This window comes from Urocitellus parryii, chromosome 9 (assembly GCF_045843805.1).
Source record: "Urocitellus parryii isolate mUroPar1 chromosome 9, mUroPar1.hap1, whole genome shotgun sequence".
Lineage (NCBI taxonomy): Eukaryota > Metazoa > Chordata > Mammalia > Rodentia > Sciuridae > Urocitellus > Urocitellus parryii.
In genome coordinates, this window is record NC_135539.1 from 66,288,630 (window position 1) to 66,360,718 (window position 72,089).

The 72,089-nt window shown below is 35.3% G+C and overlaps 2 protein-coding genes across 2 annotated transcripts; one reads left to right on the forward strand and one right to left on the reverse strand.

The window, feature by feature from the left end:
• Positions 1–8,023: 8,023 nt before the first annotated feature.
• Positions 8,024–31,028, reverse strand: Enkur (enkurin, TRPC channel interacting protein). The gene is made up of 5 exons (XM_026401206.2): positions 30,952–31,028; positions 20,883–21,028; positions 16,779–17,002; positions 11,417–11,563; positions 8,024–8,476 (listed from the first exon to the last, which is right to left on the reverse strand). The coding sequence occupies exons 1-5, from the start codon at positions 31,026–31,028 to the stop codon at positions 8,303–8,305; spliced, it is 768 nt and encodes a 255-aa protein (XP_026256991.2). The 3' UTR covers positions 8,024–8,302.
• Positions 31,029–31,756: 728 nt separating this feature from the next.
• On the forward strand, positions 31,757–42,362 carry Thnsl1 (threonine synthase like 1). Its single transcript, XM_026401202.2, has 3 exons — positions 31,757–31,857; positions 35,630–35,774; positions 37,008–42,362. The coding sequence occupies exon 3, from the start codon at positions 37,054–37,056 to the stop codon at positions 39,298–39,300; it is 2,247 nt and encodes a 748-aa protein (XP_026256987.2). The 5' UTR covers positions 31,757–31,857; positions 35,630–35,774; positions 37,008–37,053; the 3' UTR covers positions 39,301–42,362.
• The last annotated feature ends 29,727 nt before the right edge of the window (positions 42,363–72,089 follow it).

A 72,089-nucleotide genomic window follows, 5' to 3' on the forward strand; every position in this document is an offset into this window, starting at 1 on the left:
ATCATTGGAATAGAGTCCTATAAAAGGGAAGACTTTGATTTCTGGATCTTAGAAAAGTTCAAGTCCTCATAATAGTCATTGAATAAGGCGGTATGTAGGTGATGGGAAAGCTGTTGACCCTTGTTATTCCTTGGCAAACCATTTGGTAAATTGTCACTTGGACTGTCATGGAAGAAAAGCCACATGCCTATCTACCTCTTCCAGGAAACTAGTTGGAAAAAGTTCGAATACTGTGGCAAGTTGACTGCTTTAGCAAGATAGTGTGAAAGAGAAGAACCAAGTGTGCTGTTCGCATGGAGAGATGAAAGTGAATAGAGGAGATTCTATTGTGTGCCAACCGAGGTTTTTCTGTATGTAGCTTGCAATCTAAATAAGTGAATAGCTGCCCAGTATTGGAAAAGGAAATCAAGAAACAGAAAAACATAAAATACTGGAAGAAGTAGACCCAATGAAGACCTCACCACCAGGGGGTTGAAAGCAGATCTCAGATGGTTTCAAGAAATCTAGACAGGCAAATTCAACACAGTGTGGCCCAGAGCAGGGCAGGATCTCATATCCATTGCCTCTCTTCTATCCAGAATGAAAACATAGGCACTTTGAAAGCCAATAAAACCATTCCTTCCTTAATGAGATCCACACTATTGATATTGTGTGGCTGATAAAGAATGAGACAACAAAAAATCTATTTCTAACTTGAATGCTTATATTGATACAGGATGTCTTTTTTGGCAGGAGTCTTCTGATTCCCTAGAGACTGAAAAAAAGACAACCAAGTATCTGTCAAATAGGTGTAACTCTCCTCTATATAAATACATGGGTATTTTTATATTATGCACATACATATTTATGGACTATTATTTGGAAAGATACACAAAAATTGGTCCTTACGGTTGCTTCTGAGAAGAATAAAGTGACTATAGGAAGAGGACATGAGGGATAACTTACTTATTCTCCTTATTTATCTCTGATTAGGTTAAAATTTTGGACCATGTGTATATACCACCTAATCATACCTTTGGGGTGGGGGAGCAAAATAAAACTAGTTCCTTATAATATTACAAGTGCACCTTGTAACTTTTAACTCAGTTTTTTAATTCCTGGGAATAATATCCTACAAATATATCCAAAATATACAACATGATATATTTTCAAGTTCATTTCTTTTAAAAGCAAATATTAAAAGAATGAAACAACTTAAATACCTATCAACAGGGCACTGGTGAAGTATATTTATCTATGCAGTTCAAGACTATACACTCATTAGAAGAAATATAGAACATTCTGTATTGACAAAAGAGTTCTACAATATTACTCACTGAAAAAGGCAAATATTATTGCATGCTTTCCTTTGAATTAAAACAAAAGTGAAAGCGATCTAGATATGCCTGTCATATAACTATATATGTATATTTGTGTGTGTATGTGCCCTTGCTTTTATAAAGTATTTCTGAAAAGTAATTAAAATTATAACATTGGTTGTTTCAGGGAAGGAGAACCTGGTGGCAGAGGTTTAGGGGTGGGATGAATACTTTTTATTCCAAAAGAATTCCACACATATTTTCTTCATTAGCAATGTCAATTAAATAAATGTTCTCTTGCTTCATAGATCACACTCAAGTGCCTAAGTTATGACACTTTTTAACAAATGTACATATATATCACCTATCCAGTCTTACTACCTATACAAGCAGCACTCTTTAGAATAAGCATTTTGCATCTAAAGGCCATATCTCCATGTGAAGTTTTTAAAAATAATATGTGCATGACCCTTTTACACCAATCTGGTGGAACAATATTTTTCAGTTTGTAGGTCTAATTGGCGTTCACTTACTCAGGTGCTAGTTTTACTTCCATTTCATCAGGTATATAATGTGTGTGGGGGGAAAACATGCTACCACCTCTGACCTCACTCATCACTTTTTTTTTTTACTATGAAGATATGAGACCCTGTCCTGAGTAGGCTAATATCATCCTAAGAATATGGAGAATATGGCATGATCATCGAGAGTGGGATCACTCTTTCTAGACAAAAGGGCATATCTCATTTCTTTATTTTACTTTTCTCCTCCCATCCCTCTCCCCTCCTCTGTTCTCTTGTTGTTCCTATATACTTCCTTTTAGCATTAGTTTCTTAGATTTTGTATTTCAAAATCTTTAGAGTGAGCAACACCCTGTGGTTGACAACCTTGAATTATTAAAGGAGTTTTCGTCCTCTAAAGATCTAAAAATTAGTGACATTTTCACTTTGCTTAACATTCTTTCTAGTGTGGCAGTTGATGGTTTAAGGTTGGTAAGTGTTGAGGCAACTCATGGGCTCTGGATCCCTGAGTGTTTTCTAGCACTCTGATCAGTTTGAAGACAAACTTTTGTTGGAGCTAAGTTGAAAATAGTATTGTATAGTTTAGCTTTATAGTTATAGACAGAACTCAAAGGAGGGTTGGATAAAATCAAGTTCAATTTCTTTTACAAATGAGGAAACAGTGATTCTCCAAGCCATACAACTTTCTATTAGAATAAAACTTGTTGATTTAAATATATATATGACATCTCTCATAAGAATGTAACCCTCCGGGCTGGGGATGTGGCTCAAGCGCTAGTGCGCTCGCCTGGCATGCATGCGGCCCGGTTCGATCCTCAGCACCACATACCAACAAAGATGTTGTGTCCGCCGAGAACTAGAAAACAAATATTAAAAATTCTCTCTCTCTCTCTCTCTCAAAAAAAAAAAAAAAAAAGAAAAAAAGAAAAGAAAGTAACCCTCCAAAAAGTCATCTTGCTCTTTTTGTCCCTTATCCATGTTTGTTTCTTAATCGGTGTTTATAAACTGTTATGGTTTAGTTATGAGGTGTACCCCAAAAGCTCATTGTGTGAGACAATGCAAGAAAGCTTAGATGTGAAAAGATTGGGTTATGAGAGCATTAACCTAGTTGTTGCATTAATCCTCTAATATAGATTAACTGGGTGGTAACTACAGGCAGGTAGGGTGTGACTGGAGGAGGTGGGTCATTTGGAGTGTGTCTCTCTCTGCTTCCTGGTTTCATGTCCTGAGCCACTTTTCCTCCACCACACTCTTCTGTCATGATGTTCTGCCTCACTTATGGCCCAGAGCAGTGGAGTTAGCCATCTATAGACTGAGACCTCTGAAACTGTGAGCCCCAGAATAAACTTTTCCTCCTGTAAAATTGTTCTTGTCAGGTCTTTTGGGCACAGCAGCAGAAAAAAAAAATGATTAAAATATGAACAAATCACCTTGCCTGATTTGCTAAAAACTTGGAAATGGGAGAATTCGATGGTCCTCATGAGAGTTGGGATATTAGCAAGGAGTAGCCTCCTTCACTGCTTTAAAGCATTCTTGAGATATTGAAGTTACAATCTGTATTAATAGGCACATGGAGTCATATGCTCATGCTATAGCATTGGCCAGTGACATTACCCTATCTAGAGAGAGAAAAGGATTTTGATGAGAGACTTTGGACAACAAAAACAAAACAGAGGCAGGAACAACAGTGTAGATATGGGCAGGGAAGAAGAAGTCTTGGAAAGGTGTTAAGAACCTATTCTGACTTCTCTGATGTTTTATCTACTTATTCCAAGTCTCCCATCAGGTTTCCAAACGGTAGAGTGCACATTCATTTGACATTGCTTTGTCCCAGGTGACAATCTTATTCACTCTGATGAGTTCCCAGATTTATCATCCTACCCCAGATCCGTTTTCTGATTCGAATCTCTCCCCGTCTCAATCTATCTCTTGCTCAATCTAAATTTCCAATTGAATGTCACAAAATTGTTGTAAGCATATCTAAAATTGTATTCTTGATTTCTTCTTTATATTCTCCCCTAGATTTCCTCAACTCAGAAAGTGACACCCCAACATCCTGGTTGCTCAACTCAGAATTTTGTTGTCATCCTTGAAACTTTCCTCTTCCTGTCCTAAATATTTTTACTGCCTAAATATGTCTTGAGGTCAACAACTGAGCTTCAACTTCCTTATGTAACCTTGATCTATACCATCTTCAATCCATGTAGTAAGGGACTACTTAAAAATAGATTACAGGGTTGGGCATTTTGCTCAGAGGTGGAAAGCTTGTCTAGCATGTGCAAGATCCTGAGTTGGATCCCCAGTACTTCCATAAATAAATAATAAGTGTAGTTTGCATGGTGCCACCTCTCTGCCTAAAACACATGAATGGCCCAGCTTCTTTTTCATCTTTAGTTAGTACCTTCCTCCCAATGGCTGCCTCCCTCCTATGGGTACCTCAGATCCTTTGCATGTTATTCTGCTTTGAATTCTTTTCCTTCTGCAGCTCTTCTCTTTCCCACGTCTCCAAATTTCTACTAAAATTCCCTAGTCTAATTTTAGATGTAAGCTCCTGCAGAATCTGATTTAGGACTCCCTTGATAGTCTCTTGTATAATATACTATTTTTTTCCCAAAACACCAAATTTATAATTATAAACACATTTGTGTGATGCTTTATATCTTCCTAGCATAACTATTTTGTGTTCACTCCTATGTGCCCAGCTACTAGAAGTTTCTAGCATGTAATAGACACAACCAATATTTGTTGAAGGACAATGAATGAGCTATGTTAGCTGAAGAGATTATTGTAGAATAATCTATATTTCTTTTTTCTTTCTACTCTATTCTAGCCTAATTACCTTTCGATTATGGTTTGACTTCCTTATATCTTGATCACTGGGGATGAATGCACTGATTGGACTTATTTAGATGAGAGATGTTTCTTCAAGATGTTGCTCAAGTTCAAGTGCATTTTATTTCATATGCAGTTTTTCTCTAAGGTCCTGAGAATAATGAACTGTACTCCCAGACTTGAGATCAGGTCCTGAGCTCCATTAATTCACTAGTAAATATTACCCATGAGGCTTTATTGGAAACAGTCTTGCAGATATTTCCCCTCAGTGACTCTGGAACAATTACTTAAAGTTTATCTTTCATTTTGGAATGTCTGTTCTGAGGTACTTAGAAAGTATTGCCAAAATTTGGCCAGTTACTAATGATAGAAGTTACTGAATATAGAGTTGTTATCATCTGTGTGTGCCACTCAGGAGTTTAACCAGGCTATGCTAATCTTAGGTTAGATTTGTAAGCCTTTCAATCAGGTCCTTTCCTGCAACCAGATTTTATTAGTTTGGCAAATTCTATTGACAGTATGATAATGAGCCTAGTACCAACTGGATAAAACTACTACAGAACTAAAAGAATTCTTACTACGAAGTGTTAGCAAAAAACTTATAGTCTTTCCAAATGCCATCTTTCTGACTGTGCTGTTACAAAAATATTGTTTCCGTCATTCACATCATAATGCTACAAAGCACAGTTATGAGTTATCTTACAGAAAAGGAAAGCATAGTGGAGAAAGATTTAGCACCGTCAGTGTCTGAACTGAGACATGAACCTGAGTCTGCTTCACTCCATCTCCCAACGCTTCACCACTACATGAAATTGCCTCTTCCTGACTTGATCAGGTACCAACTATTTGGTATGATATCAACTGGTTTATTTGGAAACAAAAAATTCCTATCCTTTGATTTATGTCATGAGAAAAAATACTACTGGGTCATTAAAATTCATGTTTCGATATTGTTGAAGAATTTATTCAATAAAAGATTTCTTTATTATATTCTCTCCACCAGCTATTTTATAGTATCTAAGGAATGCAGATAAAGGATACATAACCTTTTCCCTCAGGAAACTTGCAGTCTCACGGGAAACAGAAAAATATCCAGACACATATAATACAACATGATTAATGCTATAACATAAAGCTGGATTCTAAGGAATCAAAGAGGGGTGCTACAGAAATGTGATGTGAACTGACCCTTGAGGGCTAGGGATTTGCTAAGTAGACTCATAGGAAGAGAGGTAGAAAAGGCTAGTTTTCTGGGCAGAGGAGATCATGTGTGTAGGTCTGGGAAGCCTCTAGAACCTCAGTGTTTTGAGTACATTGGTTACAAAGGGTAGGAAAAAGGCTGCATTTCAAGAACTCAAGCAGAAGAGATTATAGCAAAGGATCAGGTTACATCCAATCTTTATTCTACTCAAGAGTTCTTTGGAGCAGGAACAGAAACCAAGTCAAACTAGCTATAGTAATGACATTTGACCTTTTAGGCTCAGGTGTCTACTACCATAAGACTGCAGTCTGTCTTTCATGATCTCAAGAGAATCTGATCAGTGACTGGCTGACCCTCTGAGTCAGGTGTCTATGCCTCTTCCGATTGATAGGATGGCCCAGGAAAACAAGGCAGGGAGAGAGAGAGAGAGAGAGAGAGAGAGAGAGAGAGAGAGAGAGAGAGAGAGAGAGAGAATGGAAAGAGACTGCACTGGATTTCTCCAAGGCTGGGGTCCCATGGTGTCGAATGTTCTCCCGGGAACAATGGACATGCAGGTTTCCCTAGGAAGGCTGTGAGAGACAAAAGGGATGAAGTACATCTAGCACAACACTGTGGGTCATGGAAAAACAGCTGGACTTCTTAGTGAGCATTTACAGAAAGCAAGAAAAAAATCTGTTATTAAAGTCACAGTTATTATTTTAACATTTAAGGCAGCTCCCACTCATGACTCCAAAGCATAACATTTATAAGGCTGAAATAATCAGAATATTTTTGCATTGTTAATGATTTTGAATTACTTTTTTAAAAAGTATGTATAGCAATAATTTTACAAATAAAATACTGGAAATCTTATCCTTAACTCTGGCAGGGAAGGCCGACTGTATCAGGGGAGCCACTAGACCAAGGAGATTGAGTCTCTGAGTGACCACGAAACATGGGACACCCCACTCTAGTTCACATGGACAGTGCTGGAAATGGGAAATTTAACCTTATAAGATAGCTAAGAGCTGGAGTTACTTTGCTAAAGCAACTGTGATTGCTTACTCAGGCCTCAACACGGCACTCCCCAGCTCTGCACAGGATAGAATCTACCCAGTCTGAAAGTCTGGGTTTCTATGCAACAGTGTGGAAAAAGGGGTCTTATTGACTTGTTTACAGCATAGTGCTATTACATAAGCAAGAATTGAGTTTCTGTTACAGTTATGTAACAATACATTTTGGGTTCACTGTGAAACTGTTAGCCTATCTTCAAAAGCATCTGGCTAGTGAAAATCTATCATATACTGTCTTTTATATTTATTAAACATTATCTTTTATTTTATGTCTGTCCTAGGATTAACAAAGGAATGAAAAAGATGTATTTTAAATCTCACAAGGGATGTAAAAAAAGTTTAAAATGAATTTTCAAAATATTTATATATAAACATTTAATTAACAAAGTTTTCACCAATGCTTTCAAATTCTGTTTATAAAAAAGCTTGAAGGATTGTCTATAGGATAAAAATCAGTGTAAGTGATAGAAATTGTCATATTTCACTGATATGTTATAGTTTCCTGTTTTACTAACTTTTCCTAATTTAACATTTCATAAAATCCTTTCCTTCTTAGGTATGTATAGATTCTTATTTTCAGTGATGACAGTTCCATTTACATAAACTTATTGCTAAACAGATTATATAATCTTATAAAAAGCAATTTTAGAATTCACAAAATAGTTAACAGAAAGGACCCAAATGAAAAATATAACACAATTTAGTGAAATATGCATAGTGAATTAGGGAATAAAGCAGAATATCAATGTTTCACAAATAAGTGTAAAAGATTATTCTCTTCAATCACCCCTCATGATGCCTTTTATAGGTTATCTTCTTGATTTTGTAAGTAATCTTCTTAAATATCTTCCTCCAAATATAAGTCTTTCATCATATATACTGTTCTGAATACTGAAATATTTGCAGTTGGGAATAAATGCAAATGACAAAGATTACCTTAGAATCTATCTTTTATATTGTGGAGCTCAGAAACAATATATAGAAACACACTAGAGTACGAAAAAAGCATATGCTTATATTTTCAATTCAAAATATAATTTTCAAAGTTAGGCTTTTTATATTGTTCAGTGCAGAAAAAATATTGAAGTTATGAATGTTGGCTATTTTTCAGGGTCTGAAAATTAATGTTTATGTGAAACAAGTACATCATAATAATGAATTACATTATAGAACTGGAACATAACCTCAAACTTTAATGGTTTGTTGATATGTGGAAAATGTGAAACTAATAAAAACAACATTTTCTTTTATTTAATGAGTAATTCAATTGTTCTTTAAACATTGCTTAAGCATTTTAATTGACTATTATTTCCTTTATAGTATTTTCCTCTTTGAAAAACTTATGGTTTCATTTTTATATCTTCCATGTTTTTTTCTATATGCTTTAAAAATCCATTATTACTTATTAGCAATATAAATAGTTTTGTGCTTTTCGATTACACCAATGTCATGTTCTAGCTGTTTCATTTCTTTTTCCAGCTTCTGTTTGCGAATCTTCTTCGGTATGGAGTCTATGAAGACTGAGAGGGACTGGAACTCTTTGTGCACCTCTTCCCAGTTCTTTTTCAGCCCCTGAAAATGATACACAGAACTGAAGACTGAAGCAAATTGCAAAAGTAAGTAAATGGTAAAGAAACTGTACTGATAACAAAATTGTAAACAGGTAAAAGATACTGATGAAAATAACTTTTAAAATGATACATATTTACCAGGGACTTGGCCACAGTAATGAAAAATCCTGTACAGAGGCCAAATTCTGTCCTTGATTGTCTGCTAAATCCCCATTGGGAGTATTTATTTGTGCTGTTTTTAATGTTACTGTACTCATTTTTAACATCAAATATGCATATGCAGGGTTATGAGTGCTATGGTACTAAGCTAACAGCAAACGTTTTGGTAAAAACCAACAACTGAGAATTGATACTGCCAAGTAAAGGACATTTTTGAACAGGAAATTATTTCTTATGAAATTTTTACTTTTTTCTTCATATTATTTTTCCTTTTTTAATCCTCTTTTTATTTCTCTTCAACAGAAAAATCATACCAAAAGTCTTGAGTCTGACTTGCACAACTATATTTTCTTATATTTGACAAAATGGGATTGTAAGAATGCCAAAAATCAATTTTGCAAAGGATGATCATTTATATATCCTTTCAATATATTAGAAAGAACAAATTGTCCTCCCCATAGCCAAGGGATCTATACTTCCCATTAATGTATTCTAGAAATGATTGGAATGTCATTAAATGTATCCCATATGCTAATTCAATAATGTAGTTAATGTTTTATTGTCTCAGAAATCAACAAATTCAAAATTAGGGGTCTCTTAGGAGTGATAAAGTTTTTTTCCATCTCTGCCTGGTTATCATTTCTTATCACAGTGCACTAGGGGGCTCCACTGACAAAATGATCTTAAACTTCTGAGTTTAATTCAATGAATTAACTCTTCATCATTCATTATGGGCACAGATCATTTTATTGACATGAGAGAAAAACTCTAAAACAGACAATGTTATTTAAAATATTGCCTGGAAAACATGATCCTTGAAAAAAAATGGCCATATCTTAGGTTTAAAAGAGGATTAGAGGTATCATATAATAAAGCTTCATAATAAGCTTTCATAGTACAAATTCAAACTTATGGAAAGTTTTTGGGGATGATAAAAGTTCAGAGATATAGTCCCCTGCTTAGGTAAAAATGGTAACAGAATAGGGTACACTGTATGGAATAGATTTGTTGGGGAAAAGCACAATAACAGTCTTTTGCCCTTAAGTAAGATTATATTATAGACCTGGGCAAAGGAAAGAGAGAGGAAAATACCCAGGTTAAATTCTAAAAAGAGGGAAATAGGTTGTCATAGTTCTCAATAGGGCATAAGACATATTCCAAAAAGAAGTCTTCAAAAGAACTCTATGTCTTCATGGTCTTTCATTATGAAATGTGAAATATGTTCCCACAGTGCTCCACAGGAGTACTTATTGCAGAGAGAAATCTATATATGTATGCACTTTCAAATATCAAAGGTTTTTCATAGCCAGTTGGTGATATTTCCATATTACTTCTGGTCACAGCAGCTATACTTTTTCTCTGGATTTTCTTTTAGAGGACAGTTTGCTTTTATCTTCTAATGTATACAACAGTGTTTGGATCAAAGTCAACATATAGAGATGAAAACTAAATAGAACTAACATGTCATATTATGTTGTAGTAGCCTCATTGCTGATTTTAAGATGCCTCCACTTTTTTGTTGTTGTTATTTTATCTTAAAAAAAGTCTTTTATCCATTGCAACAATAGTGCCCCCTCTACTCCTCTTGGGGATCAAACCCAGGGCTCACTGCATGCATCAAACCCAGGGCAAGCACTCTACCACTGAGCCACAGTCCCAGCCTTTTCCATTATTTTCACTTCTTAATTTTTCCCTTTTCTATTTTAAAGCTAAAATAACATTGTTAATTTTGAAAAAATAGGACAATTGGTCATATCATAAGGAGTACCTACTGTTTCACATTCCTTTTGTATCTACCATACCCTCAAATATTCTCCATCTTCTTGCCTGCTCACTGACTAGGGGTGGAGGGCAGGAGTTGATTCCTATGGGCTGTCTCCTGGTTCTTGTGCCCTTTGGCTATTGACTGAGTTCAGCCAAAGCAAGCACTGGTGGAAAGGGAGAGAGGCTGGGTATTCTTACCCCTCTCCCTCAGCACTGCCTGGATGTTAGTTCTAGCTGCACTGTGACTGTGACAGGCGGCCCCTCTTCAGGCTCCAGATTTCACTAGGCCCTGATAACCCTATTACCTGTCCCTGCCCTTCAAGCACAGGTGGTGGTAGACTCCCTTTGTTCTTAGTCATGGGCACCCTCAGTGTCCCTTGTTGGCTTCTTTAATCCTACACTTCACTTCTGTAAGAAGTTCCTTCTTAAATTCTCTTAGAACTCCAGCTGAACATGCTTTCTATTTCCTGCTGGAGCTCTGACTGATAAAGCTACCCTTGGGTACCTCCTATACCTCTCATGGAATTTGTCATGTGTGGTGAGACAAAGACACCAAATGCAGTCAGCCCACAATAATGAGGGTTCTGCATCCATGAGTTAATAGGAAAGATAAAATAATTGGTTTAGGTATAGTTTCAATTATTCTAGAGCTCCATCTAGTGAAAGATATCTGATTTATGGGCATTTTTTAAATATAAATTCAGGGACATAAGAATGAAAATAAAAATACTTTTTTACCTTATTTATACATGTTTGTTGTATTAGAAGGTAGGCTTCCTTACAACGCAAGCTCACCAAGTTGGTAACAAAATATTATTCCATGGGTTCCTACATTAAAACTTTTTGCTCTGCCAGAGAGTCAGTTTTGCTGCATGGAGTTTGTCACTATAACCAAAAGAGATTGTTCTGACATGAAAGTCAGAGTGCTGGCTTCAATAACCAAGTAGAGGGCAGACTGGAAGGCCTTTCAGAGATGTTCCAAAGAGTGACACACCAGTATAAATCACAGAACACTGACCTGGAGAACAGCTTCCCTCTCTTCATCAGAGAGCCTTTTCATAGCTGCTTTCTTAAGGTTTTCCTGGATATAATTGTCATATTCTTCTTGGGCTTTCTTAACTTCCTCATTTCGTTTACATATGTATTCAGGTGTGATCCCATAATCCTGTAAGGATTTTTCAAGAAAAAAATTACTAAAATTCGGAATGCAATCTTACATATGTTTATAAAGCAACCAGGACTAGAGAAAAAAAAGAAATTCTACAGACTTAAAGACTTTGCTCCACATGAAAAAATTCAGTGACTTCCCATAGAGAACTAGTTGATTCTAGTCTTCTAAAACTGAGTTTTATTTGTTTTCCCTCTTCTGAATGTTCCCAGTGCCTGTTCTCATGACTCCATCCTTTACCCCTAAGAGCTGGCTTTTCTTTTCTATATGTTATGTGCTTCTATTTGTATATGTTTCTCAAAATATAAGTAACACCTAATCTACTGAAAAAGCTTTTACCTTGAAATCTCTTGAGTACCTTTGAGGTCTCTTTTTCATGATCTTGTTAAATAAAAGAAGATTAATGTGCCCAAGACATTAGAAAAGCAAAGTCCTTGCATCATATGAAGCCTCTCAAAGAGAAAATTGACTTGGGAACCCTCAAGTTGTTTTTGGAAAGGCAAAATACATTTTTAGGCTCCTGGGCTATTTAGAAGGATTGATAGCGAAGACATCAGCTGTGATTCTTTCAGATTAATGCATGCATTGATTTCATTGTCTACAGAAACAGAACTATTCCACATTCATTCTTCAAAAAGTATTTGAGAAATGTACTTGGTGAAAGGTATAATAGTGAATAAGAAAGGCAAAGTTTCTGCTCTCATGGCATTTGCACTCTGTGGTGAGAGAGATTCACCAAAAACAGACTGCAGTTAGTCCTCCATATCTGAAGGTTCTGCATCCATAGATTCAACCATGGATGGAAAATATTTTTGAAAAAGTGTGTACAGACTCTTTTCATGTCATTCCCCAAACAATACAGTGAAACAACTATTTAAATAGCATTTACATCTGTTTTGGATTTAAAAGTAATTGAGAGATGATTTAAAGCACAGAAGGATGTACATAGTTTGTATGCAAACACTACACTGTTTATGTAAGCAGCTTGAGAACCTGCAGATTTTGGTATCCACGGGGTCTCTGGTGGATATCCAGAGAAAAGACTGTATGAAATAAAATAAAGTAATATAAAGGCTAAAAAGGGTAAAGAAAATAACAGAGGCTACTATAGATAAATAAGGTTGTCAGGGGAGACCCTCTGCGGGAGCAGCAACTGGGAAGTATGGTAGTCACTGAAGTTATTCACAGTGTTCTGGTTCTTCTCTTCCTAGGTATTTGGTAGAACAACACTGTCCTGCTCCCCTTGAAGTAAAATTTAGCTAGGTAACCTGACTTGTCCAGTGTGTGTAGAGGTATCAGTGGATAATCTCATTCTTCTTCTGTTGGGCCTAGTGACAAGCAATGTTTTGAGTTTTCTGGGTCCAAAAAGGACAAGAAGCAGAGCCTCTAAAAAAGTACACTGCCCTATACAGATAAACTCTAAAGGCACAGTGTTTTGGTCAGTTAGTGCAGTGATAAACAGATTAATGCACTTCAGGAAATACAGAGGGCAACAGTTCATTATAACTCAGCACAACTGATATTCATAATGATGATAATTCTGTAGCTTTACACACAAGACTAAATTATAGTCAGCAGACTCCGTTGAAGAAAAGGAATAGCGAGATGCATTTTACGAAAAAATAATCTCATAGATGGGCAAAAGCTTCAGGGATCTGAAATATTTCTAGGTGCTGAATCACTGAAGGTAAGTGTATACTATTAATATTAAACTGCATATAATACAATAATTACTAATAGGGCATTATGTAAAATTGTGGATGTGTAACCTACGTGATTCTGCAATTGGCATTTGGGGTAAAATTGGGAGTTCATAACCCACTTCAATCTAATGTATGAAATATGATATGTCAAGAGCTTTGTAATGTTGTGAACAACCAATAAAAAAATAAATAAATAAAAAAAATAAACTGCATATAATATTCATTCTTCGTTGTACTTTTAGAGGTGCCTAGGCATTGTGTTAAGTTCTTTATAACATTTAATCCTCTTCGTTGTACTTTTAGAGGTGCCTAGGCATTGTGTTAAGTTCTTTATAACATTTAATCCTCAGAACAACCCAATGACTTATTAGAGATCACAGGAGTAGAAAGTGGCAGAACTAGGATTTGAAATGATGTCTCACTACTATTGCTATAGACCTCAAGTAATCATCCACCTTCAATTTGTTTTCACAAATTGTTTCTCAAAATACAAATGACACCTAATTTACTGAAAACTAAAACATGAGGATTACTCAGTTAAAAAATGCTTTGTCTTTAAAAACATTTATTTTCTAATTTATTAATAATATATTTTTGAAATTTAACCCTGATAAATTAAGTGGAATAAATCTTTCATCAGAAATTTAGTGGAATAAATTTTTCATCATTGTTTAATCAGTGACACCAAGAGGACAGTAGGTGCCAGTCTTGTCATGGTTTGGTAAACAAACACAGATATATTAACCTGGTGTTTTTCTGTTTCCATGATGGATTCTCCAAATTTTTTGTTCAATATAGAATATACTTTGAAGTGGGAAACTGAGGCAGAGAGCATCCAAGATGAAGGGCAAAGTGTGTGGCAGTTGGTGGCATAACAATCAAAGAAGAAGAGTTTCTATGTGATAGGGCAGAAATTATGGATTGGAATGACTTTAAGAAGCCTGGATAGGGGCTGGGTTTGTGGCTCAGTGGTCAAGCGCTTGCCTAGCATGTGTGAGGCCCTGGATTGTATTCTCAGCACATACATAAATGAAATAAAGGTTCATTGACAACAACAACAACATAAATAAATAAATAAATAAGCCAGGAGAGAAAATTTTCACTTTTTCCTAACCATGAGACAAGGACTATGAGCACCTTCTTGAGGCCAAGAAGGAGGAAGTATCACAAAGAGCCTTAAGAAACTTTGTCAGCATGTGCAACTGACTTCTAGATTCCTGCTACAACTCTTCCAGAGGTGATCTTGGAATACTGAGTAAGAAGAGTTGCACGGAAAATAAGTTGTGCTCTCTGAGAATAGCCTGAGGTTTCTGTTCTGATTTGCCACAGGCACTGGATTTACCAGGGCAGCTCACTGCACTACAATCACCACTGGAAATTTTCCTTTTTCCTTCCTTCCTCTCTCCCTCCTGTTTTCTTCCCTTCCCTTCACTTCTTCGGTCCCTTCCTTTTTTCTCCCATTTCTTGCCACAACTTACTATTATTTTTCTTTAGGGTTTTGTACTCATTTAACATGTGTTTCAAGCACTTTTATCCTCTATAAGTATATTAAGTATACAAAAAACAACAGGATTTGTATGCTTTTCTTTGTAGGCTTTTTAATTTTAAAGATCTTCTATATCTACACCAGTAAACCCAAGCTTCTCTAAAATCCACCAATGAAATTATATGCCTAGCTTATAAACATGTTTTCAGATAGAAATGAAGGACCCGAAAGAACTAGATTATTTGACAGTGCTTTCAAGGCTTTGCATCAAACTAGAAATAGATAAATATATAGTAAATGTGCTTTTAGTGACATTTTCACCTCACCCCAAATTAAAATATTTCAGAAAAATTGTTATAATTATGAAATATATTAATAACTGAAATTAAGGAACGTAATTGTAAATTTCACCTACTGAACTCTGTGGGATTTGTTCATTACAATTTCTCCGTTATCATCACATTATATTTGGACCAAACACAGATTGCTAGGGAATGGGAACTGGCAATCTAGATAATTTGTTCAGAGAAAGCACTATTAATGATAACATAGACAGTTGTTAGGAATACCACATTTAAGTTATTTAAATCTCAGTTCTCTCAAAATGGATCAAGGAGCTCGACATTAAACCAGAGACACGGCATCTGATAGAAGAAAAAGTAGGGTATGATCTACATACTGTGGGATCGGGCTCCAAATTCCTCAATTGGACACCCATAGCGCAAAAGTTAACAACTAGAATCAACAAATGGGACTTACTCAAACTAAAAAGTTTTTTCTCAGCAAAAGAAACAATAAGAGAGATAAACAGGGAGCCTACATCCTGGGAACAAATCTTTACTCCACACACTTCAGACAGAGCCCTAATAACCAGAATATACAAAGAACTCAAAAAATTAGACAATAAGATAACAAATAACCCAATCAATAAATGGGCCAAGGACCTGAACAGACACTTCTCAGAGGAGGACATACAATCAATCAATAGTACATGAAAAAATGCTCACCATCGCTAGCAGTCAGAGAAATGCAAATCAAAACTACCCTAAGATACCATCTCACCCCAGTAAGATTGGCAGTCATTAGAAAGTCAAACAACAATAAGTGCTGGAGAGGATGAGGGGAAAAGGGCACTCTTGTTCATTGCTGGTGGGACTGAAAATTGGTGCAGCCAATTTGGAAAGCAGTATGGAGATTTCTTGGAAAGCTGGGAATGGAACCACCATTTGACCCAGCTATTCCCCTTCTCGGTCTATTCCCCAAAAACCTAATAAGAGCATGCTACAGGGACACTGCTACATCGATGTTCATAGCAGCACAATTCACGATAGCAAGATTGTGGAATCAGCCTAGATGCCCTTCAATAGATGAATGGATAAAAAAATGTGGCATTTATACACAATGGAGTATTACTCTGCATTAAGAAATGACAAAATCATAGAATTTGGAGGGAAATGGATGGCATTAGAGCAGATTATGCTAAGTGAAGCTAGTCAATCTTTAAAAAATAAATACCAAATGACCCCTTTGATATAAGGGGAGTAAACAAGGACAGGGTAGGGACAAAAGTTTGAGAAGAAGATTTACATTAAACAGGGATGAGAGGTGGGAGGGAAAGGGAGTGAGAAGGGAAACCGCATGAAAATGGAAGGCGATCCTCAGGGTTATACAAAATGACATATAAGAGGAAAGGAGGGGTAAGACAAGATAATACAAATCGAAGAAATGATTTACAATAGAAGGGGTAGAGAGAGAAAAGGGGAGGGGAGGGGAGGGGAGGGGAGGGGGGATAGTAGAGAATAGGACAGACAGCAGAATGCATCAGACACTAGAAAGGCAATTTGTCAATCAATGGAAGGGTAACTGATGTGATACAGCAATCTGTATACGGGGTAAAATTGGGAGTTCATAACCCACTAGAATCAAACTGTGAAATATGATGTATTAAGAACTATGTAATGTTTTGAACGACCAACAATAAAAAAAAAAATCTCAGTTCTCACTTTAAACATGACAAGGCTACCTTTTTATTGATGTACTTTGGAATTAGTCCTGAAGTTTCAAGATCATGCTTGTCCCCAGTTCTTTTGTCAACATAAACTGGCTTAGGCTTTTTAGCCACTCCCATGATGACATCGGCTGCATTTGTATTTATAAAATTTTTTCCACTCTGTATTCCCATGACTGGATGATCAGTCCTCAGTGGCACAGTAGGCTTCCTGGGCTGATTCCAATCAAATTTTTTTTCTGTTAAATATAACATTTCCTTGTTAATATTAAGTATCAACATTGCTACTCAATACTATTTATAATATCCAGATATTGGGATTCTATTAATAATAAATTCAAATACCTATAGTAAAAAGTTCTTACTATCCCCAAACTTATTGAGTTGGGTACATTAATTATGTAGGGCTTTATATATGTCAATCATACCTCAATAAAATAGTTAAGAATATAAGGAATCAAAATACAAAAATATTAAGTACAACATAATCAAATAATATGTTGAAAAAGAGTATAAAAATCTTAGGGAGAAGGATAAGCATCCTAAATCATATGCTAGCTCACTAATACACTTTTACTATCTACTATGAGATATATTTTATAAAGACTACAATAATAAATGGTCAGCTCTGTTTAAAATGCTTATATAAGGAACACTAAAAACTTATGGGGACTATCAATATTACCAATAATTGTTTCTTCAGAAGAAAATTACTGTAAAATCATCAAATAAATAAATTGAGCTTGATATATTGAAAGCCTATGAATCTATGGATTTTTTTCACTTAAATTATTATTATTATTGTTATTATGTATAAAAATCTTGGAATAGCCATATAGACAAAACACAGCTTAACAAATAAAATATCACCAATGTAGTTGAAATTTCATATCCATTCTTACCTGACTGCCCCTCATTTCCTAAAGTAACTACTTTCCAGAATGTATTTTATTTCTCTATACAACATGCTGTTCATTAAACACAGATGAAATTCATTATTTTTACATAATCTCTTCAGCTCAGCTATTCCAACCAATCTATTTTTTTTTTTTTTTTTGGTCCTGGGGATCAAACCCAGGGCCTTGTGCCTGCAAGACAAGCACTCTACCAACTGAGCTATATCCCCAGCCCACAACCAATCTACTTTGATACAGTCATAACAACATGGTGTGTCAAAATGCCAAAATGTAAATAATAATAATTTATTTCCAAGAACTGAATGCAACAACTATCTTCGAAAGGTCTTACTTCAATCTTAAGTTCGTCACTATTTCTAGAGACTTTGACTTTATGCACTTCTACATTGTTTGTTTATGGGTTTATATAACTTATATTATCTGAAAAACAATACTTATTGTTAAAAGTTATGGACTGGGTATAGACGGAGGAGAGGGATAGCTGGGTCAAATGGTGGTTCCATTCCCAATTTTCCAAGAAATCTCCATACTCCTTTCCATAACACAGCCACATCAATGTTTATAGCAGCACAATTCACAACAGCTAAACTGTGGAACCAACCTAGATGCCCTTCAATAGATGAATGGATAAAAAAATGTGGCATATATACACAATGGAATATTACTCATCAATAAAAGAGAATAAAAGCATGGCATTTGCAGGTAAATGGATGGAGTTAGAGAAGATAATGCTGAGTGAAGTTAGCCAATCCCAAAAAGCTAAATGCCAAATGTTTTCTTTGATATAAGGAGGCTGATTCATAGTGGGATAGGGAGAGGGACCATGGGAGAAATAGACAAACTCTAGATAGGGCAGAGGGGTAGGAGAAGAAGGGAGGGGGCATGGGGTTATTAATGATGGTGGAATGTGATGATCATTATTATCCAAAGTACAGATATGAAGACATGAATTCGTGTGAATATACTATGTATACAACCAGAGATATGAAAAACTATGCTCTATATGTGTATTAAGAATTGTAATGCATTCCACTGTCATATATAAATAAATAAGTCATGGACTGGATTAATCTTGTTAGGAGCCAAATTGAATTCTTAATCCCCAGCACCTCAAAGTGTGTGTCTTTGGGATTAAGGTCCTAAAAGAGTTAAGCTAAAATGAAGGACTACAGTAGCCCTTAATCTGAGTGGTGTCCTCATAAAAAGAAATTTGGACAGACATACAAAGAGGGAAGACCATGTGAAGACACAGAAAAGAAAACCATCTATCTATAAGCCAAGGAGAAATGCCTTAGAAGAAACCAATCCTGTTTGACATCCCAATGATGGACTTTTCTTACTTCCAGAACTGCTGTCTCTCACTGGACAGTTTTGGATAGTTTTAAAGCTCCTGCAACACCCTGATTATGAGTGTGTATGGCGTGGCACTTGGGAATGACCCCAGGGCCTCACACATGCTGAATATGGACACTATCACTAAGTTACATCTTCAGCTTTAACCCTGAATTTCTTAGTTATTCTTTAGGCTAGTTAAAATTTGCATTTGCTTTTGCCTTACAATATTTATGAGAGAAGAGATGGATTTCAGGAAGAAGCTTTATTTTATCTATAAGAAGACTTATTTTTTCATTTATTTGATACATAGGATTCATGTAGTTTGGTAGTTGTATTATATAATATGCTTAGCCTTAGGGCAGATACATGAGGACCCAAGGGATATTGCTGGTCTCAAGGCATTGAAAATATTGAGTTCTATTTTAAGATTTTCCAGTATTCTCAAAAGGTATTGTTGGTCACAAAATACCAAGACTCCACTAGAAGAAAATAGAAAAGAGACTTTGGAAGTCATGAATTAAGCATGAATTTTTTATTTTCAACTTGCTTTTTCCATATTTCCTAATAATTACCTTTCCCTTTGTCATAGGGTATGGTTTATTTAAGAGGATTATAGGACATAAAACACTGCCACAATGTGATGTACTTTCACTTGTGCCAAAATGTACACCCCAAGTTGGGCTTGAGATGTTACACTATTTCCTTGATGCCAGCAGACATAAAAAGGACAACATTTTAAAGAGAAATACTCATTTGGCTCTTTTCTTTCCTGCCCTAAGACATCAAGCAAGACATACCTAGGATAGGAAGAGTGTGATTTCATGGAGACTTTGACACACATCTACTTCCCTACACTCTCATGTTCCTAATAGCCTTCTTTCCTGATATCAATATACTCTATGAATTGACTCAACTACATAATTTTTGAGGTCCACTATAAAACAAAAACATAGGGCTACACAATAAAAAACTATTAAGAGTTTCAATATTGCTAGAGCAGAGCATTAAATCAAATGTGGGACCCTTCTAAATGCAGGTGCTATGCAACTGCATGGGTAGCACATTCATGAAGCTGGCACTCATTCATGAAGCCTCTTCCACACTTCATGGGTGTGCTTTGTGGTCATAGATTCTGAGAAAGTGAAAGCCTATACTCAAAAATGAGCCTGGGATTGCTTTAACAACTAGTAGTAACTGCAATTTTCATCTCTTAGAAAAAAGATCAGAGAAAGAGCTTGGGGTGTAGCTTGGTGGTAGAGCACTTGCCTAGTATATGCAAAGACCTGGGTTGGATTTCCGCACCAAGAAAAAAAAAATTCAACAAAGTTTAAATGCTTGAGAGATCTTGCTCATTAATCAGAAACTATCTGGGGTTTTAGGCTTCTGAAAATAATTGTTGTTTTTAATTGAAGCCACATAAGTAGGAATTGAAATGAGGAGGCACTTAACGCTAGGAGTGGGGCTTTACTGGACAAACCAAGATGGAGTTCAAGATGCTTGCCCCATCAGCAGTCCATTTTGGGGGCAACTTATCCCTTCCCACTCTCTTTTTCTACTATATTCTCTACTTCTACTTTCTTCTAGTCACCCAAGTTCTGCTTAATATCAGGCAAAGTTGCTATTACCTATTCATATTCAATATTTATTGACAATAAAATAATTTTTAGCTAAATTAGCTAATATTTTGTTAATTTTTTTTAGTTGTAGGTGGACACAATACCTTTATTTAATTTATTTTTATGTGGTGCTGAGGATCAAACCTACTGCCTTACCCATGCAAGGCAAGCGCTCTACTCACTGAGCTATGACCCCAGCCCTAAATTAGCTAATATTTTCAATATTAAAAAGAAAAAGTGATAAAACCTACTGGGTGGTAGAGTTTTTTCCTTCGAATGTTTCTTTAGGAAATCCTTTGGAGTAGGTACTTCAACTTTAGCTGGTCCCATAGTTTTCATTGCAGTTTTAATTTTTTTCATGTCATTTTTTATAGTTGTCTTAAAAATTGATTTGTACCTGAAATTGAATTTATAAAGTCATAAAGTCATAGTGTTTGTTTTTCTAGCAATAATATTTCAAGTTTAAAAATAGGCACACATTTCTAATTTACATACGACTATATTCATATGGAGAACAATAGCAATAAAGTAACTTGATATGAGCCCTGAGAATGAGCCTTGTGAAATCTAGATGGAAGCACTGGCCTAAGAAATAGGTGCCAGGACAAAGGTATTGCATTTTCTTATTGTCTTCTGAACATCAGTACCGTAGGCTGTGATGACCCCTCTGTTATTCCTGATATTAGTAATTTGTGTCTCCTCCCTTCTTCCCTCCCTTTCTTTTTCCCCAATCCTTATTAAACTTGCAGGAATTTATTAATTTTATTGATCTCAAAGAACTAGAATTTTATTGATTTTCACTGATGGAGATATGTTCTCCATTTTAATGATTACTGCACTGATCATTATTATTTCTTTTCTTTAGGTTTAATTTTCTTTCTTTTTTCTGTAGTTTCTTAAGGTACAAGTTTAAGTATTAGATTTTAAACCTTTATGCTTTATCTAATATAAGTTTTTAAAGCTATAAAATTCCCTCAGCACTGCTTTAGCAACATCCATAATTTTGATTCATTATGCCTAATTTCATGTAACCCAAAATACCTTTAAAATTACATTTTTATATCTTTGAGAAGTTTGTTTAGATAAGCTTGTTCAGTTTCATATATTTGGGCTTTCCAGGAACCTCTCTAAATGATTTCTAATTTATTTCCTTGATATCTGGAGAATATACTTTATATAACTTCAATCCTTTCAAAATTTGTGATACTCACTCAATGACACAAAATATGGTCCAGTCTGGCAAGTGTTCTGTATATGCTTGAAAAAAAGCATATTATGCTAATCATGGATAAAGTGTTTTTTAAATGACAGTTAGATCAAACTGGTTGAGGATATTTTCAGGTGAACTTCCTGTTTTCTTGTACTTACTGATTTTGTACCTTTTCTATTTCCTGAAAGAGAAATGCTGACATCTCTGACTATAATTATGGAGATGGTTAACTCTTTTAACTCAAACAGCTTTTGCTTCATATATTTTGAGGCACTGTTAGTGTTGCTTTATCATCTTTAAAAACTGACCACCACTTCATCATTATAAAATACACTCTTCATTCCTTTAAAATTCTGTACTCTAAAATCTACTGTCTGATACTATTATAGACATTCCAGCATTCCTTTATGATATAGTATATATTTTTCCATCCATAGAGTTTTTACTTGTCAGTGTCTTAATTTTTAAGAGATATTTCCTAAAAATATAGAATTTTCAACATCATTCTAAATGGAGAAAAATTAAAAGCGCTCCCTCTAAAAACTGGAAAAAGACAGAGATGCCCTCTTTCACCACTTCTATTCAACACAGTCCTTGAAACTCTAGCTAGAGCAATCAGACGGATGAAAAAAAGTAAAGAGATATACACAGGAAAATAATAACTCAAAACTATCACTATTTGCTGATGACATGATTATATATTTAGAAGATCTGAAAAATTCCACCAGAAAACTTCTAGAACTAATAAATGAATTCAGCAAAGTAGCAGGATATAAAATCAATACCCATAAATTAAATGAATTTCTATACATAACCAATGAATCCACTGCAAGAGAAATTAGGAAAAGTACCCCATTCATAATAGCCTCAAAAAACCCAAAATAGTCAGGAATCAATCTAACAAGAGGTGAAAAACCTCTACAATGAAAACTACAAAAGTCTAAAGAAATAAATTGAAGAAGATCTTAGAAGATGAAAATATCTCCCATGCTCTTGGATAGGCAAAATTAATATAGTCAAAATGGCCATACTATCAAAACTGTTTTACAGATTTAATGCAATTCTTACTAAAATCCCAAAGACATTCTTCATAGAACTATAAAAAGCAATTATGAAATTCATTCGGAAAAATAAGAAACCCAGAATAGCCAAAGCAAGCCAAAGCAAAAAGAGTGAAGCAGGAGGCATCACAATACCAGATGTTAAACTATACTTCACAGCAATAGTAACCAAAATGTCATGGTATTAGTACCAAAGTCAACATGTAGACCAATGATACAAAATAGAAGACACAGACACAAACCCACAGAAATATGGTTACTTCATACTAGATAAAGGTGGAGAAAAGTAGCCTATTCAACAAATGGTATTGGAAAACTGGAAACCCATATGTAGCAAAATGAAATTAAATCTCTCTTATCCTGCACAAAAAATCAACTCAAAGTGAATGAAAGACTTAGACACTAGAACAGAGACCCAGTGCCTAATAGGAAAAAAGGTAGGCCCAATTCTTCATCGTGTTGTCTTAGGACTTGACTTCCTTTACAAGACCCCTAAAGTGTAAGAAGTAAAATCAAGAACCAATAAATGGGATGGATTCAAACTAAGAAGCTTCTTCTCAGCAAAGGAAATAATCAATAATATGATGAGAGTGCCTGAAGAATGGGAAAAAATCTTTACCACACACACCTCAGAACACTAATCTTCAGGATATATAAAGAACTCAAAAGACTTAACACCAAAAAAATTAAAATCAATCAATCAATCAATCAATAAATGGGCTAAGGAACTGAACACACACTTCACAGAATACGAAATACAGTTGATCAACAAACATATGAAAAAATGTTCATCATCTCTAGCAATTAGAGAAATTCAAACCAAAACTACTTTAAGATTTCATCTCATTCCAGTCAGAATGGCAATTATCAAAAATACAAGCAATAATAAGTGTCGGCGAGGATGTAGGGGAAAAGGCACACTGATACATTGCTGGTGGGACTACAAATTGGTGCAACCATTCTGGAAAGCAAAACCTTAGAAAACTTGGAATTGATCCACCATTTGACCTAGCTGTCCCACTCCTGTTGGGGGGGTCATACCCAAAGGACTTAAAATTAGCATATTACAGTTATGCAGCCACATCAATGTTTATAGCAGCTTAATTCACAATAGCTAAACTATGGAACCAACCTAGATGCCCTTCAACAGATGAATGGATAAAGAAAATGTGGTACATATCACAATGGAATATTACTCAGCCTTAAAGAAGAATGAAATTGTGGCATTTGCAGGGAAATGGAACTAGAGAAGATCATGATAAGCGAAATAAGCCAATCCCCAAAAAACAAAAGCCAAATGTTTTCTCTGATAAGGGGATGCTGATCCATAGTGGGGTGGGGAGTAGAGAAGAATGAAGGAACTTTGATTTTTGTAGAGGGCAATGATGGGAGGGATGGGGCTGTGGGGATGGGAAGGACAGTAGAATGAGATAGACATTATTATCCTATATACATGTATGATTACACTACTGGAGTGACTGCACCATGTACAGCCATAGGAATGAGAAGTTGTGTTCCATTTGTGTATAATATGTTAAAGTTCATTCTACTTTCATGTATAACTAGAAAAAAATTAAAACGTATATAGAATTTTTTATCCAACCAACAATCACTTATATTTGGCATATTTAGACCATTCACATTTAATATAATTTACAAGTATGTTTGTTGTTAAATCTTCCATGTTGCTGGATTTTCCAGCAACATATCCCATTGATTATTGCTTCTGTCTCTATTCTGCCTTGGTTTTGTTTTATTTTGGTGCTTTACAGTACACATGTTTAACATTTCATAGCCTACCTTCAAATAATATTATGCCACTTCATATATGCTGTAAGATTTGGGGCAGGGATGTTGCTCTAGAAAGCAGGAGGCCCTGCACTTCCAAAACAAAACAAAACAACCCAAACAACAACAAAAACTTACAAAACAATATTGCATTCACTCCACTCTTACTTATGTCCTAGTATTGTCACATATTTTACTTCTCTGTCAAAAAACCTCATAATTCATTGAGATAGTTTTTTTTAAATATAGCCAAATATGTCTTAAAGAGATTTGAAAAAAGTTCATATTTACTCATATATTTATCATTTCCAGTAGTCTTCATTCTGTTGTGTAAATCTAAGTTGCCAAATGGTACCATTCCTTCAGCACAAGAAATTTGCTGTCCTTTTTCTCCCCTCTATGCAATGTTTCTTTTTTCTTCTCTGACTGCATTTTAAGATTTTTCTCTTTATTAAGAGTTTTAATACATTTGATTATAATGTCCCTTGGTCTGGTTTTCTTCTTCTCCTTCTCCTCTTCTTCTTTTTTTCTCTGCTTGGTGTTCATTGTAATTCTTGAATCTATGGATTTAGAGATTTCACCAAACTTGACAATTTTTTTTTACTTTTATGCAAATATTTCCTATTTATCTAGCTTTTCCCTCATTTTCTGTGATTACATTTAGACCTATATTAAGCTGCTTGATATTGTCCCTTGCTCACCAATACTCTGTTCTCTTTTTCAGACTTTTTTCTCTGTTTAATTTTGTATTGTTCCATTGTCTTCAAATTCACGTATATTTTCTTCTTTAGTGTCTTAGCTGCTGTTAATCCATTCTGGTATACTATTTTCATTTTGGACATAGTATTCTTTATTTCTAGAAGTTAGATTTGGATCTTTGGGTTATTGTTGGTTCCTCTTCCATTTCTCTCCATACCTTGATTCTGCTTTCCTCTATCTTTCTGAACACATCATGAATATGTAAAATAACTGTTTTAATGTCCTTGTCTATTAATTCTCTCATTGATGTCATTTGTATGTCTGTTTCACATTGACTGATTTTACATGTTATGCTTTGTATTTTCATGGTTTTTTGTATGCCTAGTAATTTTTGATTGGATGCCAAACACTGTGAATTTTACAATATTGATTGCTCAATTTTTCTCTTTCCTTCTTTTGGCATTTTTGAAAATTGTTCTTAAGCTTTATGCTGGGATACAGTTATGATAGTTGGAAACAATGTGACCATTTTAAAGCTTGCTTTTAAGTTTTACAGTAGGACTACTTTAGATTTGAACCCTCAACTGAGGTAATATGCTCTGAGAGCGCCAATGACTGTGTATTAGGAGGTGTCTCTACTGACTAGTGAGGATGTGAATTTTACCTGGCACTGCAGCTTTTTGGCCGTGATTTCCTTGCTTTGGTAGTTTCATTACACACACACACACACACACACACACTCCTACTCTCCTCTCTGGTACACTACACTGAATTCCAGTGACTTTTGCCTTCCCAAACTCTGTATTCTGTCCTCTTAACTCTGGGAAATTCCTAGGCACTGTTGAAATTCTCTGTATGGAGAACGTTAGGGCAATTATAGGATTTGCCTCATTCATTTCTTTCTTTTAGGGAAGAATGCTTTGTGCTGCCTGTTGTCTAGTGTTTGAAATTCATTATTTCATATCTTTTTTTGGTCGTTCCCGTTGCTTAAGGTGAGAGGTTACATTCCATCCCTAATTGGAAGAAGGTTATCTATACTACTTTGAACAATTTGTAGTCTCTTCTCCCTTGTGCAGATAATTTATTTGGAAAATCACTGATTGATTGATTGATTTTTTTGATTTTGGGGTCTTTCCTCAATATTGAACTCAGTGGTTGGGAACCCATTATGGTCTAAATTAAATGAGTTCATTAGACATCTTCAGGAAATAATATTCAGGTATTAAAATAATAATAATAATAATATTCATGTCTTAAAATAATAATATTCTTGTCTTAAAATTCCCAGGGAAGTTGGGATTGGAAGAAATGGTGTCATAATCAATAACAATGAAACAATGTACATCTACTCCTACCTCTTTTTAAATTGCAATTTTGTGATTCAGATTTTTTTGTGAGCCTACTTATCTATAATGTTATAACTGGCTCTATTTTTTGCTTATTATTTGACAGGCTAGAATAATTCATTATTGTCATCTTCAATAAATGTGACACAACTACATCATATTGTCAACCATCACCATATAATAAGTCAGATCATTAACATGAGGAACACATTTTGTAATATTTTTTATAAGGCACACAAAAAATGATAGTGCTCAAAAGTTGGGATAGTTTGAAAAAACTTAATAGGGATTTTCCCCCCTAATGAATGATGATGGGCAACTGAGTAACAACTGTGTGTGTGTGTGTGTGTGTGTGTGTGTGTGTGTGTTTGTGTCTATCTTTAAATTTTAGGCCAATATTATTGCAATGTTACACTCCTTTGTGGAACAACAAACTCTGGAGATTAGACTCTATTAAAAAGTTCTTCACATTATTTCTTGCGGAGAATTTTTACAGGTAAATCAATACTCCGTAAGTTCACCTATCGGCATTGAAGTGAGAGTCTTTAATTCAGTCTCATGACTATATCTAGTAATTAATTTTTCAAAAACAGACACCAATTCTATCTCTAGCCTAGTTGTTTGTCTAAGGTAGGCTCTACACTTAATTGGTTACAACACTGTATGCCATTGAGTATAATTATTATTTTATTGCTGCTTAATATTTGTCACTATTCTATGATTTTCACAATAATAATTTAATTCTCAAAACAACCCTAAGAGATAAGTAATATTTTTTTAGTTTTATGGAAGAAAAAACAGGCCTGTAAAGTTGACGTGGGGAGGAAGAACAGGAGCTGAGACTGAGACACAAATTTGATATTAAGGCCCAGATCTTTAATCAGTCTGCACACTGCCTGAATAAATGAAACGAAACTAATAAGCACTTTTTGCTTCAATAGTGTGCATATTTTAGTCTTCTAATGATTTACTATGTAGTATATAGTTTTGTTATTTATAATACTCCTTTGTTCTAATGTATTGGGGCAAAGATATCAAAGAAAATGGGAAATGATGATAGTACTAATACACCGAACACATTAATAGAAATAGCATTATTTTTTTATTATTGGATATCCATCATGATTAAATTTTTAAAAACTAAAACTACATACCCCTTTATCTTACCTGTGTCCTTGAGGACAGTCTTATTCTTAAGAATTTGAGTCACGATGTCTGGTTAAGATAATAAACAGATATACACAGACTAACACACTTTTCTTCTAAACACAACCTCTTTTGTGGGGTAGTTACCAGGGATTGAACTCAGAGGCACTCAACCACTGAGCCACATCCCCAGCCCTATTTTGTATTTTATTTAGAGACAGGGTCTCACTGAGTTGCTTAGCGCCTCTCTGTTGCTGCGGCTTGCTTTGAACTTGTGCCTCCCCACTGGAAATACAGGTGTATACTCCCGCACGTGGCTAGAAACAACTTCTTATACCACAATATATTATATATACTGCTTAATATATTAATCCTTACTTTTTAATTGAATAATCTTCTTGAAAAAAGTTTACTTACCTACAAATTTCCCTGGCAACAAATTCTAAAGAATGATGTTGGCATATTTTATCTCTCAACATCTTAAGGTATATATAAAGACCTCTTACTATGTGTTATTTTATCTGTAGAAATCTGAGAGGTAACAACTCAAAATGAATAAATAGCAAGTCAATAACCGCATATGGTAGCTGTGATTTCCCTTGCTAACAAAAAATCGGATTTGTCCTTCCCTTCATCTGTATGTTTAAAGGGGAAAATAGTCTTTTTTGAATTATCCCTTCCATTACATAATTTCCCAGATTTTTTAATTCTTCTACATTACTTAAGTGATTCTATTAATTGTACCATATCTTCATTTGTTTAACTGTTTTTCCTGATTTTGAACCTTTTAGATAAAAAGTAAGGTCTAACTGTGTGTGTATGTGTGTGTGTGTGTGTGTGTGTGTGTGTGTGTTGTATAAACATGAAAAGAGCATTTGGATAAAAGTAATATAAGAGATAAGATAGTGTTTTATTATTGTGGAAATCTTCAGGGATTGCCTAGCTAGATGAGAAATATGAATAGTAGATTCTGAAATTATCATAAGACTGAGACCATAGATTGCAGCAATGGTAATTTTAGTATAAAATTTCATTATACCGAAAACAAAAGATTTTGGATTTTTTTTCTTTCTTTGAATATAAGTTCATCAAAAAGTTTGCTGCTTTCCTCAATTAAATTCTTGCAATTAAATTCAGCAAACTAAATAGGAAAGATCCTCAGGATAAAAATGACTATGTGCGCTGGGTTCGATCCTCAGCACCACATAAAAATAAAATAAAGATGTTGGGTCCACCGAAAACTGAAAAATAAATATTAAAAAATTCTCTCTTCTCTCTCTAAAAAAATGACTATGTCATCTAAGAATTCATAATAGCCAAGAAACAGATTGTTCAGCAAAGTCAAATACATAATGAGACTTTAAGAAAGTAAATGTTAGAAAGACTTCAGAATTATACAGATTGTTACTGATGGTGAAAACTGAATTCACCCTAACAGAATGTTCTTTTGGCACCACTTTTGGATGCTTTTCATTTCCTCTCACTTAGTCCTTTTTCTATGTATTTCTTCAGAATAAAAGCAAGGCAAGGAGTTTTTGCTGACACTCCAACATCTCCAAGAACTGATATAGTAGCACTGTTATACACTTAATAGGAGCTCAATTAATGCATTCCAAATGAATAGTGATTATTCTTTTAAGTGATCAAATTCTTTTTTTTTTTTTTTGGAAAAAAAAAGTCTAGATACAGTAAAGCTTTTAAATTTACTAATGAACATAATACCTATCTAAGAAAATATCTTAACATTCAAATTTAGTATTCTATAGAAAGTACAACCTACCAAGGTGTTACAGAGAGGAGGAACTTTATCTTGTATAGTATACAGGAATTTTGGACCAAAAGTTGGGTCAACAGTACATGATTTGAACTTTCTTTCATAAACTCTGAAAACTGTATCCTAGTTTAGTTTACACTCCTCTTTTCAATTTCTACTAGATTTTAAGAAACTAATGGAAATACAATACAGGTATTGCTCCAATTAAAACCAGATGCTCAGGTTTAAAACTGAATGACTTGCCCATTTGTTTTGCTACACACCCCAAGTAAATGATAAGTAAAAATTATTGACGTCATACTCAAAAGAGACCTTTGAGACTATCTAATCCACTTGTTTTCCAGATTGAAAAACAAATAAAAATTTAGTTTTAGAGTATATTTTTTTTAGCCTAGTGCTCTTTTAAAGGTAATATTGACATATATAGGAACAGGATAAAGATAAATGAAAGGATATATTTCAAGACCTATGAGGAAAAAGATTTTCTCTACCAGTTAACTTTTCTCCCCACAGATTTAATTAAGTTCTAAGAAGTACTTACACAGGCAAATAACTGGACTGTTTATTTGTGGTTCCCTTTGTGAGATTTGGGTGAAATTAGTGGGTACTAACAATTTTGTTAAAATTTTAACCAAATTACATATTTTTGGGTTGCTAGCCAACCATTATTCACTCCACTATTCCATTAAACCTGAAAAAAAGACCTTAAAATATATTCTATCTACTTTGTTTAGCCAATCAAAAGACCGAGGCTCAGAAACAAATGGGAATTTTTATTTTACAATAATCTTGGGGAAAAATATTCTGCCTTTAGAGAGGGAGTAGTAGTGCAGTTAGAAATACAACACTTGGCTCCTGAAATCAAACATCAAATGTCCTTATACAGAATAATAAAACTGATTTTTTTCTTTTGAATAACATCATGACATATTATGCTATTTTGTATAACACATCACATATAATTAGATAAGTTACAAAAATGACATAATGTATTAATAGGAGGCTAAGTGTAACATAATAAAATTACCATCTTATAGCACGGGACTGTCATCTGAATTGTGAAAAGCTAAACACCTAGATTTTTCGACCTCTAAGAAGTCGTCATCCAAGGTTACTTCATTGAGACAAAAATATATTTTATTTTTAAGAGTCCATAAATATTCCAATAAAATCATATTGGTATTGGTTAAGAAAAAAGAAAGAAAAAAGAAAGTCCTGTATTATGTATACTTAGTTAATCTGGACATGGAATCATTATTTCTTATTCTTGTTTACAACCTTTGCTTACCCACATACCTAGGAGGCTGAGGCGGCTCCTTCAAGTCACTGGGTATGAGGTTATAAATGCTCTCAGTAAAGCACGATGAATCCATCATCACCAAATGACTTCTTCACTACTGTTCTCAACTTTTTTCTCACTATACCGGTAACTCAGTCTCTTTCTTCACAGCTTCCCCTTTCTTTTTCTTGCTTCCTTGCTTTCTCAAGGAACTCAGGTTTCTCTTTCACATAATCCTCCCTTTGACCCCTTCTTAGCAGTTCTCTCTGGAGAAGAAAATACCCTGTCTATTCCTCCCAGGAATGCTTAGCGTTGTTGGCCTTGCGGTTGCTGTGGAAACAGTTACTAGGCGACGGGGAGATGGAAGGCCGCATTGCAAACCAGGTTTCCTCTTGTCTTTCTGCAAGGCTTTTTTCCTGTCTGACAAATTCATATGGAAGCCCCTGTGCCTTTGGGAAAAAAGGGATGAAAACAGTGTCCTCTAGAACATTTTGTTTTTTTTCTCACTTTTTACGTTTGGAGAAAAAAATTCTACTACAGCCGAAACCCAGCGGTGCGCAAGCGTCAAACATTAAAGCTCTAGTGCGCAGGCCCCAATCCTGGCCGGGGCTAGGAAAGCTTCTAAGGCCGAGCTGACGCACAGGCCCACGTGGCGAGCCGGACTTGAGGGCGGGAGGAGCCCAGGATCTTGGAGGGCGGAGCGCGGGAGAGAGTCACGTGCCCCCTGCTCGGAGCTCGGGCGTGGGGCGTGGGGCGTGGGGCGTGGCCGCGTAGGTCGGCGCAGGCGCTGAGGCCGCAGCGCGGGGCGGGGCGGGCCTGCTGAGAGCCGGGGTTACGGGGCTGTCTACTGAGGCGGTACTGGCGGTTTATGGACTCTTTCCATTTCCTTTCCTTTTCCCCGTCTTGTCAGTGTGGTTTTCTTGGTGAGTTACTGGAGGAGAAAGAAAGGAAAACTAGAGACCAATCTGTTTCCATCGCATGCGTTTCTCCCATCGTTCCTTCTTTCCGCTACTCAATTGTAATCTTTGCGCTATTCTACCTGCTGTTTCCGTCTGAGGCTTCTCAGACCCCTCCCTCCCTGCGAACCCTACCCACCACCTGAGCAAGTGCACGCCCGCCCTCCCGCGCCCACCTGCTCCTTCCACCTGTGGCGCCCTTACCCTCCCCCTTGGCCCTCTGCTCTTTCCTGCGCTGCCTGGTGAGCTCTCCGCCCCCGTTACCCTCTGGGCGGGCCCTTCCCTCTCCTGTTGCTTTCTGCAGACCTGTGCTTGAGCAGCGTCGCCTGGACCAGCGATCAAAGTTGTATTTCAGTGAAGCAATTTACAAAAACAGTGATGGGCTAGATTAAGTGTTTGTGCAGATATCTAGTGTAAATTGTACTATACTGTACATTAGCAAATTAGGCGATTTTTGCTAATGATTATTTTAATATATTTAAATAAAAATGGCTATCGATAGTGATATAAATAAGACAGTTTGAAAGGAAAATAAGCCCTTCATAAAAGTAACATTTTTATAGTATTGAAAGAGTACTTGAAAATCTTTTCAATCAAATACTTGAGGCTATTTGGTATGAACCATTAACAACAGGACTAACAATCTAACAACAGGAAAAGCTTAGTCGGATTTGATAGCAATTTAAAAACAAAGATAAGTGATGAACTTGTAAAATGGCTGTAAGATCTTTGTGATTACACTGTGGCCTTACACTATGTGCTCCTTCCACCAGCTCTCCTTGTCTGTTTCCTGGGAGGTAGGGGACTAACTGAAGGCCTCTTAGGTTTTGGGGTCCGTAGTCAGAAACAGCAGACCTTTTCTTCCCCTTGGCTGGTATATCCCTAGTACATTTCCATCTTACAGTTGCCATAAAAGTGCAGTAAATTTAAAGAATTTTTGAAAACATCAGAACACTCTTCTTTATAAGATAATGAGCTAGATCTAGAGAGTCACTTTTCTGAGAAATTTTAAAAAGAAATTGTATTAATATTAATTTAGAATGATGAGCATACTCATGGCATAGACTTTCTTTTAGAAGATCCTTGGATTACAGCCAGTTCTCGTGAAATAATTTTTGAAGTGGTCTGTCTTGTGTTTTGGAAAGGCATATAATAGCAAGCAAATCTTTTAAATTTATAGCAAATAATACATAGTTTTGGTTAAACAGGGTTTTAAGAGTCCACAGATTTGAAAACTAGATAATTCTATAGTAAATTAAAAAATTTTTATGATTTGGAAGTACAAATTGATACGTTAGAATATAATTTTAGTTGATTAACATATAATGGTAAACTTAAGATACTGTTAAAAGGTTGCTGAAAACTAGTATGTACTTGTTTAAATACGTAAGCATATTAGCATTCATAGGAAAAATTTTAGTGTTTTCTATAATTTTTCCTTTTGAAATCTTTAATTTTGGTCAGCTTTTGACAGTAAAATTGTTATATCTTGTGCCTGAGGTCATACAGTACTTGAATTCATATGTACAGATGGATATTCTGGATTTATTTCTTAAAGCTATCATGCTGACACACCCTTTTTGTTTTGAATATAAAATGTCTTTCATATTTATGAAGGATCCACTGGAATTAGTGGTTCAAAAAAGTTCCGCCATAAAATGTGATTAATAGAGAAACTCATTTAAAAATTGCTTACTTGAGGAGCTAGGTTTGTAGCTCAGTGGTAGATATCTTGCCTACCATCTATGAGGCCCTGGGTTGGATCCCTGGCACTAAAAAAAGAAAAGAAAAAAAAAACTAATATGTAATGGAGTTGTGTGGAAATCTGTGGAATAAGGAATGTAAAGTATTTTTGTGGAGCACTTGCTTGACCAAAAAATATTCAGAATTAACAATACAGTGAAACCTGATTATTGATGTCCAAAGTATTTGTTTTGTTTTGTATTTTGCAATACTGAGGTTTGAACCCATGGTCTCAATACATGCTAGGCAAATACTACCACTGAGCTACATCCCCAGTCCTTTTGATTTTATTAAAATAAACTTAGGGTCTTACTTAGTTCCCAAGCTGGCCTTGAGTTTGTGATACTCCTGCTTCAGCCTTCTGAATAGCTAAGATATTTGCTTTTCACTAGTTTTTGATTTTGACTCTTATATGATTGCCTTCCATTTCAGTTCAGGTAGTTTTGCCCTTTGAAGAAAAATTGCTTATTCATGATCACTATAATGAAGAACATATTAAAATATTAATAAGTGAAAAGATTTAATAAAATCATTTTGAATAAAAGAAAAATGATCTACTGTTGATCCTCACTTCACAAATTCTGTATTTTTGATCTGCTAGCTGAAATATATTTGTAACTGCCACATCCACACTTGAGTACCACTTTTATAGACATTCCTGGACAAATGCAAAGCAGTGAAAATTTTGAGTAGTGTCACATGCGTGTTCCTAGCTGAGGTCAAAAAAGGTGATGCTGCCTTCTTGTTTTAGTTCTTGTGTTAAAAACAAATATCTTTTTCACATTCTATTTAGTGCCACATTTTCCACGTTTTTGTGTGTTAGTGAGTGACTTTGCTGATTAAATGGTCCCTAAGCTGAAGTGCTGTGTAGTGTTCCTAGGTGCAAGAAGGCTGTTGTGATGTGCCTTACAGAGAAAACAGTTTTGTGTGATTAGCTTCATTCAGGCTTGAGTTACAGAGCTATTGACTGAGTTCACAGTAAGAGATGAACAGTATAAATGTCTTTAAATGGAAACACATAAAGGTTACATGTTAATGGGTTAGCAAGAATCTTGTACCCAGAGGCTCACAGGAACCTAACCCTGTATTTCCTCTGGGAATAATGGTTCAGTAGTCCACAACAGTAAAGACTTTATTGGACATAATTACCATGGATAATGAGAATCAATAGTATTACCTCTTAAGTAAAAATCCAGTTTACAGAATGTTAAATGTGGGGGCATTATTCCATATTCTTTTGTCTTGGTTAGCTTAAAATAGACTTGAGTATAAAGGTTCTAAAATTAATTTATGGCTAGATGTTACAAAATCAAATTTGGTGTGTAACTTAAAATACAATTCATCTTTATTTTTCTTTAGAAATGGTAATGTTTGTCCTATGTTGTAGCACTTAACTGCCTTCAGCTAATCTAAGGAAGATTTGTAGTAAAAGAATATTGATACAGAATTTATAAATTGAACTGTAATCATTTTCTCTCTTTAATTCATATCCATTTTGCTCCCCCAGACTCTTTTGAAAAAAAGAAATGAGATAAAATTAAAAATGAGAGGGTATAGGGGAAGTAAGAAAAAGGCAGATTGCAAAAGGTAAAGTTAACACATGTAATGTTTGCCTTATAATCTTCTCATAATGAAGTTGATGTTAAGCATTGTAGCAACCAGCATAAAGTGGAAGATAAAAGATTCAAGTTACTCAGGTAATGCACAATAATTCCTGATACAGAGATCAAAAAGAAAGTTATGAATTGCAAACACAAAGGCAGACACTCTGTAATGTTTTAAGCAGAAACTTCTTGAATGGGAGGTTAATCAGGCTGTTTAACACAGTGCCCTTATAGCATGTAGTACTAAAGTGTACAGTTCTCTCTGGTCCTTGGATTATTCAAGGGAAAGGATCAGACTCCGCATAGCAAAATAGTTGTAGAATTTTATGATACTGAATGCAGTTATGTTTAACTTGAAATTTTTTCTCTTATAGATTTCATTTTTTTTGCAGAAATCACCTTTGCTCCAGAATCAACAAACTCGTCGTCTAAGATTGGTTCCTGTGTATCCCAATCAGTCAGTGGAGTCAAGCCCTAAACACACAAGCTGAAAAATCAAATAAGGGAATGAATTCTTTCTTTTGACAGTTTTTACTTGTAAGTTAAATTCAAAATTAGCTTAAATTGTTTAAACATTAAATCACCAATTTAGCTTAATCAGTAGTACATGATTAAAAGTTTTCAGAACATATTTAAACATACCCTTTAATATTTGGCGTGACTTAGTCACATATTAGTTATAATTAGAGAACATGTGAAAAGCCCTCACTATAAAGTTACTTCAATTTGAGTGACTATTGCAATAATTATTAAATTGCATTTTGCATGACAAAAAAAATTGACTTATCTAGCCTATTCACCACTGAGTATATTTCCAAAGACAGGAACTTGATCAGTATGGAGAATTGTAGAGGATCTTTAGAGGCCAGAAATTTTTTTCCTTTCATCATTGGAAACCTCCCTGAATTTCTTGGCTGTCTTCTCTGGAGTCTGAAATTTGAGTTAAGTCTTGCCACTAATGATGTTATAGGAATAGAAATAAAAGCAATGGGCCCATATAGATAAGGTTATAGACATAACCTTTGACTTTATGATGATTATTACTTTTTCTTAGCTATTTGCATATTATACCTTTCACTTTGGCTTTTTTAAGGCCTTCATATGAATAATATGTAGGTATTTTTCTTAATATGCATGTAAAAAGCACACAGGAAAGAAAATGTCATACATTTGTCTGTAGTTTAGAAAATTACGTAAGCATTTTATAAGCAAATATGTTCTTTTATTCTAGTTTTCTGCTGTGAATTCTATAATAAGAACTTGATAAGTAACATGATAATCCATCAACCTGTTCATATAACTAGAGAAATTGAATATAAAGAATATTGTTCATCTTTGTGATTAAAAGTTATTAGTACTCCAACCCCAAATTCTCTTTGCATCTGTTATAAAATATGTAAACCAATAAACCGTAAAGCAGTTTTTATTACAGTATTCCATAAAAGTACACACTGATTTGATTTAGCATATATTTTTAAAACATCTGATGTTACATTTCTGACTGAGTTTTCTGTTTATAGTTACTTTTTGTGGTTCTGGGAATCATACTTATTTTTTGAGTTTTTTTCCCAAGCGTTTTGAGATTGGAAAAGATACTGTTAAAAAGAGTAATATGTAATATATGGGCTATTTTTTTAAGTGTCCCATACACTTGGAAGACTTTTAAACAGTTTATGTATAGTGGGCATGGTTATATTCAAACCTATCAGTATTTTAATAGTTTGTTGATCTTGTAACCAATTGTCTCTTTTATTTTTATGTCTTTAAAAGGGCTAAACTCAATTATTAAATTGGCTCAGACAGAAAAGCGAAGAGAATGCTCCGTTTCAACCGATATCAGCATCTGAAACAGATAACACAAAAATGTGTTTCTAGTATACATGTTAAAACAGATAAATGTACACCACTATTTCTTTCAAGAACCTTTGCACTCACAGAATTAAGGAAGTCATGGTGTTCAACCCACTCTCTTTTGGGAGACAAAAATATTATCCTAATGGGACTTCCTGGTGCTGGAAAAACAACAGTAGGCAAAATAGTAGGGCAGAAACTAGGTCGTTGTTTCATAGATGTGGATGATGATATTCTTGAAAAAACTTGGAATATGAGTGTGTCTGAAAAATTACAGGATGTTGGCAATGAGCAATTTTTAGAAGAGGAAGGAAAAGCTGTGTTAAACTTCTCTGCATCTGGAAGTGTGATCTCTCTCACTGGGTCCAATCCCATGCATGATGCTAGCATGTGGCATCTAAAGAAAAATGGCATAATTGTATACCTGGATGTACCCCTAATGGATGTAATTAGCCGTCTAAAATTAATGAAGATAAATAGAATTGTAGGTCAGAATTCTGGAACGTCTATGAAAGAGTTACTTAAGTTTAGGAAACAGTATTATAAGAAGTGGTATGATGCTCGAGTTCTTTGTGAAAGTGGGGCTTCCCCAGAGGTGATAGCTGACAAAGTGCTGAATGAAGTTAAAAGGTACCAAGATGTGGACTCAGAAACATTCATTTCAACAAGGCATGTTTGTCCTAAAGACTGTGAACAGAAGCTTTCAACAAAATTCTTTAGCGAAGCTGTGACTGAGGGCTTAGCTTCTGATGGTGGACTGTTTGTTCCTGAGAAGGAGTTCCCAAAATTAAGCTGTGGGGAGTGGAAAAACCTAGTAGGAGCAACTTATGTAGAAAGAGCACAGATACTGTTGGAAAGGTGTATACATCCTGCAGACATACCTGCTGCCAGATTGGGAGAAATGATTGAAACTGCTTATGGGGAAAACTTTGCCTGCTCAAAAATTGCTCCTGTCAGGCACCTTTCAGGCAACCAGTTCATCCTGGAGTTGTTTCATGGGCCAACAGGATCATTTAAGGATTTATCTTTACAGCTTATGCCTCATATTTTTGCACACTGCATTCCACCAAGTTGCAATTATATGATACTTGTAGCTACTTCAGGAGACACAGGGAGTGCAGTCTTAAATGGTTTTAGTCGTCTTAGTAAGTATGAGAAGCAAAGAATAGCTGTGATCACATTTTTTCCTGAGAATGGAGTAAGTGATTTTCAGAAAGCACAAATAGTTGGCAGTCAGAGAGAAAATGCATGGGCAGTGGGTGTCAAGTCAGATTTTGATTTTTGCCAGACAGCTATAAAAAGAATTTTTAAAGATTCTGATTTCACTGGCTTTCTTACTGTGGAATATGGAACAATATTAAGTTCAGCTAATTCCATAAACTGGGGCCGACTGCTTCCTCAGGTAGTTTACCATGCTTCTGCCTATCTTGATCTCGTTAGCCAAGGATTTATTTCTTTTGGAAGCCCAGTAGATGTCTGTATTCCCACAGGAAACTTTGGAAACATATTAGCAGCAGTGTATGCCAAGATGATGGGAATCCCTATTCGAAAATTTATCTGTGCCTCCAATCAGAACCATGTTTTGACCGATTTTATAAAAACAGGACATTATGATCTAAGGGAAAGAAAATTAGCTCAAACTTTTTCACCATCAATAGATATTCTCAAATCCTCAAACCTGGAGCGACATTTACACTTGATGGCTAATAAAGATGGGCAATTAATGACGAAATTATTTAATCAGTTAGAAAATCACCATCACTTCCAAATTGAAAAGATTCTAGTTGAGAAACTTCAGCAGGATTTTTTAGCTGACTGGTGCTCTGAAGGAGAGTGCCTAGCAGCTATTAATTCTACCTATAATGCTTCAGGATATATTTTGGATCCACACACTGCTGTTGCAAAAGTGGTTGCAGACAGAATGCAAGACAAAACTTGCCCAGTGATTGTCTCATCTACAGCTCATTACTCAAAGTTTGCACCTGCTATTATGCAGGCTTTAAAGATAAAAGAAATCAACCAGACTTCATCAAGTCAGCTTTATTTATTGGGTTCATACAATGCATTACCTCCACTACATGAAGCTTTACTAGAGAGAACAAAACAGCAAGAGAAGATGGAGTATCAGGTTTGTTCAGCTGATATAAATGCCCTGAAGAGTCATGTGGAAAAACTAATCCAAAATCAACTCATAGGAAGGTTTTCCGAGTAGAACATTTTTTTCCTGGTGATAAGTATGCAATAATAAATCTCAAAAGTTGATTTGGAGTACAACAGCATTTGTTTCTATGTAAATGTATACGTATATATGTGTATATATTTATCTGTTAATTTTTGGAACTTCAGTAGCCTAATTTCCAGGACAGATCATTATACCTACATATACCTCCTTCAATCCTTAATCTAGAAGTGACAAATGGTGGCAAAGTACATGGAACCTTCTATCATATGCTTTGCTTTGTGCTCTTGAGGGCTATGTCAGTTTCTGCTCCCTCATCTCCACTTTTTAAATGGACCAAAATGTACTCAGTTTTGCAATTAAAAATATTTAAGCACAATTGTTAAGTACTATGCTTGTAACAATTTACTATTTCTCTTTCGACTAGAAAGTTTTTATTGCTCAAAATAGCTAACTTGTTTGGAGGAATTAGTAAATTCATCTATAAAGGTTAAGGCCAGTATTTTAAATCATTTTTAAACTCAATTTTGAACTAGAATTAATTGTGTGTTTCCTACAATTATCTAATTATATTAGATAAGTGCTCTGCCCTTCACTCCCCTTTGACTGTTTATAGTTAAACAGTCAAAGGGGAGTGAAGGGCAGAAGGAGGATGAAATTTGAAAGCAAGACAGTATTTAAATCCAGGATGTAACAGTCAACAGAAGTACTTAGAAGTGGATATAGAAATAAAATTACCTATTTCAAGAGGTCAGTTCTCCAAAATTGTTAATAAAGGTATAGGTATTGTTATAGACAGCCGCTTTCCCATATTATTGGAATCCATTTCTATATAATTGATCTATTAACCCTTCAATAAAGTGTTTTGTTTTCTGTGTTTTTCTTGTTTTGTGGCAGCTACACAAAACACTAACACACATTTAATTTGCATTACTATGTAGTGACAATAGATTTTAACTAAGATTTATATTTGCAAATTTACTGGATATTTTATTTCTGAATTAAATATTGTCACTGAAAGGATCCATTTATGTATGGGCTACTCTCAACCACAAGATGGCATGCCTAACATAATTTGTCTTTGCGATAACATTTCTGCCTCATTTTCTGGGAGAACCACCTCCATGAAGAAATGATATTTAAAAGTTGTAATGATGAAGAAGTTCACCAGAAGCAGTTTTTAGAAAGTGTTAAATTATGTTAACATCAGATCTCTGACTTTACTTCTAAAATGGAAGTTATAAAGCCAAAAATAGAAAACCAGCAAAATAATGGAAGTTTCAAAGTTCTGCACATATTCATGTTAGTGTTTTTCCCCCCCACACCTTTTATTTTTTTTTTTTTTCTGGTGGTACTGAGAATTGAAACCCAGAACCTGGCACACACTAGGTAAGCACTCTACCACAGAGCTCTATCCCCAGCTTTTTTAGACAAGCTCTCACCAAGTTGCCAAGACCGACCTTGCATTTGTGATCCTTCTACTTCAAACTTCTCAGTAGCTGAGATTTGCACCACCACTCCTATGTGTATTCATTACTTTATAATTTAAGGATATTTGTTTCAGTAGATGATATGTTTAGAATATGAATTTGAATGTTCACTGTGTGTGTGAGAATGCTCTATTTTTCTGGAAGTGGGAATGACAGTGAAAAAAGAAAAGCATGATTTTTGCTGTGAAGAACTGTAGTTAACAAGAGACCACAAACATGGAGTTGTGTGCGACACTAGACTTATGCAAGATGATATCTGAATAAGTGAAAATTGAGTAATACTGCTGATTGTTAAAAAAATTTAAAGGAAAGGATTGTTAAGGAATGATCAGAAAAGGTTTCATGGAGGACATTCTGAGATGAGGCTTGAAATGGGAAGATTTTCTAGGTGAAGAAAGAGGGAAACATTCTAGACGAAGGCCATGTTAGCAGGGAAGGTAAAATGGTAAAGCCCACCAGCATTTATTTGTGGTTAGTTTGCTTTTTCACTCTTCAAAATGGTCATTTCATGTCTCCACTTTTTCTTGAAACTCTGTCCTTCCACTTTCAGCCAATAACCTTTTTTCATTTCAGAGGAAAAAGTTATCGTGCATAACATCTCAGCCTCCCCACATCAAGTGTATAAATCTGCTATACTCATTAGCATCCTTTCCTCCTTCCCTTCAGTGAATTTGGTAGCAATCCTCCTCCTTTTAAAGAGCAGTCTCTCAGATGTGCCTTGTAACTTGTTCCCTTCAACTCAGATTATTTGCTTCAGCGGTTATCTTCTCTTCAACTTCTCCCATCAAGTGGAACCTTCCTGTGGCTTTTAGATGCTCTCTGCATTAAGAGCAAAACTTCTCAACACCCACATTTCTTCCATCTATTTTTCTTTATGCCCCAACCAAAATTAAGCTCTTCAAAGAGTTGTCTACATACAGGGTTTCCATTTTCTTCTTATTTCTTCCACAGTGCATAAAATGTGAACAGTTTAAAGATGAATAATAAATACCTAAGTACTCACCACCTCCTGAGCAATGAAGAATAGAACATCACTCAGACATTTGGTTCCTGCTGTGGTTTCTCTTTGATTACATTCACTTTCCTCCTCCAGAGTTAACCACTATCTAAATTGAATCATTCATTTTTAAAGTAGTTTTATTTTGTTTTAGTTTTGTCTCTCTGAATTTTATCTAAATGGAATCATACTGTATGCATGATTCTGGGACCTTTATTTTTACTCAGAAATTTTCATTCAATAAGATGAATCAAGCTATGGTTCATTGATTTTTGTTTTTAAATAATAATCTGTTGTGTGAATGTCACTACCTATTTCCCAGTTAGTGGGCATTTTGTCTAATTTGTATCTTTTAAAGATGAACTTTCATAAAATTTGTGTTGAAGGTTAGTGAATATGGACTTTCAATCATTTGTAATTCTTTTAATAACAGGTAAAACTAGTTTTCAGATCTTGAAATTATTAAAAATATGGGTTATTTATGAAATGAGTCATCAATTTTCAGTCTGTGGTTATAATTGTAACTTTTACTATCTTTGAAATTATTTTACAGTATCAAATGCAGTGAATTTGTAAGATTTTTGAGAAACATGAAAATTTTAATTACGTATTTTCGAAATAAAAATATTTCAATCAAAATAGAGTTAAGACAATAAATTGTACAAGATTTCGGAGTTTAATTGCAATTCATTTTCAGAAATAATCATGGATGACATTGATTCTCTCAATCCATTAAATCATTTATAAACATTTTATAATTGAGACTACTTAATGTAAGTTTTAAAAAAGTAACTTTTCATGTGAACATGAAAATATTGTTTTTTGTCTCCATCCAGGAAAATAAATAAAATCTACATATGAAATAGTTATTTGTGTGGTCCCCTTCTGTGCACTCCAACCACTAAAATCATTAGTTTTGTCTCTTTAAAACTTGAAAAACAAATAGATTCCTTCAAAAACAGACTTTTTCAACTCAAGGAAGCAAAGCCAAGAAAGTTGCCAATGTCATGGTCGAAGTCAAACCAAGCAATATTTTGATCCAAGTTCTTACATCAAAAGTTGGGATTGCTTCCTATAGAAGAATGCTTTATTTAAGTTAACTGTTTTTCCTTTTAAATTCAGAGCTGTGAGCGGCAGGTAAATTTAATTTACAAATATTTTAAATAATCCACAATGTATCATTTTTTTTCCTTTTTTCAAACTTTTTATTGTATTGAGAATTGAACCTAGGTATGCAATACCACTGAGCTACATCCCCAGCCTTTTTTAAAATTTTGAGACAGGGCCTCACCAAGTTCCCCAGATTGGCTTTAAACTTGTGACACTCCTGCCTCAGCCTCCTGAGTAGCTGGTATTACAGGTGTGCACCACTGCGCCTGGCTCACAATGTATTATTATTTGGGGGGGGGGTGGTAATTGGGGGCTGAATCCAGGGCCACTCAACCACTGAGCCACATCCCCAGCCCTATTTTGTATTTTATTTAGCGACAGGGTCTCACTAAGTTGCTTAGCACCTTGATTTTGCTGAGGCTGGCTTTGAATGGGCAATTGTCCTGCCTCAGCCACTGGGATCACAGGCATGTGCTCTGTTGCCCAGCTTCAGAATGTATTATTTTTAATGAACAAATTGTATTTGGAGGATGATCCTAAAAATGAGTAATAAATACCATCTAATAGTAATGATTCAATTCCATCTAATACTAAACTTAATGGTATCCTGTGAGTTTTTTTTTTTAAGCAAATGCTTTATTACCATATTTCAAAGTGGGCACTTTAAAGTAGATACTCCGAGCTCATGAGAGTTGCCAAAATTAGAATACAGTCTCTAGAAACCATATTGAACAATGACAAGAAGTAAAAATATTTTTAAAAACAAACTGTCTTCTTAGTAATCTCTAAGATATATGCTAATTTTAAATGACTAATGTAATTTCACACTAATAGAGGCCTACTTATATTCATGATGTTATTAAAATTTAGTTTATAACTATATGCCCACCCATAGAGATTTTTTGAAGCCATGTATTGAGAAACTGATGTGACTCCATTTCTGAGAAACCAGCCTCTACCTCAGAGCAAAGCCTGTCCAAGGAAGGGGGCATGACCCTTGTCCTTGAAAAAACCCACAGAGCACTCCTAGGCACATACTCACCCTGCTGAGTTGTTTATCTACAAATAACAGGAGAGGTCTGAGGTACCAGGTGTCCCTGACTCAGTCAGGCTAGGTGAGGACCCATAGCAACCTCCTAGCAACCACCAATCAGCATGAGACAAGGAAAATGCCTGGGATACCTGATGACCCAGTAGTTTATGGTGGTTGATAACATGTTGGGAAACCATGTAGTTTAGCACGTATACCCCTTGTGGCTTAAGCCAATCAGTTCAAATAAATCCCCCTCTTGTACTAACCAATCACCCTTAACCAACTTGTTCCCGCTAGTGAATGTGCTAATCATGTTTTAGAGTTGTTTTATGATTTTCCCGCGGTGTGTGATGATTTGCTAAGAGATGCTATGATGTATGTGGGGTCCCTGCCTTCCCCAAAAAGTGTGTAAAAACTGCTGCAAACCCTGGGCTCCGGGCTTCTCAGTGTCACCAGTTGCTGTGTGCATGGGGGGCCAAGCTAGCTCGCAATAAACACCTCTTTGCTGCTTACATTGATCTTGGTCTCTGGTGGTCTTTTGGGAGTCCCGAACTCCAGCATAACGTATAAGAATAACTTCACAGCTTGCTTGGCAGCACATGTCTCAGGGTTGCAATCCTTGAATATCAGTTTCTTTAAAACTAAAGAAAAAATTTTAAATGTTTTGTTTGTAGCACTCATTATCTTGTATTCTCATTGGATGGAAAGTACCTTTGAGGAAAGAAAAACTTTTTGTGTAAGATTTACCGTTCTTTGAGGAAAGAATTTGAATATTTTCAGTTAGTACCTAAGATAGTACCTGCTTTTTGGTTAAATAAAATGGGGAATCATCTAGTTGTGTTACTAAAAATTCAGTCCTTAATCCTGATGCCAATCCAATAACAAGGACATGATTTTGAGAAAAAGGAAAAGGAAGTTTTATTGCTTTGCTAGCAGAGGAGAAAGAAGAAACTCCTGTTCCAGAGGCTGTGATTCTGCCCATCAGGGGGAATAGGAGGCTTTTAAAGAGGTGATTGGAAGGCTGTAACCCTTGTTCTCTGTCTGGAATTGTGATTCACTGGTTAATTTAGGAGATAATCATTTCTGAGATCTTCTGGTGTGATTCCCCAATTACTTTGTTCCTGTGATGGGTGTGTGCTCAAGGACAGATAATTCTGCCTAGGATGGAGAAGAAAAGTAATTCTGTTTCCCTGGAGACTAGTGAGGGGAAAGGGGAAGAGAAAGAAAAGTCCCTTTTAAAAATAAGTCACAGTGGCAGAGCAGCAAGACCTACATTCGAGCATAAAGTCAACCACAGTTACAGTAGGACCTAAAACTAAGGTTTTATTTTTATTTTGGTTCAGAAAAAAACAAAGATTATTTGTCAAGGACATCTTTTCTGCCTCATTGATCTCAAAATTGGATGTATTTTATTTCTCTGATCTAATTTTAGTTAGTGCCAGCCAGCATCTGTGAAAATAACACTGATTATAATTGTCAAATATTTTCCCAACATTGATAAATTTAATAACATTAAAAAGCAGTATTCACAGAATTAGGAATTATAGAAAGAAAGGGGCAAATAAGCTCGTCTTGGGCTAAGTAGTAGAGGTGGGTGTGGGGTGAGATGAGCTGGCAAGGGGGTCTTTGATCTCTATAAGCTACATTGGTATCAGAACCGAAATGAGAGTTTTTTGAGAAAGATTTATTTTTGAATTTTTACTGCAGGAAATAGTGTAGTGATTGCTAAATATTTATCAAAAGATTATATTCCAGACATTAATTTGGCCTTTTCTAGATAATTAATCTCCTGTACCTCAGCTTTTCTGTGTATACTAGATGAGTGATATTTATCATTTGCCCCATTCTGTGGAGAACAATGACTATTGATGTTGCCAAAACCTTGGTTCTTGTCCCCAATGCCAATCTAATAATGAGGACACGGTTTTGAGGAAAAGGAAAAAGGTTTATTGTTTGTTAGCAAAGGAGAAACATAGGAAACTCCTGTTCCAGAGGCTGTGATTCTGCCTATCAACAGGAACAGGGGCTTTTAAAGAGATGATTCAAAGGCTACATTCCACATGTTCTCGGTTGGAGCTATAATTCACTTGTTAATTTGGGAGAAAGTTATTTCTGAAATCTTCTGGTACCATCTCCAAAGTCTGGATTATTTCCTTCCTATGGTGGGCGTGTACTCAAGGAAAGATAAATCTGACTAAGATGGGGAAGAAAGATAATCCTGTTTCCCCTGAGATTGGGGAGGGGGAGAGATCATGGAGGAGTAGGGAGAGACGAAAAAAAATGTCTATTTTAAAAATAAGTTGCAGTGGCAGAGCAACAAGGGCTATATTCAAAGCATAAAGTGGACCACTCTTACACTGAGATCAATAAATATATAAACCCTCTTGGAAGTAATGTTGCTATGTAAATTATTGCCATGTAAAGTGAACTATTTTATAGTGAATTGGGAATTTATTCCTCAGTTGGTAATATATGCCCTTGATCAGAAATGTTCTACTGCACCGGTTTGATGCAAATGGTGTTTGTTATGGTTTAGATGTGAGGTTTCCCCCAAAAGCTCCTGTGTTAGTGCAGGAATATTCAGCTCAACATCTTTGGAGAGAACATCTCACCATCATGTGCCCCAGATACCAGAGATGGAGCTGTGGAAATGGCTAGATTTTTGGTCTTTCTTTGGCTCCATCCCCCTTTTTTTTCTATGCCCCTAGTCTTCCCTTTTGGAATGGGAATGTTTACTCTGTGCCATTGTATATTGGTTATATGTAACTTGCTTTTTAAATTTTTTTTTTAATTTTTACAGGGTTCATAGCTAAGAGATTGCCTTGAGTTTCAAATAAGACTTTAGACTTGGACATTTGGGCCATGCGGAACTGTTAAGACTATGGGACTCTTGGAGATGGACTAAGTACATTTTTTTTTTTCACTGTGAGATGGATCTGAGCTTTTGGGGGACCAGATATGAGGTGTCTCCCCAAAACTTCTGTATAAATGCAGGAATATTCAGAAGAAAAATGATTGGACTAATCAGTCTGTTTTAGTTTGAATGGACTAACTGGGTGATAACTTTAGGCAGCTGGGTATGGCTGGAGGAGGAAGGTCACTGGGGGCATCCCTAGACGGGTTCATTTTCTTTGTGGCCCCTTCCCCTTTCTCTCTGTTTCCTGACCATCAAAATGGAACAGTACTTCTACACCATGCATTTCCACCATAATGTCCTGCCTTACCTAGGGTCCAAAGCAATGGAATTGGGCCACCACAGACTAAAACTCTGAAACCATGAGTGAAAACAGACTTTTCCTCCTTTAAGTTGTTTTTGTGAGGTATTTTGGTCACAGCGATGCAAAACTGACTCATTGGCCTAATTCTTTCAGAAGGCAGATGGTTTATCCTGGGGAAGTAGATTTCAGAACATATAGTAGGTCAGAATCAATTTGGGTGCTTATTAGAAATACTGATTCCCCAGGCTAATCATAAGAAGTTCTGGCTCATTAAGTCAGAAATGGGGCCTGGAAACTTGCATTTTAAAAAAATTATTATTAATTATGGACAAATACTCAGGTTTTATAACACGATATTTACCATTTTAGCCATTTTTAAGAATATAGTTCAGTAGTGTTAATTTTATTCCTGTTGCTGAGCAACCAAGTTCCATTTTGCTCTTCATCTTGCAAACCTGAAACTATACCCATTAAACAGCTCCCTATTTCCTGTCATTCTCAGCCCCAGACAGCCACATTCTACTTTCTGTACCTGTGAATCACAGTGTTTGCTTTTTGTGACTGACTTTAACTTAGCATAATATCCTTCAAGTTCATGTATGTTGCACAAAATTTTGTTCATCTATCTATCTGTCTCTGGACATGTGGATTGCCTCCTCACTTTGGCTTATTGTGAATAATACTGCAATGAACATAGGCACATATATACAAATACACCGATGCTTTCAAGATCGTGCTTTCAATGTTTTTTTGGATATATATATCCTGAAGTGGAGTTGATGGATCATATCATTATTCTATTGAATAACGGTCACACTGTCATTTACACAGCAGCTACATCATGTATATTCCCAGTAGTGCAAATTTGTATTATTTTTAAGTTGTGTCTTAAAATGCAAAGTTATACATACATCTAAAAAGTAGGTACTCCTTCCCATATCCACTCCACAGATGTAATGACTTCTAAATCAGCGGGTGCCTCTGGCATTTTTCCTCCATATTTCTGGATAATATGCTATACTGCTATTTTAAATTTTAGCTTTAGATATAAGCTATTGATATTCTATTGAAAGATTAACATTTAGTTCTACTCTACTGTTCTATATCACTACTCTCTCATTTTCTTATCTACAATCTTCCTAATAATAGATATAATTTGGATTAGATTAAAATTAGTGTTTGCATCATTAGAAATTATGAATATTACCCTCATTTGAATTATGTAGAATATTATTTCATTTTGGAGTTAATAGTTATGCTATTTATTCCATTTGTTTAGCAAATTTGTCTCAAACTTTTTGCACAATGTTAATAATTCTAATTTAATTAGGAAATCTAAACAATATTATTTTTTCATTGAAGATTTCCTTCTTGTAGCTTTCTATCCTATTTAAGGCAGACTATACCATATAAAACTTCTATGTACAGTGGAACTTAAAATGTATGGTCTGAATTCATTTATTTAATATTCATACTTGTGTATCTGTCTACCTATCTACTTATCTGATATAAATGTATATCAATATCTATACATAGGCATTTATACATATAAAGTAAACGAACAAGTCTTCATGTAAATATGCTAGAAAAAAAATAAGTAAATCCACATAAAGATTTAAGAATAAAGCAAAATACCAGGTAACACGATTGAAGTGCATTTCTTCATCAATCACAATTGCAGATGGGCTGTGGATATAAAACGTTAGGAACAAATCAAAGAAAGCCTTTTGTGACAATCAGTCAACTATATAGAATTTATAGCAAAGACTATATTTATTTTATTATTTGTAGTTCATGTCACACTTTATTTTTAAAAAATATTTATATTTTAGATGTAGTTGGATACAATATCTTTATTTAATTTATGTATTTATATGTGGTGCTGAGGATCGAACCCAGGGCCTCGCACAAGCTAGATGAGTGCTCTATCGCTAAGCCACAACCCCAGCCCCTCATGTCACACTTTATTTGTATCAGTAAAACTGATAATAAACTATGTATACCCACATACAGTCTTTTTTTCAAAAGAGCCACCAACTTCCACTGTACTAAATATATGTCAAGAACATACTATTTTCTTTCTAAAATCTAGAGATTTTTGAATTCCAAAATGCATTTACCCTATAGATTTAGGTAAGGGATTGTAAGCCTGTTCATTTTGGCATAATGTGGTAGAAAAAAATGTGGAATAAAATAACATTTCTACTGGGTAGAATGGCCTTATAAAAATAATTGAACTTTTCAATTTGGCAAAATTTAAGAAATTAATATTCTGAATTTTATAAGATTCAAGTCAAGTTACAGAAGTTTTCAGGAAATGATTTTATTTGCCCTTGGTATTACCTTTTCTCTGGAACTATCTTTGCAATGTGCTTGATATTTTAAATATAATTGATTGACATATATTTAAGCAACTTCCAAAATCAACATAGGTCATTATCAGAAAATTCACCATTTCTTGCAAAATCCACGTATGGGTAGAGCACTTCTCTAGTAATGAGGTTTAATCCTGAAAGAGCCTAATAGCTTATTTTTTTTTCATTGTTTTCTGTGCATATTCCAGAAAAAACTTCATTAGTTTAAGAGATAATCCTTTTTTTTTTCTTAAATATTATAGCCTGCTATGAAGAAACACAAACTTTTCTCTTGAGAAAAGTTGACTGTAACAATATTTTACTGGCAATAGAGAGAAGGAAAATATTAGTTTAAATCAGGTCAAGAGCATGAAATTCCTTCTACTGGCCAAAAGCTGTACCAAGATGAAATTTTATTTTAGGAAGAAAACAAAGTTCAAATCATCTTTGAAATGTGCATGTCATTCTTATCAAAGAAGGAAAAATTCCATAGAATCTTTATGATTTTGAAAATTTTAACATAGTTTACATAATTTTCCCAAGACCTTAGAAAGGGCAGTAGTTCCAAGTGAGAAATTACATTTTGTCCTTGTACACAGAGTTGATCAGATTTAGAGATCCTATCTCCTTTTAGTCATGAGAGAATATTGTACAAACAAGAATATAAACTTACTGACTAATTGTGGTTGATATTTTTTGCCAAGTGACTATAGATTTCACCTTCTTCACCTAGGACGTTTTGTCCTTTATATAAAAATGTCTAAGAAATAGAACAAAGTCAGTTGTTTTCTGATAAATGCAAAGTCACACCAAACAGAGAAGGATTGATCTAGAAGATATGTCATTCACAATCGTCTGTACCTATCCCATAATAAAAAACACCTCTTTAGTGAACAAAATATTCTTACTTGTTTGACTCAAGGTCATTCTTCTTTGGACAGTGCCAGTTACACACTGCTAAATCATGTTTCAGTGTCGGTTCATTATACTTCAGATCACACATACTTTGGTTGAAATTTTTCTGATATGTTACAAAACAAACAAACAAACAGAAATCATAGCTTTGGTCTTTGGGAAGCTTATGGAGAAGTCAGACAAGTAATTTTTATTACAATCCAGTGCGTTGCATACTATAATAGGAACCAGACAGAAGCATGGCTGCCCAAAGAAAGCTAATTACAGATTTGGTTCCTTCCAAAGTGATGTTATTTAAATATTTGTTTGACTTTTCTTTGGGTGAGACCACAGACCTCTGCCTCACACACACAGTGAAGAGAAGGATGGGCAAGATGTCTGCTGGTGGAGCACTCTAAGCAAACTTGTATAGGCCAACCAGCAAAACAAAAGTATGGAAAGTAATCAGACTCACCTCTTTTTTTTTTTTAAATATCTATTTTTTTTATCTGTGGATGGACACAATACCTTTATTTTATTTATTTATATGTGGTGCTGAGGATCAAACCCAGGGCCCCGAATGTACTAGGTGAGCGCCCTACCGTTGAACCACAATCTGAGGCCCAAACTCACCTCTTTTGAAAGGAAGTTTAGAGTTCATATATTGCTATTCAAGAGTATTCCCAGGTCATCTTAGCCTTCTCATTCCTTGAAGTTTGATAGTGTAGCCCTCCCAACCACGTACAGTGTTGATAAAGAAGTTTTCTGTAGCTATGATGTTCCTAATGGTGTTCAAGTCTGCTTGAAGACTGGTGCCCTGGATACTTGCTGGCGGACTCTTCCCTAATCCACTTTTGGCTATGAGGATCTTTTACACTGGAAGCTGTGGGATGGGAGCCAAGAAGAGAGACATAAAAATCAGGTCCAGGGATTAAAGAACGCATTCTGGAGGAAATGATCACATACATGGGAGTCAAAGTTTAAAGTTCAGGTGATACTGACATATGCAAATTACTGGCCAGAGGGTAAAATATGGCTTAGAGTATGGTACGCATTGTTCAGTTTGCCTGAAACAGAATTCTATAGAGTTGTGAAAATGTACCTAAGAAATCAGGCAGGATCCATGAGTTGACATCTTTCTAAAAGTCATAAAGTGTCACTGAAGAATTTTCTATAAAACATCACAATCCTCTTTATTTTATTCATTCATTCATGGGTGCTAGGGATTGAACTCAGGGGCACTCGATCACTGAGCCACATCTGAGCCCTATTTTGTATTTTATTTAGAGACAGGGTCTCACTGAGTTGCTTAGGATCTTGCTAAATTGTTAAGGCTGGCTTTGAACTCATGATCCTCCTCTCTCAGCTTCCTAAACTGCTGGGATTATAGGCATCAGCCACCACACCTGACGATCCACTTTATATTAGAAAGATCATGTTGGCAACTGGGTAGAGGTAGAGGAATTCGATTTTTGAGACTGAGAGCAATTAGGAGGCCAAAAGGAGTAGACAGTTTCAAGAAGTATTTAGGAAGCAGTGTTATAAGATTTAGTGACAGATTTAGTGACAGATGAAAAGGGCATCAAGAGAGATGCCATCCCGAAAAGTACCTGTGAATGGAGGGTCTCACCATTCACAAAGATGGAAAATATAGGAGGAGATGCAGATTTGGTGAGGAATGGAGTGGGGAGGAGATTTTGATTATTTTGTATGTCTAACTAATTGAACATTCAATTTGTATTTTTTCCATCAGATCTTAAAATAGATGGTTTTCAAAGCCTCTTTAAGGAAGAGAAAGAAAAATGACTCAATTACTAATGAAAACATCAGGGAATTTGGAGAATTTTTACCTCCGAAGAATTTCTATTTCTTCCTCTAACTTCTAAACCTGTTTGCTCTTCTTTCCTTTTGCCTTTCGTTACCACGTTTTACTAAAAGTGACTTCCTAAATCCCAGTATTTTCACATTTATAATTCAGAATTTACTTCACATTATTGTTTCCTGAGGAACAACATAACTGTTCATTTCAGCCTTAGCATTTACGTGTGGTTTCTAACCCTTCTATGGTTAATTTACTCAAATCCTGGGTTTCTGTCTTAAAAATAGTTATTTTCACAATTTAATTATGAATTTATTTTAGAAGTTCAAATTTCTTGGTGCCTGCAACAGTGTCTGTATAGTAATGCCTAAAGGTAAATTCCAAGTTACTTGATTTTTGGTATATTTCATGCTGTTAAATGGCAGTAAAATAGATCCCACAATAGATCATTGAATTCCAAGTTTGATGGGTAGAATTTATAAAACTTTTAACTTCTGGGCATTTTCTAGAGTTCATAAAAGAATAGAATATTTCAAATTGTCTCTGGGTACCATTTTTCTTTAGTATATATTCCCAATTTGTAAAAAAAAATGTATGTGTTGTTTTTGATAGGCTAAGATATCATATGAAATGATAGTTTTGTTTTAAAAGATGCTGTTTACCTTTTTGATGGTTAGGAAAAATGAGAGAAGTCTGAAAATTGTTGAGAAAATTCTTGTACAGTTTATGCTCAAGTAACATGGAACTATGCTAAGTTCTAGCCTCCCTACTGGTCTTCTAGAGCTGGCTGTGCCTATATATGTGATATGCATTTTTAACATTACATGAATTAGACATTAGATATTGTGTTAAATGCTAAGGGTCATCAAGAGTATAAAAACACTCATTACAGTGACATTGAATACTTTTCTCATCTGTACAAATGTCTGTTTCTTAGTTTATAAACTTGATATATACCTGTTATAGTAATATAATAAAATAATGCATATGAGAAGATTTTTGAAATATTATGGATACTATTATTGTCTTAAATTTTCTGAGAACTTACCTTAGGGGAGTAGTGATTTTTTTTGCACTAATAGCTTCCTTTTCTGGGGATGATTTTAATGTTACCAAGAACAATCCCTTCAACACCGAATAAGGAGGATTTCTGAAATGAACACCAAGAGAATTGGTAAATATTATTTTTATTGTACATTTTTATTTCAAATTATTTTTTATAGCTACTGAATGGTACCTATTTCTTATAATATCAATTATGCAGAATGACCTGGAATTGCTTTTTAGGACTAGGAATGGGAAAGATTCAATAGTTTTCAAAGGTAGTATGAGTTATTTAACTAGAATGTGTATATCGAGAATTGCTGAGATCACTTTGATAATTTGTTTGCAAAACAGATTTCTCTGCAATGAGCTCAAAATTTTTATTGCCATGAGTTATGATAGTCATTTTAGCAGAACACTGCTTTAAAATCATTTACTCTGTTTCTATAGATTTTCAAAAATATCTTTGAGAAATGAATTTCAAGTTACATTATAATTTTAAGTGCTAGAATCATAAAGTTTCAATTTTTTTCTTATATTAGTATCTTGGTGATAAAATCTGCAGAGGCAGAAGTTACTTCGCTGCTTAAGGTATAGAAAATTGCAGAACATCACTTGCAATACATTGGACAGTCAAGGCGGGTAAACAAAGTCTGACAAAGGAGTGTGGCCTCAGGGAGGCATGATTCATTGGAACAATTTAAACACTCTACCATAGTTACATGGAATGATGATGATGATGATGATGATGATGATGATGATGATGTTTTTTTTTTTTGTAGTGCTGGGGATTGAACCCAGGGCCTTGTGTATGTGAGGCAAGCACTCCCCAGCCTGGAATGATTTTTTCAAGAGGAATTCCCTTACATCATGAAGACATGGCTTCTTGGCCATGATTTGAGAATTTTAACACTAAAATGAAATAATGTTGAAAATAATTATGAACCTAATGGTAGTTTGACCATTTGATCTTTCTTCCTTAGACAAAGGTGGGATACTGTCTTTCTTACCATAGTAAGAACTTGATGTGCTTAAGTTCAGAAAATAGATAAACCCATGCCTTTTCATAAAAAATTTCAAATTTTAACAAGATTGTAGATATCTTACTGTGTCAAAAATATGAAAATGATTTTAAATGGCTTAATAGAAATTTATATGGATGTTCAATAATATATTTAATTCCTTCTGATAATATTTATTTATTTATAGTTTTTGCTATTTCAAAATAACACTATAATGAGCATCCTTTTGCATGTAGAATTACTCTTAGAAGTTGAATTCTAAGTAGTATAAATATTTGAAATTTAAAAAAAATTTATTTGTCCTTTTTAGTTATACATGACAGTAGAGTTTATTTTGACATATTTTATATACATGGAGTGTAACTTCCCATTCTTGTGGTTGTACATGATGAGGAATTACACTGGTCGTGTATTCATATGTGGACTTAGAAAAGTTATGTCCCATTCATTCTACTGTCTTTCCCATTCCCCTCCCCTCTCTCTCCCTCCCATTCCGCCCTGTCCAATCTGGTGAACCTCCACTCCTTCCCACCTAACCCGCACCTATTGTGAGTCAGTGTCCACATATCAGAGAGATACACATTTGATATTTTTGATGCTATCCAGAAAAGCAGCTGTTCCCGTCTTGTGGTTTCCGTGGCTTGAAGAGAAACTTCAGTCATTCACATAATTGTTTCCTTGTGTGTCTTCCCTCCTACCCCAGCTGTTTTCAAGGTTTATTTATGTATCTTTTATTTTCAGCAGTTGAATTATGGGTCCATCCATGGTTTTTTGTGAATTTACCCTGTTTGAAGTTTATTGTGCTTTTTGAATATGTAAATTTATGCCTTTTACCAAATTTTGATAATCTTTTGGCTAATAGATCAATATTTTTTTCCTGTCCCAATTTCTTTCTCTTTTTAGAAGTTCGGTTATATATATATTAGACATTTTTGTGTTATTACATAGGTCCTGAAGTTTTGATGATTTTTTTTTTGTGTGTGTGTGTGTGGTTGATGCTGTTTTTTTTTCTTTTAAGTCTTCTTTTTCCCTGTTCTTCACACTCGATAATTTTGATTGATGACTATAAAGTTTATGGACTTCTTCCTGTTATCCCCATCCTTCTTAAGAGCCTACCCAGTGATTTTCGTATGTATTTTTCAGTCCTAAGCCTTCCACTTGTTTTTTTTTCCTTGCTTTCTTTTTTTTTTTCCCTCTGCAGAGATTTCCTCTATTTTGAGGGACATTCTACAAGGTACTAGTCTATACTATTCAAAAATGCCAAGGTCATGGCTGGGGACACATAGCTCAAGGGTAAAGCACTTGACTAACATGTGCAAGGCCTTGAGTTAAATCCCCAGCAACACACACACACACACACACACACACACACACACACACTCACAAATTAAATTAAAAGGCCAAAGTCATAAGAAACACAAATTATGGAACTATTCAAGATTAAAAGAGACAAAAGAAACATGACAATTAAAAAAAACTCCTGTGATCTTGTATCAGAAATTATTTTTCTTTTTGTAGGTTGTTTGAAAAAATTTGAGTTATTGTAGGTTAAATAAGAATATTATATCAAGGTTAATTTTCTGAATTTTATAACTGTGATGTGGTCTTGTACGAGAAAGCCCTGGATATTAGGAAACTCATATGAAGTGTTTATATATATATATATATATATATATATATATATATATATATATATATATATTTTAATATCTTTGTTTATATATTGCTCTGAGGATCAAACTCAGTGCCTCAACCCCAGCCCTATTTATATTATAGGAAAAAAAGTAAGTTGCATCATCTGCAACTTACTCTGAAATATTTCAGGAAATATTATTTTACACTGAGAAACGAAGCGAGAAAAATACAGAGAGAGAGAAAGAGAGAGAGAGAGAGAGAGAGAGAGAGAGAGATTGGGTGCTCTTAATTCTGAACCTATTAAGGACAATATTGGGACAATAAACAAAATTTGACAAGAGTGTTTAGATTAGACAATAGTAGCATATCAATGTTAGTTTCCTGAATTTGTGGTACCACAACAATTGAAAGTTATGGTACTGCTTTATCTGAGAGTAACATTGTTTCTTTGGTAATATTAAGGGGTAAAAAGGCACCAAATTAAAGTTTAAAAATTGGAGAAGAATAATCACTTATAATTCCACCACTTTAATGCAATTGCCATTACCATTTTTTTTCTTTCTGTATATTTATTTTTTTATGTAAAAAAAGAAAGTGATTATCTGGGCATAGTGGCACACACCTGTAATCCCAGTGGCTTGGGAAGCTCAGACAGGAGGATTGATTCAAAACCAGCCTCAGCAATGGTGAGCACCTAAGCAACTCAGTGAGACCATATTTCTAAATAAAATACAAAATAGGGCTGGTATTGTGGGTCAGTGGTTGAGTGCCCCTGAGTTCAATCCATAGTACCCTTCCCCAAAGTGATATTTTAAATTTTTGGCAACAATAAAAAATTTTTAAAACTATGGAATTTCTCAAAGCTATTGAAATAAATAATAATAAAATTTAGTCAAATAACTTTAAAAAAACATTAGTTATGAATGTTTTAATATTACTATATAACCTACCCTGATCTGAGATTTTATTTAAAGGGTAAGATTTCTATTTCTTGACATTTTATGGGAAATTAAGATATTATATTAACATAATAATTTAAAAATATAAATTACAGTAGTGAGGAAAATAATATGAGTTTTTCCTTAAAAAAACTCTCCAAAAAATACATAGCTGCAAATATTTATGGAACACAGTATATTACGATAAAGGCTACATAACTGATAGAATGCTAATCAGGTAACATTATTATATAAGTCAAACATTAGTTCCAGAAATTTTAAGAATCAGTTTTGGTTTGATTTAGCATTGATTAAAGTTAAAAGTTTTCTCATTATTCTTTCTGTCAACTGTAAAATAATTAAAAGAAAAAGTACTGCAAGAGGATGTAGAGCACTGCTTAGTGAATGCTATGGGAGACATTAATTAATATGATTCAGTTTGGCTATTTTATCTTCTTCACAGATTAAAAAGAGATCTCTTTTGGTAGAATAATCAGAATTATATTAGAAAACATGTATTTGCAAAGCCACAGTCATCTATTAAAAGTTTGCATTCTATCAAAATCACAATTATACTCATGGATTAAAAAAAAGAATTAATGACTAATAATACCTTTCAGTTTTTGTTGAGAGAATCTGTCAGTCATTAGAACTATTGCCTCCATTTTCTCATGTGTATGGGAAGCTCTAATTCCATAATTTAACTTTTTCCTTTCATCTGGTAATCTCTATGAAATAGTTTGGTTTATGAATCTCCCACAAAGGTCAAGGCATTAAGACTCAGTTTGAGACACCATGGCCTCGAGATCCAGAGGAGAAGCCTGCCCAGGCCCAGAGATATGCGGTAAGCCACCCTGCACTGGGGTTCCTTATTCACCAAAGCGTGGTTCCACAGCCCAACATCAGAGTACATATAGGCTTGAGGCTGCCTCTGCCACAAAACTGGGATATCACTGCTTGTATCAAGGGACAACAATAAGGACCTGGTAAGATATCATCAAGGTCCCTGTAGGCCTGGGTGCACCAAGGGTATTTCCACTAGGGGTGCTAACAGTTACCCTGTTGCTGAGACAACAGGGAGTCTTGCATGGGATTGCCTATCTCTTGTTTCTCCTATTAATAGCCAACTTTTTATGATTACCCTCTCACTAGTCATATAATCTAATACCTCAGCATTCTCCCATGTACCTCATAAACATCTCAGCCAACTCCCCAATCCCCCCTTCTACCATTAGAAACTGTAAACCATTACACGAACCTATTGACTATAAGGTAGAAGATAACCAAACTCATCATTTCTGATTATAGTGACAAAACTGTAAATGTAAAAATAGAAAATAACCAATATATGGCTGCACATTGAGTACATTGAGTGCTGTGATATTGATCTTTCCCTTAAACGTGAGGTATTGATAACCTATAGGGACAGCAGAAGCTGTCATACCTCAGATCTACACTGTAAGAGAGAAAGACTCATAGGCATCATGAAAAAACAAGGGAGGAAAGTGCCCCAAACAAACCAAGATGCTACAACAATAGAACCCATAGATATCAAAGTAGGTGAAATGTCAGAGAAGGAGTTCAGAATATACATAACTAAAATGATTTGGGAATTAAAGAATGACCTAAGTGAGCAAATATAGGCAAAATCAATCACTCCAACAAAGAGATAAGAGAGCAAATACAAGTTGCAAGAGATTACTTCAAGAAAGAGATAGAGATACTGAAAACAAACAAACAAACAAACAAACAAATAGAAATCCTCAAAATGAAAGAAACAATAAGCCAGTTAAAAAAACTCAATAGATAGCATCACCAATAGACTAGATCACTTGGAAGTCAGGACCTCCAACAATGAAGACAAAATATACAATCTTGAAAATAAAGTTGACCTCACAGTGAAGATAGTAAGAAATCATGAGCAGAATATCCAAGAATTATGGGAGACCATCAAAAGACCAAATTTAAAGATTTATTAGGATAGAGGAAGGTTCAGAGATTCAAACCAAAAGAATACACAATCTCTTCAATGCAGTAATAGCAGAAAATTTCCCAAGCATGAAGAGTGAACTAGAAAATCAAATACAAGAGGCCTATAGGACACCAAATGTATAAAATTACAACAGATCTATACCAAGATACATTATAATGAAAATGCCTAGCATACAGAATAAGGATAGAATTTTAAAGGCTGCAAGAGAGAAAAATCAGATTACCAATAAGGGAAGACCAATTCAGATCTCAGCAGATTTTTCAACCCAGACTCTAAAAGCCAAGAGATCCTGGAACAACATATATCAAGCTCTAAAAGATAATGGATGCCAACCAAGAATCTTATATCCAGGAAAATTAAACTTCAAGTTTGATGATGAAATAAAAACCTTCCATGATAAACAAAAGCTAAAAGAATTTACAGCAAGAAAGCCTGCAATACAGAACATTCTTGGCAAAATATTTCATGAGGAAGAAACAAAAAACAACAATGAAAATCTGCAAATGGAAGAACTACAATAAAGGAAAAGCCAACCAAAGGAGAAACCAAGACAAGCTAAATATCAAAAATAAACAAAAATGACCTATAATACAATTCATGTCTCTTTAACTCTTTTTGATACATTTTTACACATAAAAAATTTAACTACATTATCATCTAATTTTTTAGGTTTTTGTTTATTTTATATTTTTTGTTTTCCATTTCTCTTCACAAAGTTATACAAATATGTCCTTTAGAAGTTTTAGCATTTTATGTTATATTTTAATATACAATTAATCTGGTATGTGTATATACATTGCCTGTGATATGAGATGAGGTATACTTTATTCTCTTATAATTTAAAATCCATTATTCAAGATTCAAGGGTGAAAAAGTTCAATAGAGTAAAAATTGTTTAATAAGGTATTTAGAATCCAGCTCACAGTCTAATAGAGTCTTATAGGGAGGAATAAAACACCTTGCTCTACTCTTGTATATTCTAAGTTCATCTCTTTGGTGTCCCTTTCTGATGGAACTCAACAAGAAACCACATAACAAGGGGACTTATCATGCAGCCTACAGCATATGTCTCACCAAAAGGTGAAAGATGGAGAAAGGAGCCAATATGGCAGCCATTGGTGACATGAAGCTATAGAGTATTTGAAATGTGTCTAGTCTGAATTGAGGTGTGCTATGTGTTAAATAGACATTCAATTCCAAAGAATTACTAGGACAAAGAAAATGAACATGAAATATATTACTAACAATTATTTTCTTTGCAAATTATATTGACAATCCATTGGGTTAAATGAAAATATATTAGAATTAATTTCTCTATTTGTTTTAAAAAAAGAAGTAAAGGAGAACAAAATAAACATTCTGTATCTTGATGGTAGTACTATATGTGTGTGTGTGTGTGTATATATATATTGTCATTTTTATATTTGTGTTATCAAAATTCATATAACTATAAAACTAAATGTGGTAAATTGTACCATATATAAATTATATTTCAACAAACATGACTTTAAAAAGAGATCTAGTTCATGAAGTGTTTTCAATAGTATTGGGCACATACTAACCACCTGATAAATAATGGCTATTATTATGGTTCATTAAAACAAACAGCATCAAGTTGTTTCAGAGTGAGGGAGGGAGGGGGAGCATGGGAGGAATAGACAAACTCTAGATAAGGCAAAGGGGTGGGAGGGGAAGTGAGGGGGTATGGGGTTAGAAATGATGGTGAAAGGAGATGGACATTATTATCCAAAGTACATGTATGAAGACACGAATGGTATGAATATACTTTGTATACAACCAGAGATGAAAAATTATGCTCTCTCTATATAATATGAATTGTAATGCATTCTGTTGTCATATATAACAAATCAGAATTTTAAAAAATTACTTTTGAATAACAACAAAAAAGACTTGGTTTGAAGGTGGTGCTACTGGGAGGAGGTGGAACCTTCCAGAAATGGAGCCTACTAGAAGGTCTTTAGGTCATTGGTGGTGTGTCCTTGATAGGGATTGTGGGCCTGCCCCTGCCTCTTCCTCTACTTTGCTTTGTGACCATGAATTGAGCAGTTTTGTTCCACCACACACTCCCACCACAAGGTGGTATCTTGTCACAGGCCCAAAACAATGAGGTCAGCTGGTCACACACTGAAACCTCCTAAACTGTGAGCCCAAATATCCCTTTCTTTTGTAAGTTAGTTATCTGAGGTATTTTATTTTCATAGTAAAACAACAAACTGTATGATATCCTTGAGATATAATAATTTTTTTCCTATGTACTTTATAGAAGCAACATTGAAGCTATATCATCTACATCTACATCCTGGCTCTAACACCAGCTTTGGGACTTAAACTGTATGTGCCTTGATTTCTTCATTTAGGAAATGCACAAATGAAAATAATTGTCTTATTGGGTTGTGAGGATGACATGAGATAGTAAATAGAAAGCAAAATAATCCTTTGATCTCTGAACAAACATGGATGGCTCTTTCATGGGATGAGTTTAAAATAATCTTGTTCCATAAAACATTAAAATTTCATTATACCTTTCCATGAACAGATTGATTTTTTCTTTTTTAACTGAACTCTATTCTGTTGTATCCCAAATAGTTCATTTATTAAAGTGCTCAAAGACTCTGTTAAAAGGTTTCTGTCCTTGGATGTAAGTCCTATATGTTATTTTCCATCTCCTAGAAATTCAAGACATTAGTAGAAAATTTCTTTCTTTTTTTTTTTAAAGTGGGAAAAGTGAGAATTTGCCATTTGCAAGCTAATTTGTGGTTTGAGACAAACTAGTAGACTCTTAACATTGCTTTTCACAAATAAAATTATATTTTTGGCAACAGGACTTGGGGTGATCCACTGAATCTGCAAGCAGTTTAAGGACTCTCTATCCAAATTCTTTTTTTTTTTTCCCTGATACCTTATTTATTTATTTATTTATTTATTGGTTGTTCAAAACATTACAAAGCTCTTGACATATCATATTTCAAACATTAGTTTCAAGTGAGTTATGAACTCCCATTTTTACCCCAAATACAGATTGCAGAATCACATCGGTTACACATACACATTTTTACATAATGCCATATTAGTAACTGTTGTATTCTGCTACCTTTCCTATCCTCTACTATCCCCCCTCCCCCCATCTTCTCTTTCTATCCCATCTACTGTAATTCGTTTCTCTCCTTTTTTTTTTTCCAATTCCCCCCACAACCTCTTTTATGTAGTTTTTTTATAACAATGAGGGTCTCTTTCCATTTCCATGCAATTCCCCTTTTCTCTCCCTTTCCCTCCCACCTCGTGTCTCTGTTTAATGTTAATATTTTCATCCTGCTCTTCCTCCCTGCTCTATTCTTAGTTGCTATCCAAATTCTTAAAGCTTGGAGAACCGAAAAACCCATTTTTTATTTTGTAACTTTAATCCAATGTAAACAGAAACTTTCAAGGTTTGTTCACAGATGCTAATTACTCTCTTCAATTTTTCCATGATGAGGCTATTATTGGATGTCAGCAGTAGGATTAAACCTCAGGAGCATGTGAGGCCACTGGAAAATGCTCCATTGTCTCTCATTCTTTCTGGGTCACTCAGTTCTTGATTATCCAGACTAATTGTGGGCAGGGAAAGCATGAATAATTGAATTTTACAGACAAACTCTTGTATCTTATTTTGGCTGAAGACCTCACTCTTCCTAACAGTTTTTTTTTGTTTGTTTGTTTCCCCCAGAAGAGCTAAAAAGTAAAGCAGAATTATCATTTTTCTGTCCTCACTCTATTTCCTCTGTCCTTTCAAAGAAGTATTGACAAATTATAAGACATCGCCTTCCCAAGTTCCCTGTTTCCTCTGCCATAAGAAGCAGTATCAACCATGGGGGAAAAAAATCAGGGGTTTAGGTAATAATTCCCTGAATAATGTAAACAGGTCTGTTCTAGAACTTTCTGGTTATAAGAAGGAAGACAGATCTTGAGCTCGAGTTTGGCTTCTGGCTTTTCCTTTTCTTGATCACTTTCCTACAGCCTTAAAGACTAGTCCCTGCTTTGTCCCATGATATGATTTTTTTTTTTTGCACCTCAGAAGTACCAATGGAAATAAATGTTTAACAGATGGACTCAGCAGTTTTTGTAACACACACATAGCACAAAAGGAAAGCATATAAAATGGAGTTGGTTAGACCTTATTTTAATTTGTTTTACTTTCCACTAAATATTTTTCTGGCCATAATTTCTTTGTTGCAGTTTTGTCTTTCATCTCCATGATCCCTTCCATATAGTTTCTGAAACACTCTTTGAGGTCAAGACCCTGTACCTCCTTTACCCCAAACTCTACACCACAAAGAAAATGGTATCATACTGGTAGCACAAATGGCTTCCCCACAGGTCTTCTGGAGATCTTCTGTGGGAGCAGTTAGGAAAGTCCCACATCTGCATCTGGTTCTCTCACAAAACCACAGGTCATGGGGTGGAAGTAAGCCAAGGAGGATTAGCAAGAAGAGGAAGAAAGGAAAGAGTTGAGATACAGAGGACTTTCGGTTGACAAGTGGGAAAATAAACACCTAAGGTACAAATGTCAGCCTCAAGTTATAGGAACAGCCCAAAGAAGTACCTTAGAGGACCAGCATTGGGAGTCTATCTCCACACTGCCTGGAGATGATATCTAAATTCAAGTTCAGGATGTTCACAAATATAAAAAGCATATCTAAGTCTTATCAGTTTCTGAAAGCAAAACTGGGTTTGGAATCTGAGCATTCCAAGGCAAGCAGGGACAAGAAGATCAGCAGGTCCAGGACTCTATGAGGAAGAACAATTAAGCAGAAAGAAAAACAAGCCCAGGCCCCACTCAGGGAATTTGCACCAAGTAGAAGATGCTGATGAGAAGCAGAGTCCTGCACAGGCAATGGTCCAAACCAACAGCCAAAGCAAATTAGATTCCACTCATGAGCCAAGGTCTCAGATAGCTGTTCTCAGCCCTGATTTTATGGCTGGTGGAGGGGTGTGATCAGGCTAGGGTTTCACAACATGCCGGGAATCAAGGAGAGCAGGGGTTCTTCCAAAGCCATTCTTAGATGTTGCAGGCTTTTGTGGTAGAGGTTTTTTTGTAATGTCCTCACCCCAGTGATTTGGGATAAAGGTAAAACTTTATTTTTTTTTCTTAAAGGCAAATACATATCAACTTGGAAATGTCTAGTGTTTGGTAGAAAAAGATGAGATGGAAACAGAAATGAGAAGAGAGGAGGAAGAAGACATTCAGTGCCTTCTAGAAGGCTATACATATAGAACAGTGATTAAGAATGCTGGTTTTATTAACAATGTCTTTATTTAAATGTCATTTCTACCATTTACTAGCTGAACGACTGGGGCAAGTTACCAAACCTTTTTATGTCCTCACCTGTAAAATGAAGATAATGAGATAATGAAAGTATCCTTCTTCAAAAGGCTATTGGAGCTGGGTGTGGTGGCTCATGCCTGTAATCCCAGCAGGTTGGGAGGCTGAGGCAGAATGATTGCAAGTTCAAAGCTGGTCTCAGCAATTTAGCGAGGCTCTGAGCAACTTGGCAAGACCCTGTCTCAAAATTAAAAATAAACTGGGCGTGGTGGTGCATGCCTGTAATCCCAGTGTCTCCAGAGGCTGAGACGAGAGGATCACAGTTCAAAGTCAGCCTCAGCAAAAGCAAGGTGCTAAGCAATTCAGTGAGACCCTATCTCTAAATAAATTACAAAAATAGGCCTGGGGTTGTAGCTCAGTGGTTAAGTGCTCCTGGGTTTAATTCGTGGTACCAAAATAAATAAATAAATTTTTAAAAAGTTATTGGAAGGACTTACTCTAAATTGCTTAGAAGGGGTGTCTTGCACAAAATAATTACTCCCTACATTCTAGTTGTTATTTTGTTCTCTAGGAGCATATTCTTGTAAGTAGTTATTTATCAACATCAGTTATTGATCTACTTTTTTTAGATGCTGGGAAAACTATAGTAAACAAAATACACATAGGAAGTAATAACTAAACAGAATTTAGGAATTTAGAAAGGGTCTTAAATCAAAATTCATGGAAGGCAAAAAATGCCATTGAGTGACATGAGATGACAGGAAATAATCATCCTACTAGTTAAGTTGTGGAAATAGAGTGACGGTCTCTTGGAGAGACCAATAAGAGAAACCATGTGATCATGAGGACCATATTATTGTAATGACAAGGAGCGAGTGGTGACAGGAATGTACATAAGAGACACTGAGACCTACTTGGGTTTACGGAGAGTGTCTTAAAATGATGTAATGGTGTCAAAAAGAATAAAGGGACTTTTTAAAAACTAACACTCCCTCTGAGAATTGGACAAAGTATTAAAAATCTGTTTGACTGGAGAGCTATCATGACAGGGAGGATTTCCTGGGCCAAAATCCAAGAAAGAAGGGACCTCAGAGAGATGAAATCATTGGTATCATTGTTACCCCTCAAGGCTTTCTGATTGTGGAAGCCAGAGCTGAGAGAGCAAAGCTTTGGACTGTTTTGTGGAATGAAGGAACAAAAATTGGGAAAACAAATCTGTGGGGTGAAGTTTAGAGACCCAAGGAAAAGAATCCCTGTCAGTACTCTAGGTTTTCATTTGAGACACTCAATGTAGGTTTTGCTGTCCTTAGGCCTTACTTCTTCTATAGAAATTTCAGGGTATATTTGTTAATTCCTTTAAAAAATATAGTCAGAATTTTGATTCCATTAAATAAATTAATTTGGGGGAATTGACTTCTTAATAAGTTGCCCTTTCCAGGACATAGAATGCATCTCTATTTATTCAGATCACCTTATATATCTTTTTTGAATTTTACAGATTTCTCCTTAAGACATGTATTGGTTGGCTTTTCATTACTGTAACAAAATACTTGAGATAATCAACTTAAAAAGAGAAAAGATGATTAATGCATTGATATCATGAGCTACAAGGAAGTGAAAGCAGATGCAGACCCACACAGTGAGCATATATGTGTGCTAGGGAATAAGGAACAGATATAGTGTAGGTTTAGAATGCCCTCATTTATAATTCTTTTCCTAGTAATAGTAAGAAAAAAAAGACACTTAATATAGAATAAAGATCACAAGTAAAGTCAAATTATCAAATGTTATATATTTCTTACTTAAGTTTTGAAAGGTTGAAGGCTATTTTATGATGGTGGGCTGTCATTCAAATTGGCATAAATGTCATCTTTGCACTGATGAATTTGGTATAGTAAATTTCTTTGTAATTCAAAGTTCACACTTGCTTTTAACTGATGATTTAACTTCCTGCATATGCCTTATAGGCACCAACTTTGAAAATCAGACATTTTATTTATCTATAGAATTTACAAGTTTCGACACTTAAAAACAGTGACACAAATGCTATATAAACAAAAGTATAAAGCTAAGTGTAATTGTAAATCTTGCCCAAAAAACAAATGATCTCAGGGCTTCATAGTTTTTTTTTTTCAGTTCCTGAAATATGCTACTCCTTCTGCTTCTGGTTTCTTAATAAATATTTCCACGATTTGAGATGCAAATATTCCAGGGAGAATCACTAAAGATACTCATATTCCCACAAAACTATGTTTGGTGAAGGTTCAGGAGAGAGGTCACTAAGCTACTGAAGCAAACAGGGCAGAAGCAGGAGTCTACAGAGGCCTCAGACAAATCTGGTTTCATCAGTTGGCCATTCTCCTTAAGGCCTCTTTCCTGATCTCTGAAATGATTCTATTTCATTGTTAGGACACCTAGTGGCTTGTAGCCATATCTGCATTCACAAGATATATATTTATAAAATAGTGCTGGTTTTGATTTTTCAAAATGGGAAAAATTTTACATTGGCTACAAAATCCCAACTTTAGTCCTAGAGAACAGATCAGAAAGGCAGCCATAATTTAATATAAATGTGAAAGCTATATTCCTGATCATTCTTGGGTATAATGTGCAAAGAAGATGGATAGGCAAGATCTCTTATGGTAAACTATAATAAAATGGAAGAATATGGTAAAATGTAAGAAATGGTTACCTTAGTTTAACAGTTTGATAAGAAAAAGCAAACAAAAAATGTTCCTAAACCAAGCCATCTCCACTTGGAAAGTAGAGACAAATATGCTAAAAATTTAATTTTACAGATCTTGATAGGAGGTGGCCTCATTTTGGCCTTCCATGTCTTTTTATATGAATTGAAGATTTTTACCCATTATGATAAGTGACTGAACATTTCTAAGTTCTCAGTTAATACTTACCTAGTGAATATGTCTATATCAGTCATGTGTTTAATAAAGTAATGGAGAAAATAAAATGTAAGAAATCTAATTTTCAATCAGGCACCAATTATCTTCTTAAAAACTTTGTTATAAATTGAAAAATTACAATTGTGTATACTTATGGGGGACAAAGTAATACTGTGATATATGTATATGATGTGGAATGATTAAGTCAAGCTAATTCACATATCACATATCCATCACCTCAAATACTTATTGTTTGTGTGTGTGGGGGGGGGTAAGGACATTTGAAAGTTACTTTCTTAGCAATTTTGAAATATGCTATACATTGTTAATTGTAGTTGCGCTGCTGTGTAATAGATATCAAAAAACGGATTCCTCCTGTCTAAGTGAAACTTTACCCTTCCACCAAGGTCTCCCCTATTTCCCTCTTCCCCAGCCTCTGGTAGGTACTCTTCTACTCTCTGCTTCTATGAGCTTGTTAGATTCCATATGTAAGTGAAATAATATAGTATTTGTCTCTCTGTAGGCACCAATTTTCAAACTTCTTCCACTATTAATAAGGTAGATGAAACAGCTCAATGGAATTAGATGATTTAGGGTTCATAGAACAGTAGTAATATCAACAATGTCACCTTATTTTGTTACTGTGCCATAATTTACACAATCAATTTTCTATTTTTGGTCATTTAAGTAGTTTAAAAATACATATGCATATATAAAATACATAGAATAATATGTATATGTGTATATAAGTATATATATGTGTGTGTGTGTGTGTGTGTGTGTGTGTGTGTGTGTGTACTGAGGATTGAACTCAGGGGTGCTTAACCACTGAGCCACATTCTCAGCCTTCTTTTTGTATTTTACTTAAAGACAAAGTCATCTCAAGTAGCTCAGGGCCTTACTAAGTTGCTGAGCTGGCTTTGAACTCATGATCCTTCTGCCTCAGCCTCCCCAATTGCTGGGATTAAAAGCGGGCGCCACTGCACCTGGAAATTTAAAATATTTTGACTGATGCAAATAACCCTTCAGTGAGCCTCCTTGCACATAAACCTTTATACACAACACGGATTTAAAAAATTATAAGGAAATAGTTAAGACACGCAAAAAAGCATAAATCATACTAAAAATACTTGTGAACTCACTGCCTACCTTAAGAAATTAAACTTTACCAATACAGTTGGAGACCGAATGCATCCTTCTTGATCTCTCATCTCCTTTCTTATTCCAGCTGTAATCTTTTCCTGACATCAGGGTTTGTCATTTGACTCTTTTTTCCCTTTGCTACATGGTGTGCAGTTCTAAGCTTTATATGTAGTGACCATTTAATACAACTTTTTCAGTTTACAAATAGAATGCGTGCTCATTGTTGGAGGGTTGGTAATAATTGTTTTAAACTGAAGGGTGTTTTTATATTTGCAAAGTACTTTCTTGTTTTGTTCACCTCATTTAGTTACATTGCTTCCCTTTCCCCATTTTAGAGATGAGGAACAGAGGTGCTGAGAGATGAGTAAAGATCTTCCTGTCTCCTGGTTAGCAAGGACAGGAACCAGAGCTCACATCTGGATTCTTTGATTCCAAGTTCTGTGGTCTTTCTGTTAATATACCCAGCTGTGGTGCCACCATTCTCCCTTATAAAAATCCCCAGTCAATGACAGCTCTTGTTTCTCACTCCTCTCCTTGCCCCCATGGACTTCTTTTTCAAATTTAAATGCCAAATTTCGTGTTTATTTTGTATAGATTTTGGTTGTGTGTCAAAGTTGTATAGGGAGAAGAAATACAATGTAGTTTATTAGATGCCCATCGCAAAAGGGTGGTTGTGTTTTTTAGCCTTCAGTGTTATTACCCGCCTCCCTTTCTTGTCAAGCTTAACCCAATGCTCTCTGAGAGATCTGTGCATCAATATTGTGCTTGAACCACTCCCATCCCATATAGTATGACCTCTGTCCATAGGAATGACATTGCATTCAGGAAGCAAATAAATTGGCAAAAAAAGGGACTTTTCTTAAGATGATTCTCTAGATTTGAACTCTGTTGGAATGACATCAATTTAACAATCATAGGAGTCTACAGGGGAAAAAAATTCTTTTTAAATTTGGTACTCTACATTTCTTTTTGAGTGGCTGATTAAAGGACATGAGGGAGCTCTTTTTTTTTTTTTGTATCCTCAGTTGCTCTCCCTTTCTCTTTCATTGAAATTGTCTCAAAATATTATGATTCATCTGTCTATTCCTGCAGTGTCATTCACCATCTAAGTTTTCATTAGGGGAATTCAAGCCACCAACTGAAGCAACTCTGGCATTTCAGGGGTGAAGAAGACTCTGACGTTCTCATGGGACAGTTGTTTTCTCCTGGTGTCAGTTGCATTATATTGCTTATACATATATGTTGGTGAGGAAGATGCATCATGATCATTTCATCATCATTATCACAATAAGGGTCATGTAGGGTATTGATATAACCCTGGCATTCTCTTTAGACTCCTTCAACATAAATACTATTATTTCCACTTTACAACCAAGGAGATTAAGGCTTAGCAAGGTGAGTTGCATGGCCTAAGTTCACCTTGATAACGAGAGACAGAATCAGAATTTGAATCCAGGTCTGTTGGAAATCAACATCTGTATTCGGCAAAGAGGAGTGCATTTGTGAATCGGGTATGTGCCATGGACCACAGGCCATTCAGAGATGACAATATCTGCCTAATAATCCAGGAGGACCCAGTTCAAAGAGAAGGAAAAACAAACACAAGAAAACTTCCAGTGCAGTGTTAGTTATGTTGACCAAGGGGCTAGCAACAGGTCATGTGACCTGGGGCAAGATGAATTCAGATTTTGGGGGAAACTAGGGATTTAAGAGGGCCTTGAAAAGATAGACTTCATCAGCTATGTTATGGGTTAGTTTCATAAAGAGAACATAAAATTTAAGTCTTAGGCTAGAAAGGTGAAGTTGGTGTTTACATCATTGTTAAGTAGGTAAGAAGATCCGATGATTTGTCTGAGGGGTGTTGTTTAGAGGGAGAAATACCAGGAAAGCCAGAGGTCACTTTGTGGAAGGACTGGAATTCTGACAAAGAGTCCAGGGCTGTAAGACTTAGTGAAATGTTAGTGCAGATGGACTTTGAGGAAGTGACTTGTGTCCCAAGTGGCTAGTGGCCCTTGTGTCAGTACAGAGGTATTTGGGATGTCAGTATAGAGGTGGAATGTCAGCATAGAGGTATTTGTTCTGTGTATTAATGGCACAGTGACAAACTCTGTCACCTTAAAAATCAGGTCCAGGACCTGCTCTTACTGAAGCAAGGCATCTGCAGCAATGATGGTTGCCAACAATGGCTACTATGGAAATAATCCAGGTAAGTCCTGCAGTCAACCTATATGGGGCACCTGAAGATGAATACTCAACACCTGGAGTGGGCTTGGTCTCATTCTCTCCAAATCAAGTTCACTGTCAAGGAGCACTTTTCCTGAATAAAACTTTACAATGAGCCTGGGGGAGGGGTATAAAAAATTTTTAAAAGGAGCACTTTTCCAAACTTAAGAAGACACACTTTACTTGGAAATAAATTTTCCCAAAAGCTTAAGTACTATAATTAATAGTACTTGATAAAAAAGTAAAAGACAAAATGAGATATATAATAACAATATTTACATAAACTTAAAATCTATTTATCCAAAGCAATGCATGCTTTCACAAGATCATGTACATCCACAAAGAGACAGACTAAACTCACCAGAATGGCTGCTTGGGAAGGGGAGGGAAGTGGGAGTAGAGTGGTGGCTTTTCAGAAGTTTTGAAAAAACATTTTCAAGGCTTGCAAAGTTCAGAGCTAATACTCTGTCAGCAACAGATAAATAAGTAGTTCAACCCTCTGTACCTATGATCCAAATTACTGTTTTGGCATGCACACACACACACACACACACACACACACACATACAATGCACATACATACAATGCTCTTAAATTGCTTTTCAGTTCTTGCCTCCAAGCTCTGGGAAGATTAAGGATACCAGCTTTATCTTGGTGACCCATTCTGGAAACAAAAAAGTGAGCAAATACATTGGCTATATAATGATTCTGGACTTCTAGATTCTGGGAAAATCAATGTCAGGATGCTGCTACTAAATTTATTATATCAAAATTAAAACTCTTATGTATTCCCTTCGTGGGACAATGAAATGGTCTTAACTTTTAGAAGTCAAGCACACACAGACAAGATCGGTGCGTTCAGGGTGGTATGGCTGTAGCCACAGAGAAAAGCCACTGCCTCAGGACAGTGCTGGTGGATATTTTCAGTATCTCTTCTCCTCCCATCCTGACATGCATTCTTGTCCAGGATACACCCTACATATGTCTTTGAGTGACCCTGCCCACTGAATCCTGGAGAATGTGAAGTTAGGCATTTATTTCAAATCAGCAGAAATAATGATACAAACATTTCCTCCTGGCATATACACATGCACACACATATAGGGCTGCAGATATAGCTCAGTGATAGAGCTTTTGCCTAGCATGCACAAGGCCAGGGGTTCAATTCCCAGAATGGCAAAAGGAAAAAAAAAATCTCTCTCTCTCTCTCTCTCTCTCTCTCTCTCTCTCTCTCTCTCTCACACACACACACACACACACACACACACCATGCTAAAACAGAGCCTGTCTCTTTCCAGCCTGAAGTTAGATCCACAAATCTCTCTTGCATTATGTGAGCTCAGTAATGCTAAGCCCCAAGAGTAGGCCTAGCAGGAAGCTGGAAATCCTCTGATGCATGCCACTTGGGTTGGAGCAGTTCACACCCAGGACCAAGAGTTTATCTACTTCTTTCTCATTCAGAAATACAGAAATACTTTATGGTTATTTTCACTTTTCTCTCCTCCTCTTGTCTTCTATTGTTCAATTTTAAATAAAGCAGGGATTGGCTCTTACCTTTGGCCCAACTCTATGCTGATTAGAAATGAGAGAGCTGATTCATGACTTAGAAGGTAGCCAGCAGGAAAGAGGACCAAGGATCGAAGGTTAATGGGGACCTGGAGGGACCATCAGGAGACTCATATACAAACC

Excerpts from the sequence above, each read along its gene's own strand:
- Enkur (XM_026401206.2), bottom strand. The coding sequence starts at position 31,028 with ATGGATTCATCGTGCTTTACTGAGAGCATTTATAACCTCATACCCAGT. Across the intron at positions 21,029-30,951 it reads GAGCCGCCTCAGCCTCCTAG|GTACAAATCAATTTTTAAGA; the intron begins GTATGTGGGTAA and ends ATTCAATTTCAG. Across the intron at positions 17,003-20,882 it reads GGAAAAAACTCTACCACCCA|AAAAAAAATTTGATTGGAAT; the intron begins GTAGGTTTTATC and ends TATATTTAACAG.
- Thnsl1 (XM_026401202.2), top strand. The coding sequence starts at position 37,054 with ATGCTCCGTTTCAACCGATATCAGCATCTGAAACAGATAACACAAAAA.